The 72,089-nt window shown below is 39.5% G+C and overlaps 1 protein-coding gene and 1 long non-coding RNA gene across 2 annotated transcripts; both read right to left on the bottom strand.

The window, feature by feature from the left end:
* Positions 1–873: 873 nt before the first annotated feature.
* Positions 874–3,098, bottom strand: LOC148210253 (uncharacterized). The gene is made up of 3 exons (XR_015792376.1): positions 2,533–3,098; positions 2,386–2,451; positions 874–1,113 (listed from the first exon to the last, which is right to left on the bottom strand). It is a non-coding gene; the product is annotated as an uncharacterized LOC148210253 (long non-coding RNA).
* Positions 3,099–46,067: 42,969 nt separating this feature from the next.
* Positions 46,068–47,787, bottom strand: LOC111020755 (uncharacterized). The gene has a single exon (XM_022297507.2). It carries the CDS (start codon positions 46,578–46,580, stop codon positions 46,068–46,070), a length of 513 nt encoding a protein of 170 aa, XP_022153199.1. The 5' UTR covers positions 46,581–47,787.
* Between the last annotated feature and the right edge of the window lie 24,302 nt (positions 47,788–72,089).

Below are 72,089 nucleotides of genomic sequence, written 5' to 3'. Positions count from 1 at the left end.
TAGAAGACACGTACCTTTACACATGAACATAAGAAGCATCTAACTAGAACATAAACTCTCTTGATCACACTTAAACTTGCAATGAGACTCACGACCTTCATTATTTGGAGCATTTACCTTGTATTCTTAAGTTTTGGTAGACTCCTTGGTTGCGACCTATCTTCTTCTTTCCTCCAATTTCTCTTAAACAATTCGCACTTCCTTGGAGATAAGGGAAGTAATGTGGTTTTCTTGCCATTGTTATCAAGAAAGTACTTGTCATGAAAGCCATCATACTTTACATCGTATTGCCGTGGTCTTCTGAATAAAATGGCGCATGCATGCATAGGTACAACATCGCAAATAACCTTGTCTTTATGTCTACGTACTGGAAATGAGACTAATACTTGACTTTGAACCTTTATCTCACATTTATTAATTAACCATTGCAAATCATGGGGTCGGGGACGATGTGGGATAATGGTTAACTTAAACTTATCCACTATATAAGTGCTAATGACATCAGTGCAACTACCATTATTAATAAGAACACTACAAGATGTGGTATTTATTATGTATCTAGATTAGAAAAGATTATCTCCTTGTTCCTTCAAGGAATCTTCCTTAGGTTTCACATTGAAAGATCTCATGGCAACAAATGAGCACTTGCATTGTGGACTTAGTCCTTGTAACGACCCAGAATTTTCCGCACACCTCTAGGTCACATTAACTACCCAACTAATCAGATTTAACCCCGGCTACATCCTGCCAACTTTCTATGCACATAAACTTATAAAAAAAAAATCAAGTTTCAATCCTCATCAAATTAACGATAAACCAATCTCATGGAATAACATTCAACAACATTCGTGAACCTCCTCACGAGGCAAGTTTGTTATTCAATCTATATGAATCTGAGAAAGAGGAATAAAACTCAAATAGGCACCTAACCCGAAGCAAGACTAACAACAAGGAAAAATCTCTCAATTATTCAAATGCAAATAAGACGTTTATTGGCCACAACACAAGGCCCTAACCAATGAATTAAACTAAACAGGAAAACTAAGCAGCCTATGGTCTTTGCTCGTCAGGTCTCCTCCGTCCCATCACCATGGTCACCCACGAGTCCTTCACCTGAAACAATTATTGTAGAGGGGGGTGAGTATATAAAATATACTCTGTAAGTAGCCCTCATCAAGCACACACAAACATCATGCTCATAACCATAAAGGAAACATACATCGTCATGCTCTATCAGTACAGTATGCGAACAACCATAGACATGCTCTACTAATACATTATACATTCATCCATAAACATGCTCTACAAGACCCGATGCTAACCACAATCATATAAAAACCATTGCCGTCCACCTGGCTCCCTAACACCTCACATACAACTATGTTCACCTCAGTTATTCGAGCTCTTCGAAACCATTCTTTTGGTAGTGTCGGCCCCTGACCATTTTTACCCAGAGCCCCAACACTAGTGCATCGACCCTCGACCATTTATACCCGAGGCCTCGATGTCTTACAATCTATTGGCCCTTGACCATTTATACCCAAGGCCCCAATAGTTCTCCTTTCGAAAGACTCCTCGCATCGACCCCCGACCATTTATACTCGAGGCCTCGACACTCATCTTTATCCAATATTGGCGTATCGATCCCCGACCATTTATACCTGAGGCCTCGATACCCAATTAGTGACGTATCAGCGCCCGACCATTTATACCCGAGGCCCTGACACTCACCCATTCACTTCATAATTTGCAAAACTCCACATATCGTTTCTAACCTCCAACCAAGATTCCAGTACTAACCCCTTAATAACACCAACCACCACAACACCCATCAACAACACCACCACTAGTGATTTCAATGCATACCACAACTCCCCAACACATTTCAGCATGCTTCCACAACATAAACATTATTCTAATAGCAAAACAATAAACCAAACATGCTTTCACAACATACCAAATCTTAACAACAGCGCCACAGTGAGCTTAGTCATAATGGAGCATAGTCAACAAATTTCCAACGATTGGAGCCCAACACAATTCATCCAAACACTTAATATCCAACGTCCATATTCAATAAACATTGCTAGATATAATAAAAACTCATGAGACACGCCAAACACTTCATACGAATTCAGACAACGTACATTTCCAAAATAAATTAACTTTAACAAACATTCACTACAATCATACGTCATTCTACAATAGATCTCAGTAGTTCAACAATGAAAAATTCACACTATTAATACCGACGAACATTCATCACTAACCAGGCATACAAAACTACATAAACAAGAATAACACTGCACAACCACGTATCAGAACCAATATTAAGCATCATAGACAGTACATCGGTAACCAAATAACATACACCAATGCACGCACCTGCCCCCGTGCTACTTACACACAACCGCGCCCTTAAATGTTGCGCCGACTCCACACCTAAGCACACTAAAACAGAAAATACAACACATTAAACAACCTATTTGGCCTCCGAAATTTAACTCTAAAAGGATTCGAATGACACATTACCACCAAACCGACTTCGTATGGATGTGGGTCACCTAGATCTAGCTTGCCAAGGTGTGGGTAGCCTAAATCGAGCTTCGAACGGAAGTGGGTCGCCGCCAAACGTCCTAAACGCTGTTGTAACGTACAAATCCCGCCACTGGAGTCGCTGTCCGTCGGATTGAAGCAGCCGACCGCTGCCGGTTCGCCGCTGTACACCCGTCCACCGTGCGCTGCCGCAGATCTGGGTCACCGCCGTGTGCCGCCGCGGAGAGGAGCTGCGCTGGTCCGTTACCGACGCCGGGGAAACGCGCCGACGCTGCTGCAGGTGTCGGAAAGTTGAGGTCGCGTCGCCTGCTGCTGCTGTTCGGTCGCCGGCCGCCGCGCGTGGTCCTTCGTCCGCCGCTGCTACACGTCGACGCCCCGGTCGGAGTGGTTACCAGCACCGGTGCTGCGTCGAGCGTCGGGGGGCTGCCGGAAAACGAAGGGAGGGGCGGCGGGAACCGGAAAACGAAGAAGAATGGGGGGGGCGGCTAGGGAGAAAAAGAAGAAGAAAAGAGAGAAGAAGGAATGGGCTAGGGTTTTGTTTTTGTTTTCTTTCTTTTTCCCTTTGTTTTAAAAACAAAATAACCCAAAGGAGGCCCAATAAATCCAAGCCCAAAGATAAGAAATCTACCCCCCTCCTAAACAAGACCCACCACACGGGATCCGGTAAATATTAATTTAATTGGATTTTAGAGCCCGAAAATATAAATAAATTCAATTAACGTTCACTTTGAAAATTTAAAAGAAAAATCTCCCGATTCGAGACTAACTAACCTGAGGGACTCGGGGCGTTACAGTCCTTCTCTTTAGTTGGTTGTAGCTTCTATAGGAAACTCCCTTCTCCGTGGTTCCATAACTACACAACAAAGTTTAACAAGAAATATATTCCTCATTTCACTCCCTCACTTGAATTTCTCTCTGGACTCTCTCTTTGGGTAAGACATTTTAGTACCAAGTGATACCAAATGACATCAAAGATTTGCGCAAAGGTGCATGACGCACTTACCTTAAAACAACAAACTTGACTATCTATATCGAATCGACTATTAATATAGCCAAGCAAATGAGTTAGGTAATCCAGACACCAAATGATACAAGAATAACAATATACCTTGAGCTTAATGCTTTGGTGGCTATCAAGCAAAGAAATAAAACAAAAACAAGACTACCTTAAGCCTAATGCTTTCAGTAAAAAGAATGATGACAATATGTAATTGAATGTCAAGAAAACAAAGGACAATAGATAGGCAAGAAAGTAAGAGAAACAAAAAATTAACTCTAAAATATACAAATCCAGTTTTGTTCAAAACACACAAAAAAAATATTACCAACAAAAGAGTGATGGCTTGCAACAAAGGGTATTTTTCGGATAAGGATGTGTGGTGTACAAATCTAGGATTGGGATGAAACCAAAGGACACTAAAAGCACAACGAAGATACAAAACTTACATGAGCTGTTGTGAGGTTTAGGAAACGTTTGGAGGGGCTACTCTCGAAAAGAAACTTTGTGGCTGCAGAAGCGACTCTCTCTCCCCTAATAATAGGGGCTGGTGACTATTCTTCTTAAGGGGTCTCCAACATTGGTAACTAGGTCAACAAATAATTTTAAAATATTAATTTCTGAATAATAAAGATAATTATCAAAAAGAATTGATGGGGCAGATTTGATGGTCAAAAAGATATTCCCAAATCTGTCCAATTCCAAATAAGGAATTTTTTTTCTTCTGTTGGACACTTCTTCATCAAGTAGTGATAACAATTTACTTTGTAACCATTTTTTACTAAAGTACCATTAAATATTTCATACCATTATGCAGGAGCTTGTTTAAGACCATAGAGAAATTTGTTAAGCTTGCATACTTTATTCTCTTAACCAGCAACTATAAAGCCTTCAGGTTGTGTCATATATATCTTTTCCTCTAAATCCCGATTAAGGAATATTGTTTTTACATCTATTTGATGTATCAATAGGCAACTAATAGGAACAAGAGCAATTAGAGATCTAATAGTAGCTATTTTGATTACAGGGGAATATGTATCGAAATAATAAAAACTATATTTCTATGTGTAACCCACAACAACTAATCTAGCCTTTAATTTTTCTATTGAACGATCCGGTCTAATTTTTCTTTTAAATATCCATTTGCGCCTTATAATTTTATTTCCTATACATAGATCTAACAAGTCCCATATTTGATTCTTAACTAATAATTCTAGTTCACTTTTAATTGCTTTTTAGCTAGAAAGATTTTATAGTCTCTTCGTAGGTTTTAGGATCGTCATCTATCAAATACATGCAAGCAAAATGATCATCTCTTATTAGACTTTTCAACTAGAAAAGTAGTTAAGAAGTCATGTTGGAAACTTTTACTAATCATCTGCCTTTTATGTCTCCTAGGTTTAGAATCTATAACTCCAATCCTAGGTTCACAATCTATCATAGTATCAAATGTAGAAGGAAAAGACACACGGACACTTGTTTTGAAGTTCCACTAGATCCACCAATACTTTTAATCAACGGAAAAATACTTAAAAAAATTACAGTATTTCTATATTTACAAATTGAATTATAGCTTAAGCACGTGAATCTATATGCATAACTGTTATGAGCATAACAAATAAAAACATTGAAAAAGGTTTAAAATCCGACTGTATATTTTTTGAATGCTGGATATGACACCTTTGCTAAGCACCTCACACCCTCAAGTAGCTCATCTTGGGTGAATATTCTTTTCGGAGCTTGAATGATGTCTATCTAGTTTTTTGTGAGGAATCCTGTTAAAAACAAAACAAGCAGAAAGCGCAGCTTCCCCCGCATATTATTAGATAAATCAGAACTCAATAGAATAACATTCATCATTTTCTTTAGAGTTCTAGTTTTACATTCAGCTATTTCATTCTTTTGAGATGAATAATGAGCAGTAACTTCAAGAATAATATCATTTAATTTACAAGACTTTAAGAGAATATCACTATATTCACTACCTTTGTTTGATCTACCTTTTTATCTGGTTTTCTAGTACGTCTTTAAACTTCAAAAAAACATAGTACTTGCATTTGATTTTAGGAGATAAATTTTCATATATCTAGAAAATCATCAACAAAGAAAGTATAGTAATTTTTACCATCTCTCTAATAGTTCTTTTCAAATCAACTAAATCAGAATAAATTAATTCTAAGAGTTCAGTGCACGTAGTTGTGACAGGTTTAAAAGAGTTTTTTAGCAAAATTTGCTTCTACGCAGACATGACATTTTTCAATGTCATGCAGTTCAGAAGCATTAATTAAATTTAAAGCTTTTAAGTCTTTTAATCAATCCAACATTCACACGTCTTAATCCACCATATAATACATCAATGGTTTCAACGATATAAGCAGAACGAGAAATTATTTCATTCATTACAGTAAAAGTAGAAACATTGTTTAGCACAAATAGACTATCAGCCAAATAACCCTTACCAAAAAAGTCACCATTTATGTGATGATAACATTGTCAGCCTCAAACACAATCCTAAATCCAGCTTTGTTCAATAAACTTCTAGACACCAATTTCATACATAGTTAAGGAACATAGAAAACATCACTTAAAGATAAATTTCTGCCAGAGTTAACTTAAGATAATTTTTTTTTTACATATTGGAATCTTCTGTGCGCATGTGACCGATCAATTATCGCAAAGTCAAATGATTCTTCTTGTGTTTCAAATGGTTGTGAAAATCGCTCCAAGAAGGAGGAAATGTCTCGACCAACACATTCGCCTAGAGAATCTCACACATCTTCATATCCTCGGACTGAGCATTAGCCACAAAGTTCTCGTACTCATGAACCTAATCCCTGACTCGTTTATCATCCGACGTCAAAATTGTAACCACTTATCGACGTCATATTTTTTTTCATGCCTAAATCCAGGGATGTTCATGGGGCAGGGCTTCCTTATCCCTATCCCCACGCCCATTTTGTCCCCCATCCCCGTGAAACTCCCTACGAAATTTCATGGGGATTGGGACAGGGTTTCCCCATGGGGAATTCATGGTGTTCAGGGTCCCTATAGAGAATCAACCCCATTTTTGTCTTTTTATTATTTTAATTAATTTCACTATTAAATTAAATTATAATGAAGTGTTTACTCCCCGAGATGAAAACTCATTTACATGGTTTATTTTTCCTCATTTGAGGAAAAATTATCAAACCACCTAATAAAAAAAATATAATATTTCATTTTAGTATAAGTATACATATAACGTGTAAATATATCACAATAAATCAACAACATCTCAACAATAAATTGGAAATACAAAATCTCAAATGATTCGAAAATATATAAACTAAAACTAAATGTCATAATAGGGCAGTCTTCCAATTTCCTCCAATTCATAATACATGATTCCTGAAAAAAAAAAATAGAATACATGTCATTAAAAAAAATTAACTAAGTTAATTTGTCTAAAAAATAACTAAGTTAATTAAAATACACAAATTAATCTCTTACCTCATCATCTGGATTCTTATCCTCCAAAATAGTTGCCACCTCATTTTCACTAGAGGTATGTATTTAAAACAAGTACAAATATAACAAAATAATAAATATTAAACAAGATATTTAATATATTAAAAAGTCAATAGGCCAAAGTGAGCATAGCTCAACGGTAATTGGTATATATCTCCAACCAAGAGATTGTGAGTTCGATCCAAAAATGGCAATATGATACAAAATAAGATACTTTACCCCATTTAACTTCCACCAAGTCAAAACCTAGTCATCACATCGTGCAAAAGACTTTCCTCTAAATAAAGATATAGATATGATTTGGCATTGTTAGTATTTTCAACAATATTAACATGCTCATCGAAGTTGAGAAATCAGTATTTATTTTAAACAATGCAATTACTCACATCTCGCTGTGGGTTCAAATAAGTCATTGTAGAACTTGAAGATTTTCGAGCCATACTTCAAGTTGACTTATTAACTAAATCATTGCATGTATCTTGAAGATGTTGAATTTCATCAGGATATTGAGCTCCATATATTTGAGGAAAATAAAATTCAATTAATCTCATCTTAAATTAAGGATCCAAAATTGTAGCTACTACCAAGACACCATGAATCACACTCTAGTACTTTTCACTCTTAGCAATCATTTTCGATGTCATCACTCTTATCTCCTTAGTATCAGAGTCAAGCCATTTACAAAGTTCCAACCTATAATATAACAAATTTATGAGAAGAACACATTGGAAGTTGGATATTTTGTCCCATAAAATAACTCAATCATATTGTAAAGATTTCCAACCTATCACACATGTCGCTGGCAAAAACCTAATCATTTTCTGAATGGAGACATTTGTATTCGATTCCACTTTGTTTAAAATGAGGAAAAATCATTATGTATGTCAGAGGTGTAATGCCCTATATTTTTGGTAAATTTTTATATGTAGGATAATTGGTAATTTGAATATTCTTGAATTGACCATAAGAATCTTTTATTAATTAAATTAGTAATACGTAAAACTATTTGGTTTTAGATTTAGTTTTAAAATAATTAAAAAATGTATTAAAATATTTTCTAAATCAAAAAGAAAGAAAGAGATAAATATAATTTTTTTTAATTTGAATTTTAATCGTATTCAAATTAGGTCTTCACAATTTCTATAAATAAGGTCCTCAAACCAAACCTAAACAATATCCCACCATTCTCCCTAAATCTTTTCCTCCCTTTTTGATAGCTACTCTCTCTTCTAATATTTGTTTGGTTCAGCATAATGTAAGTGGCTTTGCTTACACAATGTGAGCTAGCTTGGAAAATAGTATGATATTTGATTCTACATCGTTAGTTTCTTTAAAATGTGTATGCAATGAATTGATGTATATTTTCATATTGCATATCTTGTCAAAAATCATGTTTATTTTTATGGGACCTCATGCATATATGTATGATCACGAAAATATTTTTATAAATTGTTTTTGAAAGTGGTAATTACCTCATTTTAAAGTAGATTGAGAAAAAGGCGCTTTGTCAGGTGAGACTTGGCTTTGTTGACAAGGTGTAACTACTATCAACCAAGGGTAAAGTCGCCAAACAAACTTACTTATGCACCAAAATGGAGTTGATATTATTTATAAAAATGAGTTAATTGTCGGCTGAAAATGAAAAGAAAAAAGAAAAAGAAAATGGAAAAGGAAAAAATTTGACTAATAAAGATTTAGGTCCCACAAGTTTATGTTACATGTTATGTATGTATTTGCATGTCTGACCCCATTAGTTGGTTTACTTACTGAGTATTTTTAATACTCACCCGTTCCCCTTCTTTTTTTTTTAGGAATATCAAAGCAGTAGAAGGCAAGCGACGAGGATGTTTGTGGGCTATGTCATGGGTTTTTGCTTGTGCATCAGTGTCACGTTTTTTTTTATTGTATTAAGAGTTATTTATTTAAATATTTTGAAAATTTTATGTGGGATCTCGAATAAAGATTTTTAATTTGATTTTATAAAGTTATTTTATGAAAGTCTAATTTACTATTTACTATTTATTATTTTTTATAGGGTTTTAAATGTTGAAATCATGCATGTAGTAATGTCCCTAGGGAGTTCAGGTCCCAAAAAATCGGGTCGCTACAATGTGACGCCTGATTAGAGAGGAGAGGAACATGGATAAATCGGTATCACATCTGAATAAGAGTGATCCAGAGATCATGGAAGCTTGATTAAGAAAGACTTAAAACAATTGATAGTTACTATTGATGAAGAAATTTAACCTCCTGGATTTTTGCCAAATTCACACCAAATTTCGATAATCACGGAATCGATAACCTGCAAAATCGAACAGTACTAAACTGGTCTGACTCCTGTCACAAGGGCTCACATCTAAATAAGTCGGGTCGGGTCGTTAGGGAGTTTAGGTCCCAAAAAGTCGGGTCACTACAATGTGACGTCTGATTAGAGAGGAGGGGAACATGGATAAATCGATATCACATATGAATAAGGGTTATCTTGAAAGTTTGATTAAGAAAGACTTAAAAGAATTGATAGTTACTATTGATGTAGAAATTTGACCTCCTGGATTTTCGCCAAATTCACACCAAACTTCGATAATCACAGGAACGATAACCTACAAAATCAAACAGTACTAAATTGACGTGACTCCTATCACACGGGCTCCGATGCTTAAGTTAGGAATGGAGAAGTCGTTTACAAAGTAGAACGGATGTTTTTATCGTACCTCTAGGGTTTAGCATGTTGTTCTATTTATAAAGGCTTATCCATTAGGATCTTCAATTGTCCTCTGTCACTGCCCTTCAGCGAGGTGTAGTAGCACTCACGCGATACTCGTCGTTCTCCTATAACCTTATCTATTCCTCTCGACGTCGAAAATTTCATAGACTGATGGTAGGTGGAAGGTCTCACTATTAACATGTGTATATAATTGGTATTCCGAATATCATATTGTAAGAGGAAGAATAGTCAACGACTAGGAAGTACACCATTTTGGTAATGCTTCTTGCTCCACCACCGAACGTTACTGGTAACTCTATACTTCCTTCTAGGACGACCCGCTCTTCACTGAATCCTACCAACGGAGCTGGGCTGCTCTTCAATTTTATACCCCTAATCCCATGGCTCTATAGGCTGCTAGGGATATTATGTCTGCCGAGCTGCTCCCATCTATCAAAATTTGATGCACCTTTATATTGGTTATCTTTAAAGTGATTACCAATGCATCGTATGTGGGTGGAAGAGGTGGGTTACCTCATCTTCTGAGAATTCGATCTCCGGGGCTTGTCCTGCAAGGAATGTGTGATAAATTTCATATTGACCAAGGCTTGTTCTAGCTTCCTGGGCACTCGCTTTTCTTTTCCTACCAAATTCTCTTTCTGTAAGGCCTCCTAGTATCGTTCTTATTTCTTTGGCAAGGGACTTTTCATTGTGCTCATTGTTCGAGGTCGCTTTAGGGTCCTCTACGTATTCATTGAGGTATCCTTTTGGAATGAGATTTTGCCCTTCTTCATTCAGGTCAAAACAATCTTATGTCGTGTGGCCATGATATCAGTGGAAGAGGCAATATCTTCCCTTACTTCTTTTATTGGGTGGCGCTCTCATCTTTTCACGTCATAAGCAACCTCTAGTCTTTTATCTCCATTAAAACTTGTTCAAGCGGAACCGTTGTCGGGGTATGTTTTCAAACTTTCTAGGTGGATCCCTTTGGCTGGTTCGATCTCCCTTATTGTCTGCTTTCTCCCATCTTGATCCCTACTATTTTTCTATAAATCTCTCTCTCTCTTTGTGCTCTACTCAACACGTTTTCTCTCAGAATCTCGTTTTGAATGAAAAACTCCCCAACACTCACATATATATAAGCATGGCTCAATGCCTCTGATAAGGTACTTGGGGTCTTATTTCCAAACGAGAATGCCCAGTGCTCATCCTTTACACCGAACATGAAAGCCAGAAGCGACACTCCACCATCAAACCCTCGACCTGTTGCTTTTCTTCATTAAACCAGGCCACGTAATATTTGAGGCTCTCAGTCGACCTTTACCTTATAGTATCGAGGTATGCCACTGGTCGGCTTCTGTTTCGCCCTCCCACAAACTGAGTGATGAATGCCCTAGCCAATTATTTGAACCTCGAGATTGTCCCTCTTTTATATTGTCGAAACCAGACCCGAGCAAAGCTCTTCAAAGTAAAAGAGAAAACCAGACACCTAATTACCTTTGTCATGCTATAAATATCCATCCATTCGCTGTATGCGTGGGTGGTCAACCAGGTCTGCTGAACAATCGTATGGTTTTATGACTGGGAGTTTAAATTTTGGGGGAACCTTCTCTCTCATTTTCTCTTCCGTAAATGGAGAGCCTGTCTGGTCTATCAACTCCTTAAGATCGAACTCTTTCTCTTTCTGACTTAGCGGCTTCTTTAACGATTCAGTTCGATCTAGTGGCTTTTCCTTGTCGAGATCAATAGGCCCAAGGTCTTTTCGGCCATCTTGACAGTCCTTGCCCCCATCGTGTACTACAGAACTCGGCTGCCTCGTGGTCAGCTTTTGACCTAATCAACCAAAGATTTTGGTCCACCGTTTGTCGTTTCTTCATAATTTCAGTTTGCTTTGAGCATTATTGGTCGATTCCTCAACCTCTTCAAATTTCGGGGATTTGCCCTTCCGCGAGTCCCTGATGAGCGGATGTAACCTTACTTCATGTTGCTCCAGCCGTTGGAGGAGTAGGGTTATGTTCTGATACATTCCCTCAACTTTCTCCTCTTTGGCGGCAAACTTGTCCTCTGTCTGTCCTGGAACCTCGATTGGTTCTCCTTTACGTTTCGGGATCTGTTTATCGGTGTCTCCAAGAACCTGAGCGGGAACTTGTCAACTCGTCTCGCCCTTGACCTCTACTAATATAGTGACATCCAAATTCAGCGCCCTCATCGGGTGGCACTCCTCGTTAGAGCATTGTGGACTTCCCCCCTGAATTCATGTTGCTTGACCGTACGGTTTTTTTTATCTTTCCCAATACAACGCAAATTGTTGATGCAGAGATTTGGCCTCTTGGCTTTTGGCCAAATTCACACCAAACTTCGATAATCACGGGACCGACAACCTGTAAATCCGAACAGCACTAAACCGGTATGACTCCTGCCACACAGGCTCTGATGTTTAAGTTAGGAACGGAGAAGTCGTTTGCAAAGTACAAGGGATGTTTTTAGTGTACCTCTAGGGTTTAGCATGTTCATATATTTATAGGGGCTTATTCATTAGGATCTTCTTAGAGATCTCTGATGTTGGACTTGTCTAGCCCACAGTTGATGGAGTTGTGGAGTCATAGGGGCCCTTGGACTGGGCCACTTCAATTGACAGGAGAGGAAGGGAGGAATTTCCCGGCCATTTGGTCGAACCCTCCGAGCAGGGATCGAGATCGTGCCTTGTCGGCTTATGTGGCTTGGGCTCTTCGGTCTTTGTTTGTCTGTTTTGTACAATTGGGCCTGTTCGATTATTACCTACGCCCACTCTTTCATCGCTAATCGAATCTCATCTCATTTAACTCATAACAGTAACTACCTATACTAATAAGGTGCACATTCATTTTCGGTGGCTGAATCATAAAAACTCGAAAGTTAAGCATACTTGGCTTTGAGTAATCTTGGGTCGGGTGACCTCCTAAGGAATTTTCTTAGGGAGCATGTGAGTGTGGATAAAGCATGCTAAAAGGACTCATGTTGGTCTGCAGGGATAATATTCCCTTTTCTAACGGAGCTGAATCCTGGTCCAAATCATGGGCCTGAGACGTTACAAAATTGTATCAAAGCCTAAAAAATTTAGAATTTCATTTAGTCATACAATCAAGAATAAGCTTTTTAGTGCATGGAATTTGTAATTGACAAACAGTTTCTTCAAATTTTCCATCCTCTTTGATGTTGAAGTCTAAAATGGAACACTGCTTTTAATTCTTTCTATATCGTCAATCCCTTCGCTATAAAATTTAAGATATGTGAGCTGCAAATGTGAAACAGACTAACATGTAACATTAATGTCCTTAACTCTAACTCCTCTAATATAATACAAACCATTTCATCATTTACCAAACAATTATCTATCGTTAAAGTAGATCATCTACGATCTATATTCCAGTCCAGTAAACACTCCATCAATTCATCAAGGAAGTATGATGTTGCACATATGCAAACCTATTATTGAATGATGACATGTTAAAAATTAACTCATATATTAAACAAGATGTAATCAAACAAATGTCAAGTAAATTTAAATCACCTAATAATTATCCTCTGTAAGACCCAAGAGTCATAAATGAAATGTACAGTAATTGCCATATACCCCTTATTGTGGTTACTAGTACTATTGACAACTCTACCTTGAGTGTTTTGCAACAATATCGTCGTCTTAGATCTCTCTTGTTCATAAATTTTTAAGATATCTAATCTTATTATGCTTCTTGAGACCATTTTAAACATATGTTGCACACTATTCATAAATTTTCTAAATCCTTTCTATTCAACCATGTTAATTGGATATTCATATAAAATTATCATACAAAAAAGGTCTCTCATAGAAGTTTCGTTGTAAAAATTGCCTGCAATATTAATCTGAATCTTTCCATCATTAGTTGCGGTGTACCTCAAACACGATTGTCTAATGTCTCTTTGTTTCCTTAAAGGACATAATTTGAAATGGTCATGTAAATACATTATCCCATTTGTTTTGTATCCTACTGACTTTTTCCATAGTAATTACATATTGCTTTCATACTATCATTTATTTTTTTATCTTTTGTAATGATTTCAGACTACAGATGTGCATTTACATTTAGAACATTGTTCATCATCGTCATCACTATCTATTAGAATAGGTGTAGTTGGATCATAACTACTGACAAGGGTTGGTGTATTGAGTATAGTATTAGAAGCTGGTTTTGAACCAATATCATTTTCTAATAAAATACGTTGGCACCTACTACAATAAAAGAAAAGTTTTGAATGAATCAATTAGGTAAGTTCTTCAATTTGGAAAATGATAAACAAAATTTAAATAGAGAAAATAAAAGAGAAACAACATTGTTTTTAATTAAGGTTATCTAACACAATAACAACATATTTATTTAATAAATAATTAAAATAATCAGCCAAACAATACCATAGTATACAGAGAAAACAAAATATTGAAATCCTGCATCGATTTTCCAAAAAAAAATCAGTAAACATGAAGGTGAAGGCGTGGAGAGTTTTGTGAAACGCCAGATGATGAGAGGAAATTTTGGTGAGGGCAAACGACAGTTGGGTGAGAATAAAGAAAGAGGAATAACAATATTGGGACTTGGGAGGGAAGAGGATAAAAGCGATGTATGGAACTTGGGACTTTGGAGGGAGAGGAGAAGTCAAAAGGCTGAGACGACAATGGTAAACCAAAGAAAGAAAAAATAAGTAAATATAATTACTAATTAGGTTATTTTTATTAATTACTTAAGAAATAATTAACTAATAGGTAAACCAAAGAAAAGAATCCCCGTTTAGGCTTCCCGTGGGGTAGGGAATGGGGACGGGGACAGTGATCATATTCTCCGTCCCATCCCCATTTAAGTGGTGGGGAAAATTTTCTCCCCGTCCATGCCCCGTTCGAGGCGGGTCCTCATTGGGGAAATGGATACCCCTACTTGCATTGTCCCCTCAATATTTAGACTCTATGGTGTCCCAAATAGTCTTTGCAGATTTTTGGGATACGAACAAATCAAAGAGGGAGTCATTCATGTGGTTGAGGAGCTGCCCATGAATCGTTTTGCTGTCTTTATCAAACTTTAGGATCAACAGGCGAAGTGGTAGTAGTGGCCGACAACTAAGCAATAGTGAGGAGGTTTGAGCAGCAGCCACGAAGGGCTAATCAACAGCACTAAACAGTTGAACAGTAGCAATGGGAATCGGGGTAGTGGTACTGTGACTAGAGCCGTAAAAATGTAGTCGACCTCCAATTACTCGAAGAAAATCAGTAGCTCCTGAGACTAGCAGTAGTAATTGGACCCATTGAGTGGTTTCAATTTGGACATATCTTGTAAAACCTTCCTGATCTGATGGCAGTCACGAAATTGCTTCAAAATTTAATAATACGAAATAGACAGAATCACAAACAAAGAACAATGAAATAGAAATGTTGTTATTTCGTCGGTAGGACCTCTGCCTTAAAAGTAATTTCAACACGAACTCATTGCTAAATCATGTTCTTGTCAGTTCTCCCCATGGTTAACACAATGCCATCTCAGATGTGCACTCACCGAAACGAACTAGAGTCAAAACGAAGCTCAAATTTTTTTATAAACAGTATGGAGAGGGAAGAACAAAATGCAGAAATTGTGTGTATTTCATCTGCCAAACATACTACTTTATACAGGCAAGGTGTTTATACAAGAAAATGATCGAAGCCAAACCGGGTCTATCGGACTCCGTACTCACCTAACTCAAAAACCAATGGAAGGACCTGCACAAGAGGGCAAAATCTCTGACACTTAAGTCAGTAAATAGTTCGAACTTAATAGTAAGTTCGAAGAGAAATTCGATACATGTAGTAGAAATGTGGTTGTCTATTTATAGGTACAGGGTCCGACAATCTCACAACCAACGGTTATCTTTGTCAGATCGTAGGTCGAACCTATTGAGTCACTCAGATCGAACTCGAGCAGATCGATCCCCTTGAAAGTAATAACGGTTAAAGAAAAATGACTAAGTCCCCCTCCTCGGAAGGTTCGAGGTGGAGCTGCCAAATGAATTATACTCCTTCCAAGCGTGTCAGCGTCCTCCACGTGGTACGACAATTTCATTCCCCAAACATTGGCTTCCTCCCTGTCAGGCTCGAGGTCGACAAAGCAGAGAAGATCTATAAAGGGGAAATTTGTAGACGTGGCGAACTCCAAATTCGAGGTGAAAAAATATAGTCGTTGGCGATTTTAGGTGATCGAGTTGACAGTTGTAGGAGACTTGAATGCTTCGATGTTTGGTCTTTCAGGAAGATCTCGATCATCATTTTTGACACGTGTATGTCGGAGATTGTTTTCAGATTACTATAAATAGAGCCAAATCTCATATCCGTAATTTACACTTTATGAATTTTCGAAGCCCGACCTGATTAGCTCAAACTTTGCTCTTGGTCAGTATCTTCTTCTGCACTTCATTTTGACTTTATTTTCGTCATGGCAAACTCTTCTAGTAGTAGTTCTACCGGTCGTTTAGGTCGAACCGTTAGTACCTCGTCCCCTAGGAAAGCTGGTTATGGTGAAGACTTAGTGAATAGGTTAGATGCTGAGCTCGAAGAGATAAAAAACTTCTGTTTTTCGTACTATGAAACTTTTGTTTTTCGGACTATGACGGTGAGGATAGTGACGCCTCGACCTCGGGCCAGGGTTTGAAGTTCCCTTCATCAATGCGTGAGAACTTCCTTGGGTTGCTCTGTAGGCACTACCAAATCCCTAATACTATAAGCCTGTGCTTACCTAAAGCTGGGGAAAGAGCTGACGATCCCCATATGGATGGGTCACTCTTTACTTAAAGGTGTTCGAGTACGGGTTTCGATGACCTATCCATCCCTTTGTTCAAGAGTTCCTAAGCCGAACTGGCTTTAGACCCTCTCAAGTGGCCCCAATGGATGAGGTGTCGTCTTTTTGCTAGCCATTGTCTTATGGCTTAGGGCTCGCGAAGTGAACGGACTCGAGCTGCTTCGGACTGACCAACTCCTTGCTTGCTTAGAGATGAAACAAATTTCTAGGAAACCTTGGCACTACTACTTGTGCGCAAGAAAGGGTGCATGAGGGATCAGCAAAGGTCTAACCTCTATAAAGGGATGGGTAAAGATTTGGTTTTACACCTCGAAGATTGGTTGGCGAAGGACAAGTCCGACCAGTCATTCTTCAACGTTCCCCTTAGATTTGGGAATTTAGGTAAGAGGTCGTACTGCCCCTTTGTTTTATCTATGTTTTTACTTTTGGTTGATTCTTTTGCTTTACTCTTACAGGTGCCATAAGACCTATGCCTGAACCGGGGTTCGTCCTCTAGAAAGTAAAGGACAAAAAGGGGAGGCAAATTTTGCCACCTCAAAGAGGTTCAACCGAGGTTCGTCCTCTGGAACAAAGTCTGCACCCTCTTCTTCTGGAAGTAAGACTTTCAAGAAGAAGAAGGCAGCTGGTAAGGAGTTTAAACCTGACTCTGCTACTGCCACTTCCAAGAAAGGCAAGGCCAAGGTTGTAGAGAAATGAAAATGTTTCCACTGCAATATGGACGTGCATCAACTTGGCTGAAAAGAACGAAGCCAACAAAGGTAAATATGATTTACTTGTTTTGGAAACATGTTTAGTGGAGAACGATGACTCCGCCTGGATACTGGATTTAGGAGCCACTAATCACGTTTGTTCTTCATTTCAGGAAATTAGTTCCTGGAGGCAGCTTGACACCGGAGAGATGATTCTCAAGGTTGGAACGGGAGAGGTCGTTTCAGTTGTGGCAGTAGGGGAGCTCAAGTTGTTTACAAACAAGAATATGTATATATTATTAGATAATGTGTACGTAGTTCCGAAAATTAAACGGAACTTAATTTCAGTTTCTTGTTTGTTAGAATATTTGTATTTCATTTCTTTTAATTTAAATGAAACGTTCATTTCAAGAAATGGTGTTAATATTTGTTATGCTTTGCTTGAAAACAACTGGTATGTGTTAAGACCAACCATAACTAAAGCTGTTTTAAATACGAGTTATTTAAAAATGCTAGAACTCAAAATAAAAGGCAAAAATTTTCTCACAAAGAAACTACCTATCTTTGGCACTTAAGATTAAGTCACCTTAATCTCAATAGGATTGGGAGGTTGGTTAAGAATGACATTCTAAGTGAGTTAGAAGACGATTCTTTACCACTATGTAAGTCTTGTCTTGAAGGCAAGATGACTAAAAGACCTTTTACTGGAAAAGGTTATAGAGCCAAAGAGCCTTTAGAACTTATTCATTCAGACCTTTGTGGTCCGATGAATGTTAAAGCTCGAGGAGGGTATGAATACTTCATCTTTTTTATAGATGATTTTCAAGGTATGGTTATTTATACCTAATGCAACATAAGTCTGAAGCCCTTGAAAAGTTCAAGGAGTATAAGACTGAAGTTGAAAATCAATTAGGTAAGACCATTAAAACACTTCGATCTGATCGGGATGGAGAGTATATGGACTTGAGATTCCAGGACTTATGATAGAACATGGAATCACGTCCTAACTATCAACCCCTGGTACACCTCAACAAAACGGTGTATCAGAAAAGAGAAATAGAACCTTGTTGGACATGGTTTAATCAATGATGAGCTATGCTTAGTTGCCTAACTTGTTTTGGGGTTACGTAGTGGAGAATGCGGTTTACATCTTGAATGTAGTTCCATCAAAGAGTATTTCTGAAACACCCTTTGAGCTATGGAATGGTCGTAAAGCTAGTTTATGTCACTTCCGCATTTGGAGATGCCCGACACACGTGCTCATGACTAACCCAAAGAAACTGGAACCTCGTTGAAAAGTATGCCTATTCATTCGTACGTTACCCTAAAGAGACGAGAGGTGGTCTATTCTTCCATCCTCAAGAAAACGGAGTGTTTGTAACGACAAATGCCACTTTCTTGGAAGAAGACCACATTCGAGATCATAAACCACAGAGTAAGGTAGTGATTAACGAGATTTTCGAAGAGGCTACAAACACGTCAACAAGAGTTGTTGATCAAACTGGCACTACAACAAGAGTTGTTGATGAAGCCAGTACATCACGTCAATCACATCCACCTTAAGTATTGAGGGTGCCTCGACGTAGTGGGAGGATTCTATCACAACCTAACCGCTACGTGGATTTAACTAAAACCCAAGTTGTCATACCTGTGATGGCGTCGAGGATCCATTGACCTACAAAAAGGCAATGGAAGATACTGACAAAGACAAATGGATTGAAGCAATGGACCTGGAAATGGAGTCGATATACTTCAATTCCGTTTGGGAACTTGTAGATCAACCTGATGGGGTAAAACCCATAGGGTGCAAATGGATCTATAAGCGAAAACAAGACGCCAAAGGAAACGTACAAACCTATAAGGCGAGACTGGTGGCAAAAGGCTACACACAAAGGGAAGGGGTGGACTATGAAGAAACCTTATCCTCTGTAGCTATGCTTAAGTCCAGTAGAATACTTTTGTCCATTGCCACATGTTATGACTATGAGACATGGCAAATGGACGTCAAGACTGATTTTCTGAATGACAATCTTGAAGAAAGTATTTATATGTCTTAACTTGAAGGGTTCATAGCACAAGGTCAAGAGCAAAAGGTTTGCAAGCTTAAACGGTCCATATATGGACTGAAACAAGCATCTTTGGAACATAAGGTTTGATACTGCAATCAAATGTTATGGTTTTGACCAAAACGTTGATGAGCCTTGTGTATACAAGAAGATCGTCAACAACACTGTAGCCTTCTTAGTGTTGTACGTGGATGATATCCTACTCATTGGGAATGATGTAGGATACCTCACTAACATAAAGAAATGGCTAGCGATTGAGTTCCAAATGAAGGATTTGGGAGAAGCTCAGTATGTTCTTGGCATCCAAATTCTAAGAGATCCCAAGAACAAAACGTTAGCCCTATCTCAAGCAACTTATATTGACAAGATGCTTGTTCGATATTCAATGCAGAGTTCTGAGAAAGGCTTATTGCCCTTCAGGCATGGAATTCATCTGTCTAAGGAACAATGTCCTAAGACACTTCAAGAAATTTAGGATATGAGACGTATACTCTATGATTCAGCAATGGGCAGTCTGATGTATACTATGTTGTGCACTAGCCCTGACATTTACTATGCAGTAGGGATGGTCAAAAGATATCAATCCAACCCAGGATTTGATCAGTGGACTGCTGTTAAGGGAATCTTCAAGTATCTAAGGAGAACTAGGGGTTACAAGCTCGTGTATGGCGCTAAGAATTTGATCCTTACAGGGTACACTGATTCTGACTTCCAAACAGACAAGGATTCAAGGAAATCCACGTCAAGGTCAGTATTCACTCTTAATGGAGGAGCAGTAGTTTGGAAAAGCATTAAACAAGGATGCATCGCTGACTCCACCATAGAGGCTGAGTATGTTGCAGCTTGTGAAGCAGCAAAGAGGCGGTTTGGCTTAGAATGTTCTTAACAAATTTGGAAGTCGTTCCAAACATCAACTTGCCCATCACACTTTATTGTGATAACAGTGGTGCTGTGGCAAATTCTAAAGATCCTCGAAGCTACAAGAGAAGCAAACACATCGAAAGGAAGAATCACCTTATACGGGAGATAGTGCAACGAGGAGATGTGATCACCACAAAGATCACTTCGGAGCACAACATTGCTGATCCTTTTACGAATGCACTCACGACTAAAGTGTTTGAGGGCCATCTAGAAAGTCTAGGTCTACGAGCTTTGTATGATTAGTCTAGGGCAAGTGGGAGAAATGTAATGGGTATAGTACCCTAGTTTATTGTATTTCCCTTTTGTCTTATGATAATGTTCACCCCACTCGAGTTTAGTTCAAGTGGGAGTTTGTTGGGTGTGTTGCCTTAAACTCGTAGTTTGTATTTATGTAAAAACAAATGTATATTCAATAAAGTTTTATTCAATAAATTTGTTGTTGACTTCATAGCATTGCATTGTCCAAAATCCAATAAACTAAACATCCAAGGTTATTATCATGTAACCGGAATAATAAATATATTGGGTATATACCTGATATACGAGATGTATATTTGATATACCCCTGATATATGAGCGGATAATGTCCCGTGAATAACCTAAAGGGTCTATAGTATATGGATAAGGCTAGGTACCTTATCTTGGCAACACTATGGATACTGCCCACTTTGTAAATGTTACAGACGACTCGATCCAAGTAGTTCGTGTGGAGACATGCGAGTAGAGGTATCCTACACAATGAGTTTGTATAAGACTAGACTGTGAAATAGACAATCTTTAGATGTAACGTCGTTGACTAACAGATTGCTATTTCATAGATTGACCAAACAACTCATTCTCAATCCTGAGTGAGTTATGAACTCCTGCTCGTGATGGCTTGTCCTTTGATCTGTATGGATGAGAGTGGCCCGAGTTGCCGACTCAATATTCCTACCATTTTGGGGACGAGACCGAATGAGGAGCTGGGAACATAATTTCACAAGATGGAATTCACACCTCCCCAACTTTGGGAGAGTTGATGAGTGTTCTCTTAAATGCTGACTTTGGGACTTGAACAAGGGGCCCCACCCTCTCATATGCCCGAGAGGGACTTTCTGTTATTGGTCGGACCATAACCAGGTTGTTGATTAGATGAGCAGTGGTATTTAAGGAGTAAGATGTAACTCAAGGGTAAAACGATAATTTTACCCAACTTGACTTACGAGCACTAGTGAAGGATTGACTTGTCATTAATGGTCGTATATCCATGGACATGAAAACATTATGCAGTGAGAAGAGTGCAACTGCAGGTCTTTAGTGGAGTGACCCGTAGTTAACGAATCTTGATTAACTCGGTCAATGAGTTTGACTGATTAATCTTGTATCGTTAGAGCTTCTGATTTGTACGTCCATTAGGTCCCCTTGCTAGCTCATAACGGGTAAAACGAAGATAATTTTTTTTGGAAGAATTTGAACTGTTCAAATTGCTTAAGGGAACACATGCATATTGATACATTATAATATATAATTAATTCTAAATTAAAACTATATATTATGAGAGAAATTATTTGAATGAGATTCAAATAAAATTAATATGAATAAGATTCATATTAAAACTATAGGTTAAAGATAATGTGCATAAGATGTACATTACGACCATAGGTTATACGAGAGAAATGCTATAGAATATGATTATATTTTTTTAATAGATAATTAAATGTTAATTATTTATTTAATTTATATATATGTGTATATATATTAATTAATTATTAATTATATTAATAATTAATTATTATTTATTAATTAATATGATTAATTAAATATATATATATTTAATTATTATATATATTAATTATTAATATTACATATATATATATATATTAATATTTAACTCCCCTGAAAAATTGCAGGGGAGTGCGCAGTTAAGCTCCCCACGTCACTGTCTTTATTAAGTTTTTGCAGTTCTGCAAAAACAGAACAATGAATAACAAAGAAAAGGAACTCCTAGTTTTCTCTCGATCTAAGGCTCTCTTTCAATTCTTCCTCTCGTTCCAAAGAAACAATCCCATAAACGTGTTCTCGAGACCCAAGAGGATAACTTGAAAGATTCGGTGGTGGTGTTCGGGTGGAAATTAACTTGAAGAAGAGTTCTTCAAAGGTAAAAACATTTTTCCCCTGTATTTTCATCTCTTACACACTTTTGATTTTGTTTCTGAAAATTGATGAACAAAGATTCGCTTCCGCTCCAGGATTTACATCCCATCATTTATATGATCATATTTGGGCAAAAGATCCAAGAATCAACCTACGTCAATGAAAAGGAAGATAAAGATGGGAAGTTCCTTAAAAGGAGGATGGATTTCAAGAAGGATCTAAGAAAAGTGCTACGATCGGAGAACGAGCCCACTGCATGCACGTTGAATACATGGCACCCGCCACCATCACAGGCTAACCTCACAAGGCGACGCCCTCCGCGTGGATGACTTCGCTCCTATTGCAAGTTCCATCGCATGCCAACACACGACAGCACCCGCGCGCACGCTCAGCCCGCGCATGCCCCAGCGTGCGAGCCACCCACCCAGCTGCACGCCCATCTCGCACCCCACCAGATTCCAGTGCGCACCGCTGCACGGCCACCTGCCCACATGCCCGCCATCGCCTGCCATGCCAGTGTCACACGTGCAGGCCATGCTAAGCTCATAAGAGGCCCGCACCTGCCCCAGCTCGTGCACTGCCTGCCGTCACCAACGCCCCCACCAACGCGCGTGCCACCCTGATGCCAACGCTCAACATCCAGCGCCTTTGTCCGCACGCTCGCGCGCCCACGCTTCCCCTTCACTCCTATGTGGGCACTGCCAACCGCCCACAATTACATGCCCACGCCGCCAAGTGCCAAACGGCACCCCTGTCTTGCCACACGCCCCGCACCCCCCAACGCCCAATGCCCCTCACATGCTCCTGCCTCCCGCGTGCCCCTTGCTCGCCAGCACCCAGTGCCTTCGCATGCCACCAACCTCACCTGCCAGCACCCACCAGCCTTACCATCCATGCACCCGCCCCAGCCCTAAGATTGTTGCTTGCCGCCCACTCTTAGAACATTTTAGGACATCTTTTCCTAAATTGTTCCAAGAACATTTTAGGAATATCTTTGATCTTATTTTATTTTATTCCTAGTTTTAGTAAGCATTTTCAATTTTTGGCAACGATTGTTTTTAAATTTATTTTATTTTCATTTTATGTTTTATTTAATTATTTAACATTCCTTGTAAAGGCCATTGGCCTTAGCATGTAAATAGGCTTCCCCCCTCTTGTAATCGATCATCTTAGTTTTGAAATCAATAAAATTGTTGAGTGTTCTCTCACCCTTACCGTGTGCAAACTCCCCCCCCCCCCAAATACCGAATACCTTTGTGTGATTGAACTTAGGTTTTTGTATTTTACCCTCGGAGCATACTTGTTTGATTGGTCACCAAACTCGTAGAATGTTTCCGGTTGATTGGTCACCAAACTCGTGGAATGTTTCCGGCTTTGAGCATAGTGAGTTATCTGTCTACTTAAGGTAACGACTGCAAAGGTAATCCCTCTAACTCTTAGCCTTTCAGGTTGAAACCATCTATATGATTAGATTCAAGTGGCTTATGGCTCGAGTAGTCCAATACGTTTGGGTTGTCGCGTATCACCTCTCGTCTTTCTTTTCTGCCGAGCTCAACCTCAGCTTGCCCACAAACTTCTTGAAGTAACCATCTTGAATCAGATTTTCAATATGACGCTTCAACTTGAAACAACTCGAGGTATCATGGCCGCGATCTTTGTGAAAACGGCAGTACCTGCCTCTATTTCTCTTATCCGGGTTCCTCGAAGTTTCCAAGGTGCTTGAGGAACTTTTCTATGACAATCTACTCAATGTTGGTTAATATTTCTGAGATTTTAATGGTGATTGGAGTGTAACGCTTTATCCTTTTTTTAGGTTCATTAGGGTTTTTATTGGTTGGAACTTCCAGCTATCTTGGTAGGGATTTGATATCTTTATTTCCGTCTCAGCAAATAATTTTTTTTCCACAGGGGATCGTGATGTCTTTCTATGGGATCGCAGGTCTCTTTATTAGCTCCTATTTGTGGTGCACAATTTTGTGGAATGTAGGTAGCGGTTATGATCGATTCGATAGAAAAGAAGGAATAGTGTGTATTTTTCGTTGGGGGTTTCTTGGAAAAAATCGTCGAATCTTCCTCCGATTCCTTATGAAAGACATTCAGTCCATTAGAATAGAAGTTAAAGAGGGTATTTATGCACGTCGTGTCCTTTATATGGAAATCAGAGGCCAAGGGGCCATTCCCTTGACTCGTACCGATTAGAATCTGACCCCACGAGAAATTGAGCAAAAGGCTGCCGAATTGGCCTATTTCTTGCGTGTACCAATTGAAGTTTTTTTGAAAAATGAAGTTCAGAATGAATGCTTTTTTAGTTCGTAGCAAGAGGGATAAAACTGAAATGAAAGAATCGTCTTTTTTATAGACCATAGTAATAGTATAACTTAACTGGAATTTCTTCAGAATGATCATTTGAGCCAAAGCAGACGTATACGGAACCGCCAGAAAACAGTCCTTGTCGGCCTCAACTAGAGCCTGAGTCCGAACTTTTGTAATCAGAACGTCCCTGAGATGATTGAGGAGTTGAACCCTTGTCCTTGGACTTGGAGTCAAATTTCTCTTTCTCATGATTGCTCGTTTTCTTTTGGCCGGACTTCTTCTCTGTCCGACTAGTCTTTCTTCGGAGTAGTTCCTAATCATCAATAACCTTATTGGCCTTCTGTAAGACCTCAACGAAGGTAGCTGGTGCTTTTTCTCCCAACTTAACTATCAACGTCTCATTGGCCAAGCCGGTGAGGAAGTAGCACATGGCAGAATTGTCCGAACAGTATATGACCTTCAATTGCTCGTCCTCGAACTGGGTCACATATTGTCTGAGTTTCTTGCCTTCCTTTTGTCGAATGGTGGTGAAGTGGGTGGCTGTCTACTTGTTATAGTACCAAGAAGAGAATTGCCTAATGAATTCCTTCCATAGATCACTGTAGGTCGAGATCGACCTAGCTGGCTGTTGGGAAAAATCCCCTACTGAGAAATTTAAAGAAAGCAATAAAATAAAGAAACACAAGAATTAACGTGGAAAAACTCCAAACCGGAGAAAAAACCACGGCCCACAAGGGAAAATCCACTATATGAAAAATTATTACAATCACACAGATTTCTCTCCCCGACCCCAATTACACAAAACACTCTTTCAAAGAAAATACCGCTCAGTTAACTAGAGCTAGTATATCAGACTTAAAGTATTTCAATAGGGATGATTAAAACCCAAGCCCATGAGCTCCTTTTATAGTAGTTGAAACACATTTCCTCCTTGTACTTTTCCGATGTGGGACAACTTCTAGCACATGGAGACCATCCTTGTATTCTTCCAATGTTGGACAACTTTAATTCCAATATTTTGCCAAAACCCAACAAATTCCACCTTGGCAAGATATTGAAAAAAGTTCACAGCTTCTACTGCACTCATTGTCTTCACCGACAATCATAATTCTCAATTGAGAGAACTATAGCCTACTCCACCATAAAAGTAGATCACTTGGAATGTCGCCTTCCAAGAGTTTTCTTCCTCGTCACATGTCGATACATCCTGCTGAGATTTATGGTGCAACTTCCACCCTACTTGGCTCACTTGGAAGTTCTTCAGCCATCGACATACTTCTACCACACACACCTTGCATAACCGCCAAGCCAATGCCCATGTGTAAACTTGTGGAACCGCTAACATCACATCCTTTATCATGGTAAAACGGACATACCATGAGGATGAATTCTCTCTCTCTTCAAAGGAAGAGATCATCGTCTCCTCTGATGAGAGAAACACTGTCAGCTTCCTGCCCAGAGCTCTTTGACGAACCGACTCTGTTGGGACAATCTTTCTTCATGTGCCCAGACGGTCCTCATCTCCAGCAATAAGCTTTCTTCTGTACGGAGTCTTTCTTCTTCTTCCAATTGCTAGTTACCAGTGCTGAATTTTCATGTGAAGTACGCCCTTCACTCTTCGGCCTTCTTTCCTCTGACAAGAGTTTACTAGTAACCTCAGCAAAATTCAAAGTATCCTTCCCATACATTAAGATCGACTTCATGTGTTCATAAGAAGGTGGAAGTGATAAGATGAGATTGAGTGCTTTATCTTCGTTATCTATCTTCACTTCGATCGCCTCCAGCTAAAAAATGATGCTATTGAGATTACTCAGATGATCTGAAATTTTTGTATCTTCCTCCATTCGCAGTGTGTGAAACTGCTCTTTCAGGTACAGCCGATTTGAGATGCCCTTTGAATGATACAACGCTTCGAGCTCCTCCCAAAGTTCTTTGGCTGTCGAAATTCCATGCACATTCGCAAAAATATTCTTAGCCAAACCTGTTCGTATCGCGCTTGCAGCTCTCAAATCCATTTCTTCCCAATCTTCATCACTCATGCTAGACTACTTAGAATCTCTGCTAGAACCACCACTGGACTCCATTGGACCACCATCACCGCTTAGCTCTTCCGAAACACCTTCACTCGGTCTTCCCTTCAACGCCTCGTGTAACCCAGATTGTATCAGCACATCCTTGACTTGCACTTCCCACAAGCCAAAGTTGATCCTTCCGTCAAATTCTTCCACGTCAATCTTCACTGGACTCATAAAGTGTAACGACCCAGAATTTCCCACACAATTCTCGGTCACGTTAACTACCCAACTAATTAAACTTAACCCTCAAATACGTCATGCCAACTCCGTATACAAACAAATATATAAAAACAAGTTCCAATTCTCATCAATTTAACGACAAATCAATCTCATAGTATATCATTCGACAACGTTTGTGGACCACCTTACGAGGCAAGTTTATTATTCAAACTAGGCAAAACTCAAAGCATGGAATAAAACTAAAATAGGCACCCATCCTGAAATAAAACTAACAACAAGGGGAAATATCCCAATTATTCAAATACAAACAAATAGTTTATTGACCCTAACATAATGTTTTGACTGATCACTTAAGCTAAGCAAGAGTGACTAGGAAGCCTATGATCCTCGCTCGTCATGTCTCCTTCGTCCCATCACCATGGTCGCTGCATAAGTACTTGTTCTCAAGGAACCAACTACTTATGCAGCGGCGGTCAGGTGTGTGTTGGTTATGGACAAATGTCTCGAGGAGCCTCAGTCTCAGCAGGTGATGGGCTCCAGCTCGGGGGTCAAGAGGAAATTTGCATCGTTCTCCTCCAGTCCTCGAGAGGACACCATCATCTTGTGCAAAGGCAGACTGTTTCTCCGGTGTGCCCCTCTTGTAAGAAGAGCCATGCTGGGCCGTGTTGGACGGGAAAAAGAATATGTTACAGGTGTCAGAAGGAAGGACATTTCGCAAGGGAGTGTCTGATGACCGGTTCGAATACCCAAGCTTTAGGCCAGAGGATCCCTGTAACGGCGGCAGCTCAAGGTGGGACGCATAGGGCGCGCGTCTTCGCTCTTACCAGGGGGGATGTTGAGCATGCCGAGGCGGTGGTCACAGGTACCTTCTCTTTGCGAGTCTTGAGCTGTGTGTATATGCTTGTGTTTTTATTGCATGCGTGTTACTTTTGCAGGGACTGTTTTAGTGTTTAGTATGCCTGCATACGCATTATTTGACTCTGGATCTAGTCATTCTTTCATTGCTTCTACCTTTGTTCGACATGCGGACCTAGAGCTAGAATCGTTAGGCTTTTTGTTGTCGGTATCCACACCGTCAGGATCTGTGTTGGTCACTAGTCAAGTGGTGAAAGGAGGCCAGCTCTCCTTTGATGGTCAGGCCTTGGAGGTGAAATTAATCCAACTGGATATGCAGGATTTCGATGTGATACTAGGCATGGATTGGTTAGCTGCCAACTGGGCTAATATTGATTGCTCGAAGAAGGAAGTTAGCTTTCGCTTGCCCTCCGGACAAAACTTTATCTTTAAAGGAGCTAAGGCTGGGGTCCCAAAGGTGGTGTCGGCATTGAAGGCCAGCCATCTCCTCCAGCGTGGTGCCTGGGCCTATTTGGCTAGCGTCGTGGATGTAAGGAAGGTTGTGCCAAGCATTGAGGCGGTTCGTGTGGTTAATGAGTTCACTGACGTGTTCTCTGAGGACTTCCCCGGCTTGCCTCCGTCTCGCAAAGTGGACTTCTGTATAGAGTTGCTACCAGGGACGGCTCCCATCTCGAAAGCACCTTATCGAATGGCTCCGGCAGAGTTGAAAGAGCTGAAGCTACAGTTGGAAGAATTACTTGACAAGGGTTTCATCCGACCAAGCGTGTCCCCTTGGGGTGCACCCGTGCTCTTTGTTAAGAAGAAAGACGGTTCTATGCGACTTTGTATAGATTACAGGGAACTAAACAAAGTTACGGTTAAGAATAAGTATCCCCTACCACGCATTGATGACCTTTTTGATCAGCTTCAGGGAGCGAAAGTGTTCTCGAAGATAGACTTGCGTTTGGGGTACCACCAGTTAAGGATAGAGGAGGCCGACATTCCAAAGACGGCGTTCAGAACCAGGTATGGGCACTATGAGTTTATCGTGATGTCATCTGGGCTCACAAATGCTCCGGCAGCCTTTATGGAGCTAATGAACCGGGTCCTTAAGGATTATTTAGATTCATTCGTCATTGTATTTATCGATGACATCCTGATATACTCCAAGACTGAGCAGTGTCACGAGGAGCATCTCATACAGGTTTTGACTACACTACGAGAAAACAAGTTGTATGCAAAGTTTTCAAAGTGTGAGTTCTGGCTGGACAAAGTGGCTTTCCTAGGTCACATAGTCACCAGGGAGGGTATTGCAGTAGACCCCGCCAAGGTAGAGGCAGTTAGCAAATGGCCAAGACCTAGTTCAGTTACGGAGATTCGTAGTTTCCTCGGCTTGGCTGGCTACTACAGGAAGTTCATCTAGAATTTCTCTCGGATAGCGGCACCGTTGACGCAGTTGACTCGTAAGAATGCTACCTTCACTTGGAGTAGCGAGTGTGAGGAGACTTTTCAAGAATTAAAGAAGCGTTTGGTGTCTGCACCAGTGTTAACTGTCCCCGATGGGACGGGAGGCTTGGTGGTTTACAGCGACGCCTTGCGAAAGGGCTTGGGATGTGTGCTGATGCAACATGGTAAAGTCATAGCTTATGCGTCTCGACAACTGAAGGTGCATGAGCTTAACTACCCCACTCATGACTTAGAACTAGCAGCAGTTATCTTCGCCTTAAAGTTGTGGAGGCACTACCTTTACGGAGAAAGAATTCAGGTCTTCAAGCGAGTTGGAACGCTTGGAGGTGGAGCTGACGGTGGATGATGTCTCCGCGTTGTTAGCTCGACTCTCAGTGGAACCTAGCCTGAGACAGAGGATCATTGTTGCCTAAAAGGGAGACCCTAGCTTGGCCAAAGGCTTTAGTATGGTGGGCCATGGAGATTTCACTCTCTCGGGTGAGGCAGCTTTGCTTTTTCGCGGAAGGTTGTGTGTGCCAAAAGATTATTCTTTGAGGAAGGACTTACTGGGAGAGGCACACAATACTCCCTACTCGGTCCATCCAGGAAGCACCAAAATGTACCAAGACCTTAAGAAACATTATTGGTGGCATAACATGAAGAGGAAAATAGCTCAGTTTGTTAGCAAGTGTTTGATGTGCCAATAGGTAAAGGCTTCAAGACAGAGACCTGCTGGATTGCTGCAACCTTTGAGCATACCAGTTTGGAAGTGGGACGATATGGCTATGGACTTCATTACAGGACTACCAAGGACGGTTAAGGGATTCACTGTGATATGGGTAGTTGTAGATCGTTTGACCAAGTCCGCTCACTTTATTCCCGGCAAGGCCACGTATACCGTAGAAAAATGGGCGGAACTGTACTTGCAGGAAATTGTCAGGCTACATGGTATACACATCCATAGTGTCCGATCGCGACCCGCGTTTCACCTCGACTTTTTGGCGGAGTTTACACAAGTCCCTGGGCACTAAGTTGGACTTTAGCACGGCGTTTTGACTGGATGTTTATGCTGAACGCACGCACTAAGCGTGGTAACAATTATATAGATGCAAGCGCACACCTGTCAGAGTAATATAAAATGGATGGAGTATCCAAGTATCGATCCTCAAGGACTTCTAAATAATTTCCAAACTCTGAAGTTTTAAAGAATAGTGAATGTTGAAATGAGTGATTCTTGTAAAATGGGAAGTGGTCACAAATAATGGTTTTGGATTTGGGATTTGGACTTATAATAATAAAACCTAGCCCGATTTACTTCAAGTTAGCCAACAAAGAATCAAGGACATGCTAAGGATAATATGCATTTTACTTTAGAAACTAACGACTACGCTTCTCACTTTACTTATGTCTAAGCAAGTTCAAAGTCCTAAGACATTCCCTAATATGTCTATTATGAGATATATCTTAGTTTTAGGATGGAAATAGTCGCAACCTCGAGTTAAGGTCCTATGTCTAGGCTACTTAAGCGGAACCCTTATGTCTAAGGCGCTCCTCTCCTCGGTTTAACCACTCAACAATGCAAATAAGCAACCTTTTCAATATTGACTTGTTAAGACTTACAGTGGCCTTCTCTAAATCCTAACTTTTTGGGAAAACATGTTGAGCAATGAATGGAAAGCAAAAACACTACCTCTTAGCAACCCTTTTTAGACATAAAAGGCTAACTATCCATAACCGGGCTAGAGACGGGAATTTAGAAAGACATATTGAAGAAAATACAGCAAGTAAAACGGTTGAATGTGGAATGCATGTGTGAAAAACAAAAGTTAACTAACGGAGAGTTTTTATCGGGATTGAGAGCTTCGCCCTTCTCTTTCAAGCAAGGGAGAGTGTCACGTGCTCTTTCCTCCAAAAACACAACTCTCTTAACTAAAAATAAAGTAAAGGCAAAGGGAAGATAAGCAAAGTGCTAGATTTTTATATATTTGAATAAGTAGTAAATAACTAAGTACAAATGGAAACAAAACAAAGCTCAATAAAAGAATGTAAAGTACTCGGGATTTAAAAACCAAAAGCAACTAATGAAAGCAACTCAAAAGTACTTAGAAAGCAACAAAGAAACACTAAAAATGATCAAGAGAAGGAAGCAAGGCTTGATGATTTTGGTGGAGAAGTTGCTGGAATTTATAGCAGTGCAGACTTGGTTAGGTAGGTCCTAAAACGATGGTGAATCACCCATTTCCAACTCTTTTGACTGACCAAATCGTGCTCAAACTGATAGTGGAACACTTCTTCTACACGTATGCATCGGTTGGAACCACCAAAACGCATTGGAAGACGCGTTTCATTAAGGGCAAAGTTGGAAGAAAAACAGTTTTTCTGCAGGCTTCCCAGGCGCCTGGCGCCTCCCATGTAGGTTTTTCCGTCTTTTTGCTTCTTTTGATTAATTTGCACTCCCAAATGGTCCTAAAATGTCATAAATACAATATAAGCCAACCACAAACCATAATATATGAATTTTGCATGAATTGGAACTCAAACGACCGAGAAAAATCCGAAACAAAGCTGAAACATTGTAAAAACAACATCTAAAACCTTCTTTTTACGCATGTAAACAAGCGTAATCACATTTCACCCCCAAACCGATGGTCAGACAAAGCGTGTGAACCAGGTTTATTGGACATGCTCAGAGCTTGCATGTTAGACTTTGGTGGTAGTTGGGACAAGTACCTCTACCTAATAGAGTTCGCTTATAATAACAGTTTTCAGGCCACGATTGGGATGGCCCCATACGAGGTACTGTATGGGCAGGAGTGCCGGTCTCCGGTTAATTGGGACGAAGTCAGAGAAAGAGTTCTCTTGGGATCAGATTTGGTACAGGCGACTAACAGTGCCATTCAAAAGATCAGGGGAAGGATGCAAGTTGCACAGAGCCCTCAAAAGAGTTATGCAGACGTCAGGCGTAGGGAGCTCGAGTTTGTGGTAGGTGAGCGGGTGTTCCTTCGTGTGGCACCCGTGAAAGGAATTTTACGATTTGGGAAGAAGGGAAAGCTCAGTGCAAGGTTCATTGGGGGCCTTTTGAAATTTTGGAGCGCATCGGCCCAGTCGCGTATAGGCTGGCTTTGCCACCATCGTTGGCAGCGGTTCACAATGTGTTTCACGTGTCTATGCTGAGGAAGTACATTCACGACCCTTCGCACATTTTGGACCCTGAACATTACAACTAGATGAGACCTTGTGCTACGAAGAGGTACCCGTCAAAATTTTGACAAAAGAAACCAAGTTGTTGAGGAACCGGACGATTCGCTTGGTTAAGGTTTTGTGGAGAAACCACCAAGTGGAAGAAGCTACTTGGGAGCGGGAGGACGATATCAAGGCGAGATACCCTAAACTGTTGGAACAGTCAACTTTCGGGGACGAAAGTTTTTGAAGGAGGGAAGTCTGTAACGCCTCGAGTCCCTCAGGTTGGTTGGTCTCGAATTAGGAGATTTTTTTAATTTAATTTCTAAATTAACTGTTAAATTAAATTTATACATTTTCATCGGGCTCTAAACTCCAATTAAATTTATATTCGTCGGACTTCGTGTAGTGGGCCTTGTTTTAAGGATGGAATGGACTCTTTTCTCCTCTTGGGCTTGGATATGTTGGGCTTTTGGGTTGGGTTGGTTTTAAAACAAAAAGGGAAAAAAGAACCCTAAGCTCCATCTTCTTTTCCTCATCTCCCTTGCCCAGCCGCCCCCCCTTTGCTTTCCGGCGACCCAGCCTTCCTCCGACGACGTCTTCAGATCCGGCGACACCCAGCAGGCCGCGGCCCTTATCCGGCGTTTCTTTTGCGTGAGACGTCGTGGCGGTTCTCCGTGAACGGTAGGTCCCACGAGTGGCGCACGGGTTCCACGAGCAGTGGCGGCGCGACCTTCCCCTTGGCGGCGTTCGAGCAGCGGCGGTCGCCGACTCCCGGCGACTCCCCGACGTTCCGACGGCCTGTAGCAGCGGCGGCGCGCCCCGGCGATCTGCAACCTCGCGGCGGCGCACGGCGAACGAGCGGTACAGCAGCGGAACGGCGGCGGAATTTGTACGTTACAGCGGTGTTTAGGACGTTTGGCGGTGACCCACATCCGTTCGAAGCTCGATTTAGGCTACCCACACCTTGGCAAGTTAGATCTATGTGACCCACATCTATACGAAGTCGGTTTTGGTCGTAATGCGACATTCGAACCCTTTTAGAGTTAATTTCGAAGGATAAATAGCGTACGTAACGTGCTGTATTTTCTGTTTTGGTGTGCTTAGGGTGAGGTCGACGGAAAACTTAAGGGCACGGTTGTGGGTAAGTAGACAAGGGGCGTGTGCGTGTGTTAATGTATGCTCGATGGTCTCTAACGTGCTGATTTTGTGACGTTTAATGCTAATTTGGTGATGTCATTGTGCTAAATAATTTTCGTTGTGGTAGTCGATATACTTGGAATGGTGTTGGGTATTTGTCGATGAAAAATGGTGAGTTTTCTGCTTTGCTAAATTGTGAGTATTGATGTGGTAATGTTTGTTGCCTGGATATGTATGTTTTGTTCGACGTGTTTAGCGAGCTGTCGTGCACCGCTGTGAGGAGGGGGCCGCGCCGCCGTTGTACCTGTTACGAAACGCAGCCGCTGGAGCGCCGGGAGTCGCCGGCCGTCGCTGCTCGAACGCCCCCAAGGGGAAGGTCGTGCCGCCGCTGCTCATGCAACCCGTGCGCCACTCGTCGGACCTACCGTTCGCGGAGAACCGCCGCGACGTCGCACGCAAAAGAAACGCCGAAGGAGGGCCGCGGCCTGCTGGGTGTCGCCGGATCTGAAGACGTCGTCGGAGGGAGGCTGGGTCGCCGGAAAACAAAGGCGGGGCAGCTGGGCAAGGGAGATGAGGAAAAGAAGATGGAGCTCAGGGTTATTTTTTCCCTTTTTGTTTTTCTTTCTTTTTGTTTTAAAACCAACCCAACCCAAAAGCCCAACATACCCAAGCCCAAGAGGAGAAAAGACTCCATTCCATCCTTAAAACAAGGCCCACTACACGGAGTCCGACGAATATAAATTTTATTGGAGTTTAGAGCCCGATGAAAATGTATAAATTTAATTTAACAGTTAATTTAGAAATTAAATAAAAAAAATCTCCTAATTCGAGATCAACCAACCTGAGGGACTCGAGGCGTTACATAAAGAATGACATATCTGCTTCACACTCCTAGCAAATCTGCAAATAGTGAACAATCCACACTATTCACAGAACCGTAGCTCGTTTCAAGAAATCTTTTCTGATGTGGAAGTTCAAACAATGCTGCAACCACAGAGCATACTCAGAAATTCTAAAAACTACAAACCTAAAGCTCTGATACCACTTGTTGGGAAAAATCTCCTACTTCTACCGCAGGAATAAGCAAAAAATAACTGAGAAATTTAAAGAAAGCAATAAAATAAAGAAACACAAGAATTAACGTGGAAAAACTCTAAACCGGAGAAAAAACCACGGCCCACAAGGGAAAATCCACTATGTGAAAAATTATTACAATCACACAGATTTCTCTCCCCGACCCCAATTACACAAAACACTCTTTCAAAGCAAATACCGCTCAGTTAACTAGAGCTAGTATATCAGGCTTAAAGTATTTCAATTGGGATGATTAAAACCCAAGCCCATGAGCTCCTTTTATAGTAGTTGAAACACATTTCCTCCTTGTACTTTTCCGATGTTGGACAACTTCTAGCACATGACGACATCCTTGTATTCTTCCAATGTGGGACAACTTTAATTCCAATATTTTGCCAAAACCCAACACTGGCAGCCGTCGGTACAAAAGTTGAGCACTTCCAGTTAGGGCAACTGGAATGCTCGGCACTTGATGGCATCGGACGCGGCTTGGAAATCTTGAGGTCTTCGAAGACCTCAACATAATCTTTTGGTTCCTTAGACCAGTCATAAGGCTTCAGTGGGCGTCTTGAATTTGGTAGGGATTGGTGTTTCTAGGATGTCCGATGTGAACGACGATTCACCCATCTCGACATCATCGAACACTGTTTCTTTCTTCTCGCACCTCTACTTGAGAGCTTCGACCTGGGCGTCAAACTTAATTTTCATCAAGTCAAACTTTTCCCTCGTGATTACTTCTTCAGGTATAATCAGACTGTAACAAGATTGAGCCTTTTCGTTTGAGTTTTTCAGTAAGCAAGAAGGAGAGACGTCCTTGTGTCGAAAGGCAGAGTTCTTTTTCTTGTCGACAAGAACTTTCCTCAGGTCGTCCTCCCAGCGATTGTAATCGGCCCCGTCATTCTCCATAAGGTGAGAGGAAAATCCCTAGTCTCGCATTCATAATGCTAGTTCTCCTGTCCCCTAGAACCCATGAGTGGGATCCCGTGCAATTGGCTCATATTAATTCATTGTAAGTCTCCTTCATAGTCACACTAGAGTACGAATGTCTTCGAGCTCGTTCTGTATGGTGGCAAGATCCTCTGGATCTACTACTTGAGAAGGGACGGATTTGCGTTGCGGGCAGACATGCGTGATGGGTCGACCCAACAATTCCTCGTCGCCATACAAGAAAATTATCGAAGTCAAACCTGGTTAAGGTCGGACTCGTTACTCACCTGACTCATAACATAATGGAAGGACCTTAACAAAAGGGCAAAATCTAATATATAGACCCTCTAGTTATAGATATGAGGTCCAATAGTTCTCACAACCACTTTTTACATGCCTAATAAAAAAACTTCCAATATAAACACCTTTCCAACATCTAAGTCCATCCATGTGGGACAACTCCAAGATAAATTGCTTTGTAAAACATTTTTTTTTTCATTTGGGATTCCCAACATAAAAAAATTAAAATATAAGTCGATGTGAAATGCGGAAAAGAACGAAAATCATGCTAATGCAGTCCTCATGGTGCACTTGGTAAATGGCTTGTCACTTGCCTTATATGTTGTTGCATTTACCTATAAAAAAATTCTTACGAGAAGGGAGAGTATTAAAAATATTCAGTAAGTAACCGAGCCACTGGGTCAAACATGCATACACACTCAATATGTATAATATAATAATATAATCATTTGGGACGTAAATCATTATCAGTAAAAAACCTTTTCCTTTTACATTTTTGCCAGTGGAGAATTAGCATAACAATAACAACTTCATTATGATGCATAAGTGGGTTTCCTAGGAGACTCTACTCGAACAACTGGTGGTTGTTGGCACTTAATCAGTGGAGTCAAGTCTCACCCACCTAGCTCCTTGGTCTCAATCTATGCACATATACAAATAATACAGGAATGTAATTGCCACAAACTTTTCTAAATTCATTTTGACATTCACAAACATGCATGAGGTCCCATAACTAATTTTGTAATGCAACACGACAATTATACATAACATTCATATCATAACAACGATTCATCTCACAGTCATCCAACGGAACATAAATAATTTTCAACCTAGTCCTACGACATTTCGAAAGCAGTCACTTTTCTCAATAGATCCAGAATTAATTATCGACTAAATGTACCAAATTTCTTGATACAACCTAAAAAAAATCCAAAAATTCAAACATAGTAAATAAAAAAATTATGAATCTAAAAATTTAGATTAGAAAATAAATGATTTTGAGAAAATACAAAACCATAAATTCACTTTTACTTACTGTGAACGTTGCAATTGATATTTGGTCCCAAACGCGAGAGGGAAAACCAAAAAGAGGAAAAAATAGACGGTGGCTGAGAGAACAAGTCGAGAAGGAGAGGAAAATTTTGTTTTTCCTCTCAAAATCGTGCAGGATTTCAAAACAAAGTTTCAATTGAGTGAAAATTGAGATTCTCTCTCTCTCTCTTTTTTTTTTTTAATGATTTTATATGTATATTCTTATTTTTAACGTGCGAGATTACTTTGTTTTTATTAGTTTTTTTTTTCCTTTTATATATATATTTTTTCTATTTCCTCCAATATTTTTCCTTTGTTTTTAAACACTTTTTAATTTAGCACCTTTATTTAAAATAGAACTTACCTACTCCATCAACAACTCCTCATGGGACATACGAACCCTTTTGTTTTTCCTACTCTCAAAAGAAAAACTAAATTAAGAATAATCCTATCATTTAAGAAGTTAAAAAGAAAAGAAAAAAATATATCTAATCATGCAATGATAAACTACTAAGATATCTTATAACAAATATGGGGTGTTAAAATCTCTCTACCTTAAAGAATTTTCATACTCGAAAGTGAAAGTCGTTAGTGTTGAAAAAGTTCTGGATAAGTAGACATCATCTCATCTTCCACATGTTGCTTCCTCAAGCTCGTGATTTTGTCAAAAAAAAAAAAACTTTAATAAGAGTTATTTCTCGATTATGAAGAGTCTTTAATTCTCTTGCAAGAATTCGTTTTGGTTTCTCCTCATAACTCATAAACTTAATAAGAGTTGTTTCCCGATTCCGAATAGTCTTTAATTCTCTTGCAAGAATTTGTTTTAATTTCTCTTCATAACTCGGAGTTCTGACTTAAACACAATGACTTGTAGTTAATTATGTGAGATTGATCCACCATGTACTTTTGTAGCACATGGACATATGAAAGACATTGTGGACTATTGAGAGAAAAGGCATTAAAGCCAATCGATAAGCTACAGAGCCAATTTGTTCCAAAACTTCTAATTGTCTAATAAAGTATGGACTAGGCTTCCCTTCCCTTCTGAATCTCACAACTCCTTCATATGAGCTACCTTGTGAAATACATAATCACCCACCATAAACTCAAGATCTATTCGTCTTGTATCAGCATAACTTTTATGTCTGATTTGTGCTATTTGCATTCTTGCTCTAATCCTTTGAATGCTTCGTTTGTGATTGGAAAAACTCAGGTTCGAACAACCTACGCTCGCCTACTTCATCCCAATAAATAGAAGACTTACAATTCTTTACATAAAGAGCTGGTGCAATGCCTATAATTGATTGATTATTGTTATAAGCAAACTTTATTAGATGTGAATGCGTATCTCAGCTTTATGCAAAATCTAACACACAAACTTGCAATATATCTTCTAAGCTTTGGTTCAATCTCTCAGTTTGACCATCTGTCTATGGATGAAAGGTTGTACTGAGTTCCAACCAAGTACCTAAAGTTTCTGTAAACCTTGCCAAAAGATTGATGTGACACGAGGAAATCTATCTGAGACAATCGAAACTAGCACTCCATAAAGTATGACCATCTCTTCTAGGTACAACTGTACTCATCTTTCTATGAAATAAGTAGACTTTCTAGAAAGGAAATGCGCCGACTTGGTGAACCTGGCAATGATGACTGATGTAACGACCCAGAATTTTCCGCACACCTCTAGGTCACATTAACTACCCAACTAATCAAATTTAATCCCGACTACAGCCTGCCAACTTCCTATGCACACAAACTTATAAAATCAAGTTTCAATCCCCATCATTCTAACGATAAATCAATCTCATGGAATAACATTCAACAACATTCGTGAACCACTTCACGAGGCAAGTTTATTATTCAATCTATATGAAACTAAACAAATGGAAATAAACTCGAACAGGCACATATCCCGAAGCAAAACTAACCACAAGGAAAAAATCTCACAATTATTCAAATACAAATAAATCGTTTATTGGCCACAACATTAGGCCTTAACCAATGACTTAAACTAAATAGGAATAACTAAGCAGCCTATGGTCCTCGCTCGTCATGTCTCCTCCGTCCCATCACCGTGGTCACCCACGAGTCCTTCACCTGAAACAATCATTGTAGAGGGGGGGTGAGTATATAAAATATACTCCGTAAGTAGCCCTCACCAAGCACACACAAACGTCATGCTCATAACCATAAAGGAAACATACATCGTCATGCTCTATCATTACAGTATGCGAACAACCATAGACATGCTCTACTATTACATTATACATTCAACCATAAACATGCTCTATAAGACCCGATGCTAACCACAATCATATAAAAACAACTACCGTCCACTTGGCTCCCTAACACCTCAAATACATCTATGTTCACCTCAGCTATTCAAGCTCTTCGAAAACCATTCTATTGGTAGTGTCGGCCCCTGACCATTTATACCCAGAGCCCCGACACTAGTGCATCGACCCTCGACCATTTATACCCGAGGCCTCGATGTCTTACAATCTATTGGCCCTTGACCATTTATACCCAAGGCCCCAATAGTTCTCCTTTCGAAAGACTCCTCGCATCGACCTCCGACCATTTATACCCGAGGCCCCGACGCTCATCTTTATCCAATATTGGCATATCGACCCCCGACCATTTATACCCGAGGCCTCGATACCCAATTAGTGACGTATCAGCCCCCGACCATTTATACCCGAGGCCCTGACACTCACCCATTCACTTCATAACTTTCATAATTCCACGTAACATTTCTAGCCTCCAACCGAGATTTCAGTACTACTTCCCTAATAGCACCAACCACCACAACGCCCATCAACAACACCACCACTAGTATGATTTCAATGCATCTCTCAGCTCACCAACACAATTCAGCATGCTTCCACAACATAAACATCATTCTAATAGCAAAACAATAAACCAAACATGGTTTCACAACATACCAAATCTTAACAACAGCGCCACAATGAGTTTAGTCATAACAGAGCATAGTCAATAAATTGCAAACGATTGGAGCCCAACACAATTCATCCAAACACTTAATATCCAATGTCCATATTCAATAAGCACTGCTAGATATAATAAAAAACTCATGAGACACGCCAAACACTTCATACAAATTCAGACAACAAACATTTCCAAAATAAATTCACTTTAACGAACATTCCCTACAATCATACATCATTTTACAACAGATCTCAGCAGTTCCACAATACAAAATTCCCACTATTATCACCGACGGACATTCAACACTAACCAGGGATACAAAACAACATAAACAAGAGTTACACTACACAACCACGTATCAGAACCAATATTAAGCAACATAAAGAGCACATCGGCAACCAAATAACAAACATCAACGCACGCACCCGCCCCCGTGCTACTTACACACAACCGCGCCCTTAAATGTTGCGTCGACTCCACACCTAAGCACACCGAACAGAAAATACAGCACATTAGACAACCTATTTGGCTTCCGAAATTCAACTCTAAAAGGGTTCGAATGACACATTACCACCAAACCGACTTCGTATGGATGTGGGTCACCTATATCTAGCTTGCCAAGGTGTGGGTAGCCTAAATCGAGCTTCGAACCGATGTGGGTCGCCGCCAAACGTCCTAAACACTCCTGTAACGTACAAATCCCGCCGCTGGAGTCGCTGTCCGTCAGATCGTAGCAGCCGACCGCCTCCGGTTTGCCGCTATACACCCGTTCGCCGTGCGCCGCCGCAGATCTAGGTCGCCGCCGTGTGCCGCCGCGGAGAGGAGCTGCGCTGGTTCGTTGCTGACGCCGGGGGAAACGCGCCGCCGCTGCTGCAGGTTGCCGGAACGTCGAGGTCGCGCCACCTGCTGCTGCTGCTTCAGATTCGGTCGCCGGCCGCCGCACGTGGTTCTTCGTCCGCCGCTGCTACGAGTCGTCGTCCCGGTCGGAGCGGTGCTGCGTCGAGCGTCGGAGGGGCTGTCGGAAAATGAAGGGAGGGGCGGCGGGAATTGGGAACGAAAAAGAACGGGGGGGGGGGGGGGGCGGCTAGGGAGAAGAAGAAGAAAAAAAGAAGAAATTTGGGCTAGGGTTTTGTTTTTGTTTTCTTTCTTTTTTCCTTTATTTTAAAACCAAAATAACCCAAAGGAGGCCCAATAAGTCCAAGCCCAAAGATAAGAAATCTACCCCCCTCCTAAACAAGACCCACCACACGGGATCCGGTAAATATTAATTTAATTGGATTTTAGAGCCCGATAAATATATATAAATTCGATTAACATTCACTTTGAAAATTAAATGAAAAATCTCTTGATTCGAGACTAACTAACCTGAGGGACTCGGGGCGTTACAACTGATAACTCTCCAAAAGAGAGGTATTTTAGTAAATAATTACGTTAATTTGTACATTAATGTGAGTGGTTTTTTTTTTATAAATCGCATGCTTAAGTGAGGAATTGAGTGAAAAAGCTTATTATCATGTTTTAAATCCTCATGTTACTGAAGTTAGACAAGTTCTTGCTTATTTCCCCTATTTTTGTTTAATTTTGCAGAATTTGGAAGTATTTGAAGTGGAGCTGTAGAAACAAGAGGAATTGCTAAGGTTTTCAGTTGCTAGAGCGCCTGATGCTGGAGCATTACTTGCTGCAGACATTCCTGGGTAGCGTAGTAACAAATTTTACATGAGATTTTTACTGGAATCCTTACGACGTGCATTTTATCGAGATTTGCCCTAATTTTTGGTGGAGCTATAAAAACAACAAGATTTGGATTGTCTCATCATCATTCCCCAAGGGGGAATAGATCCCAAGGGAGGAAATACTCAAAATACAGTGTTGAAGTCGAGGAAGAGCAGATCCAATTTCAAGGAGGAGCTGACGGAATGAAGCTGGAGCCACTTGTCTTTTCATTGAGCTTAAGGTTTCAGAACATTTTGGTGCAGCTTTTTCATGAAATGAGTTATTTCTTTTCTATACAAATTATATTCATCCCCTTCCCCATGAACTAAACCCCATGTTTTGGGGAGATCCCTTGTTGTAATTTGTAAACAGAGGCTTTCTAGCATGTCTTTGCTGCTACTAAATAGAGTGATAATATTTTCATCTTACTGATCTTTGTCGGCCACATCTATCAGTTTGCTTACATCTCATATAACTCGAAAGGGTATATAGGCAGCGTGTTTGGCTCTATTTGTGGTTAGTTACTATTTTCTAGTAAGTCTGTGGATACTTAGGAATATGGTCCGCCTAACCATGCTTATAAACTTGTCTTTATGCTTGGGTATTTAGCAACGGAACTTGTAGATATTCATGTTTAGGTGTCTCGGAATGAAACCACGTCGATTTGATCACCAACATGCGATTTTATGCCAGAGTGTAATGCCCCAGGATTTTCAATATTCCGAACGAGGACCGTTACTAAAACCACCTAAAAGCACCACTCGTATTAGAGAATAAAACCACAACCAATTCTCACCACGCTTCTGATGCGCTACTCTATTTAATAACACTTACAAGTGTTTAAAACAAACTAACCAACAGCACTCAAGATTTAACCAAAACTCAAATCCTTTATAGATAATCCTCGCCACCATCATTTCAAGGAGTAACCCTGTTACCTACAAAATCTGGTGAGAAAAATAAGGGGTGAGTACAACCACGGTACCCAATAAGCAATACATACCTGAAAGGTCACGCACAAACAACATGCTTATCACATAAAGTTCAAACGACATGCATAATAAATCATCATGTTTTACATAATAGAAATATAAACATAACTAAACATGCAACCTACATGCCAAATCCATCATCGCGCCTCAATTCACTAGCTTGTTTTCCTGTTTCTCAAAGACTTACTCCTTCAAGTTGTATCAACCCCTGACCTTTGTACCCAGGATATCAACACTTCTCTACGACACTTGACGTTCAACCCTTGACCTTTGTACCCAAGGCCTCGAACTGTTGTGTCGACCGCTAACCACGCATAGCCAAGACATCGACACTTCTCTAAACTTATTAGTTCTCTTTCCAATACCTCCAAGGCTTATTCCTTCTAGTCGTATCAACCCCTGACCTTTGTACCCAGGGCCTCAACACTTCTCTATGGCACTTGGCGTTCGATCCTTGACCTTTCTACCCAAGGTCTGGAACTGTTGCACCGACCCCTAACCACGCATAGCTAAGGCATCGATGACTTTGCAATATATGGGCCCTTGTCATTTCCTCTCAAGGCCCCAATACTTGCCTTTCTCTAAGAATCATCGCATCGACCTTCGACCTTTGTACCCGAAGCCTCAACACTCGTCTTTGTCCAAAGTTGGCATATCGATCCCCTGTTGGGTGTGTTGCCCTAAACTCGTAGTTTGTATTTTGTGTAAAAACAAATGTATATTCAATAAAGTTTTATTCAATAAAATTGTTGTTGAATTCATAGCATTGCATTGTCCAAAATCCAATAAACTAAACATCCGAGGTTATTTTAGTGTAACCGGGAGAGTATATGTACTGGGTATATATTTGATATACCCCTGATATACGAGGTATATATTTGATATACCCTGATATACAAGTGGATAATGTCCCGTGAATAACCTAAAGGGTCTATAGTATATGAATAAGGTTGGGTACCTTATCCTGTGTAACGACCCAGAAGTTTCCGCACACCTCTAGGTCACATTAACTACCCAACTAATCAAATTTAACCCCGACTACATCCTGCCAACTTCCTATGCACACAAACTTATAAAATCAAGTTTCAATCCTCATCAATTTAACGATAAATCAATCTCATGGAATAACATTCAACAACATTCGTGAACCACTTCACGAGGCAAGTTTATTATTCAATCTATATGAATCTAAACAAATGGAATAAAACTCAAATAGGCACCTATCCCGAAGCAAAACTAACAACAAGGGAAAAATCTATCAATTATTCAAATGCAAATAAACCGTTTATTTGCCACAACATAAGGCCTTAACCAATGACTTAAACTAAACAGGAATAACTAAGCAGCCTATGGTCCTCGCTCGTCATGTCTCCTCTGTCCCATCACCATGGTCACCCACGAGTCCTTCAACTGAAACAATCATTATAGAGAGGGAGGGGTGAGTATATAAAATATACTCCGTAAGTAGCCCTCACCAAGCACACACAAACGTCATGCTCATAACCATAAAGGAAACATACATCGTCATGCTCTATCATTACAGTATGCGAACAACCATAGACATGCTCTACTATTACATTATACATTCAACCATAAACATTCTCTATAAGACCCGATGCTAACCACAATCATATAAAAACAACTACCGTCCAATTGGCTCCCTAACACCTCAAGTACATCTATGTTCACCTCAGCTATTCAAGCTTTCCAAGACCATTCTGTTGGTAGTGTCCGCCCCTGACCATTTTTACCCAGAGCCCCGACACTAGTGCATTGACCCTCGACCATTTATACCCAAGGCCTTGATGTATTTTCAACTATTGGCCCTTGACCATTTTTACCCAAGGCCCCAATAGTTCTCCTTTCGAAAGACTCCTCGCATCGACCCCCGACCATTTATACCCGAGGCCTCGACGCTCATCTTTATCCAATATTGGCGTATCGACCCCCGACCATTTATACCTGAGGCCTCGATACCCAATTAGTGACGTATCAGCCCTCGACCATTTATACCCGAGGCCCTGACACTCACCCATTCACTTCGTAACTTTCATAACTCCACATATCATTTCTAGCCTCCAACCAGGATTTCAGTACTACTTCCCTAATAACACCAACCACCACAAAGCCCAACAACAACACAACCACTAGTAAGATTTCAATGCATCACGGGTCTCAATAACACAAAATTTGACAACAATCAACGTGCTCAAAGCATAGCGCACACAAAACTTCAACAAACAACCCTATGACATTCTTCACAACATAACAAATCCTAATCACTTCCAACCATACCATATCAGTAAGTTCCTAAAGTTGCAGACAACAAACATGAATACCAGTCATATACATATCCAATATATAAAATAATCACGAGTTACAATAACAGCATCGCCCTCACAAGCCTGTCCAACAATTAAAATAATAAGAGAAGCATGTTTATGATGTAAAATCAGCAAAAACAATTTCTATTAACACACATCAACGCACACACCCGCCCCCGTGCTACTTACCCACAACCGTGCTCTTAAGTTTTGCGTCGACCATACCCTAAGCACACCAAAACAGAAAATACAGCAAGTTACGTACGTTATTTATCCTTCGAAATTAACTCTAAAAGGGTTCGAATGACGCATTACCACCAAAACCGACTTCGTATATATGTGGGTCACCTAGATCTAACTCGCCAAGATGTGGGTAGACTAAATCGAGCTTCGAACGGATGTGGGTCACCGCCAAACGTCCTAAACACCGCTGTACGTACCAATCCTGCCGCCGTTTCGCTGCTGTACTGCCGTCCGTCGTGCGCCGCTGCGAGGAGGGGCCGCGCCGCCGCTGGAGCACCGGGAGTCGTCGGCCGCCACTGTTCGAACGCTGCCACGGGAAAGGTTGCGGCACTGCTGCTCAACCCATGCGCAGAACCGCGACGACGTCGCACAATGCCGGAGGAAGGAGTCTCGCGCCGCCGCTCGGGATTGCCGGATATGCTGCAGAACCTGCGCGTTCGCGCAGTCGATCGTCGCCTGAAAGCCTCGCCGCTCGTGGATCTGCAGTCCGTCGCCGCCGTGTGTCGCTGTTCGTGGAGCTGCTACGCCGCTGCCGCCGTCGGGGTTGCCGGAAAACGGGAATGGGATAAGGAGATGAAGAAGAACAAACGGGGGGGGGGGGGGGGGGCGGCTGGGTTGAAGGAGGAGAAGAAAGATAGGTTTTTTTTTTTATTCTTTTCTTTTGTCTTGTTTTAAAACCAATTTTTCTTTTGTTTTGTTTTAAAACCAATTTTTTTTTCCTCAATGAAGGCCCAACCATCTAAGCCCAAAGAAGGAGTCCATTCCCTCAAAACATACCCAACATACAAAGTTCGGTAAATATTAATTTAATTGGATTTTTAGAGCCCGATAAATATAGATAAATTTAATTAACAACTAATTTAATATTAAAAGAAAAATCTCCTGATTCGAGACTAACTAACCTGAGGGACTCGGGGCGTTACAGACTTCCCTCCTTCAAAAACTTTCGTCCCCGAAAGTTGACTGTTCGAACAGTTCAGGGTACCTCACCTTGATATCGTCCTCCCGCTCCCAAGTAGCTTCTTCCAGTTGGTGGTTTCTCCATAAAACCTTAACCAAGCGAATCGTCCGGTTCCTCAATAACTTGGTTTCTCTTGCCAAAACTTTGACGGGTACCTCTTCGTAGCACAAGGACTCATCCAGTTGCAATGGTTCGGGGTCCAAGACGTGTGAAGGGTCATGAATATACTTCCTCAGCATATACACGTGAAACACATTGTGAACCGCTGCCAACGATGGTGGTAAGGCCAACCTATACGCGACTGGGCCGATACGTTCCAAAATTTCAAAAGGCCCAATGAACCTTACACTGAGCTTGCCCTTCTTCCCAAATCGTAAATTCCCCTTTACGGGTGCCACACGAAGAAACACCCGTTCACCTACCACAAACTCGAGCTCCCTACGCCTGACGTCCGCATAACTCTTTTGACGGCTCTGTGCGACTTGCATCCTTCCCCTGATCTTTTGAATGGCACTGTTAGTCGCCTACACCAAATCTGGTCCCAAGAGAACTCTTTCTCCGACTTCATCCCAATTAATCGTGGACCGACACTTCTTCCCATACAGTGCCTCGTATGGGGCCATCCCAATCGTGGCCTGAAAACTGTTATTATAAGCGAACTCTATTAGGTAGAGGTACTTGTCCCAACTACCCCCAAAGTCTAACATGCAAGCCCTGAGCATGTCGTCCAAAACCTGGTTCACACGCTCCGTCTGACCATTGGTTTGGGGGTGAAACGCCGTGCTAAAGTCCAACTTAGTGCCCAGGGACTTGTGTAGACTCCGCCAAAAAGTCGAGGTGAAACGCGGGTCTCGATCGGACACTATGGATACCGGTATACCATGTAGCCTGACAATTTCCTGTAAATACAGTTCCGCCAATTTCTCTACTGTATACGTGGCCTTGCCGGGAATAAAGTGAGCAGACTTGGTTAAACGATCTACAACTACCCAAATCACGGTGAATCCCTTAACCGTCCTTGGTATTCCTGTAATGAAGTCCATAGCCACATCGTCCCACTTCCAAACTGGTATGCTCAAAGGTTGCAGCTATCCAGCGGGTCTCTGTCTTGAAGCCTTTACCTGTTGGCAAGTCAAACACTTGCTAACAAACTGAGCTATTTCCCTCTTCATGTTATGCCACCAGTAATGTTTCTTGAGGTCTTGGTACATTTTGGTACTTCCTAGATGGACTGAGTAGGGAGTATTGTGTGCCTCTCCCAATAAGTCCTTCCTCAAAGAATAATCTTTTGGCACACACAACCTTCCGCGAAAAAGCAAAGCTGCCACCCGAGAGAGTGAAATCCCCATGGCCCACCATACTAAAGCCTTTGGCCAAGCTAGGGTCTTCCTTTTGGGCGACAATGATCCTCTGCCTCAGACTGGGTTCCACCGAGAGTCGAGCCAACAGCGCGGAGACATCATACACCGTCAACTCTACCTCCAAGCGTTCCAACTCGCTGTGCATTGGACTGCAGATCGCAACAAGAGATGCCACATTTGCCGCCCTTCTACTAAGAGCATCAGCCACCACGTTTGCTTTACCCGGATGGTAACTAATCTCACAATCATAGTCCTTCACCAACTCTAGCCACCGCCTCTGTCTCAAGTTAAGCTCCTTCTGAGTGAAAAGGTACTTCAAACTCTGATGATCCGTTGTAACGCCCCAAGAATTCATATAACATCCTAGGCAGCGCTAAAATAATTCTTCTGGCTAACCTTAACACTAAACACGAGATAAGCAACCTCCTGGAAAATAATTTAGATGAAATAAAGCTTCGACTTCCATACATTCTAACAGAAATATAACTATCATCAACTGTCAGAACTCCGCCCTCCGTGGGCAATTTAAAAGAAAAACAACAACATCTCAAAATCACCTCAGTGGCAAAAATTATTAAATAAGTAAAAACAACCGTGCACCTAAACTCCAATGACAACAACGACGCGTTTACCAACAACATCCATGACAATTAAAGTAGTTCTAAAGAATACAAAATTTCCTCCGCGGTGCACACCCAGCAATAACATAAATCTCTAGGCTATTCGTACCCAACTACCCTTCCCCCTATCCTCACCAACTAAGCTAGTGATCCTTCCTCGGTCAAGCCCTCTCCACATCATCACCGCGGTCGACCCCGTTCAAACCTGAAACATATAAAGGTACAAAAAAAAAAAGAAAAAGGGGGTGAGTACATAAGGTACTCCGTAAGTAGCACTTCCTAACTAGCACAAAATAAATTATGCTCACAGTCCCAACATAAAGAACAAAACAATAGCGAGGCAATCAAATAAGCAGTGAGAGATAGCGAACAATTAACTTGACATTTAGAACAAAACAAGAGCAAGGCAAACAAATAAGCAGAGAGAGATACCGAACAAATAGCTTGACATTTATTCCCAAGTCACCGTACCTCCTCCTTCTCCAGTACTTGATGTCCGACCTTGCCATTTATTCCCAAGGCCAAACACCACTACTTCGCAAGCTCCACTCTTCTTTAATCCCTCAAGCCTAACTCCTCGAGTCGTATTGACCCTTGACATTTATCCCCAAGGCCTCAATACTCCTCTCCAGAAACTTGACGTTCGACCTTGCCATTTATTCCCAAGGCCTGAACTGTGCACCGATCCTTCTCGTTTATCCCCAAGGTACCGATGACTTCCCAGCGTATTGGTCCTTGACATTTATCCCCAAGACCCCAATACACGTTTACAGAAAATTTGACATCTGGCCTTGTCATTTATCCCCAAGGCCACTACTCAAGGCTTTGAACCTCCAAGCGATTTATATGCATTTTCCAGGTCAGAACACTCAGGGTTAACGGTCCATCAACCCGTCCCTTTACCCTTCACCCCCCACCACTTCACTAACCCTTCCGTGACCACCTACAAATATACCCCCCCCCCCCACATTCTAAATCACTGCACCGTTACAAACATGCTTTTCCACGTAATAAACTAAATTCATCCAACAGCTCACAACCAGACAATATGAATTAAATTATCGATATAACCAAGCTAGCATTTCATCTACATCACATTAGCACAACGTCACGAGCCAATTACTTCTAAATACAACAGTTCAGAATCTACTAATCACCTACAACAACAAGAATAGGAAACAGGTTTCCTTAAAAGTGTTCAGTAATAGAAATACGGCAACAAGATCGCTAGAATTCACAATTCAAACCAACAATCCTTACATGCTTATTTAAATTATGTTAGCAAGAAACACCAAAAAAAACAGCACCAAGAACATTCCGTTAACGGTAAAAACGCACGCACTCGCCCCCTGGTGCTACTTACACACAACCGCGCTCTTAATTTTGGCGTCGATCTCACACCTAGGCACTAAAACAGAAAAACAGCAAGTTACATATAATATTCAGCCTTCAAACTTAATTCTAAGAGGGTTCAAACGACTCATTACCCCAAAATCGACTTCGTATAGGTGTGGGTAACCTAGATCCAGCTCGCCAAGGTGTGGGTAGCCTAGATCGGGCTTCGAGCGGATGTGGGTAAGCCCGAATGCCACTGTAACGCTGCTGTCCACGAGTTGCAGCAGGGGCAACGCACCAAATCAGCAACTACCGAAGAACGTCGCTGCTGTGGGCCACCGGAGTGAGGTGGTGATGCTGCTGCTGTTTCTCGAGACACCACGCCGCCACGAATCGTGGATCTGGGCTGGCCGTAACTGCTGTGGAACACCCGAGGATGGAGACGCGCCGCTGCTGCTATGGAACTGCCGGAACCGCCGTGAAATCGCGTCGAAGCCACCGCTAGAGTTCAAAGGAACGTCGCTGTTCGTGGGTCTCCGCCGGAAGGCGCCGCGTCGCCGTTTGCTGCTGCGCCGACGTTCGTGGGTCCCCGCCAGAAATCGCCGCACCGCCGTGAAGCTGCTGCAGGTATGGTCGAGGGAGGCGCGGCTGCTCGGTGTCTCGCCGGAGAACAAGAAGGAGGAAGGTGGAGATGGCTGAACCGAAAAAGAAGAAGAAATTGAGGGAGGGGGGCTGTCGGCTTCAACAAGAGAGGAAAAGGGAAAAGGAGAACAAGTGGCTAGGGTTCCCTTTTCTTGTTTCAAACTTTTAACTCCTTTGGGCTTAGGTTCTTTTCCCTATGTTTAAGGCCCACTTACCCAACCCTTCCTTGTTAAAACAAACCAATAATAGAGTTTCGTAATTGGCCCAATGATCCAAAACATGTGTCGCATAATGGAATTCCGTGCTAAATGTAACTTGATAAATAACTACACGCTACTAACTCACCACTAAAACTGTAACAATACACACCAGTCGAGATGTCACACTTAAATTAAATAAGATCACTGATGAATCAATTAAAAAAAATAACAATGAAATAAATCAATAAAACAATAAATAAAAATCCATTTTGTTATAAAATTTTCCGGAACTCGGGGCAAGCTAACCTGAGTAACGCGGGGCGTTACATCCGTGAAGACCTGAATTCTCTCCCCGTAAAGGTAGTGCCTCCACCACTTTAAATCGAAGACCACTGCTGCTAGTTCTAAATCATGAGTGGGATAGTTGAGCTCATGCGCCTTTAGTTGCCGAGAAGCATAAGCTATAACTTTCCCATGTTGCATCAGCACACATCCCAAGCCCTTTCGCGAGGCGTCGCTGTAAACCACCAAACCTCCCGTCCCGTCAGGGACAGTTAACACCGGGGCAGACACCAAACGCTTCTTCAGTTCTTGGAAAGTCTCCTCACACTCACTGCTCCAAGTGAAGGTAGCATTCTTACGAGTCAACTGCGTCAACGGTGCCGCTATCCGAGAGAAATTCTGGATGAACTTTCTGTAATAACCAGCCAAGCCGAGGAAAGTATGAATCTCTGTAACGGAACTAGGTCTTGGCCAATTTCTAACAGCCTCTACCTTGGCGGGGTCTACTGCAATACCCTCCCTGGTGACTATGTGTCCTAGGAAGGCCACTTTGTCCAGCCAGAACTCACACTTCGAAAACTTTGCATACAACTTATTTCCCCGTAATGTAGTCAAAACCTGTCTGAGATGTTCCTCGTGACACTGCTCGGTCTTGGAGTATATCAGGATGTCATCGATGAACACAATGACAAAAGAATCTAAATACTCCTTAAAGACCCGATTCATTAGATCCATAAAGGCTGCCGGAGCATTTGTGAGTCCAAAAGACATCACAACGAACTCATAGTGCCCATACCTTGTTCTGAACGCTGTCTTCAAGATGTCGGCCTCCTTTAGCCTTAACTGGTGGTACCCCGAATGCAAGTCTATCTTCGAGAACACCTTCGCCCCCTGAAGCTGATCAAAAAGGTCATCAATGCGTGGTAGGGGATACTTATTCTTAACCGTAACTTTGTTTAGTTCCCTGTAATCTATACAAAGTCGCATAGAACCGTCTTTCTTCTTAACAAAAAGCACGGGCGCACCCCAAGGGGATACGCTTGGCCGGATGAAACCCTTGTCGAGTAACTCTTCCAACTGTAGCTTCAACTCTTTCAACTCTGCCGGAGCCATTCGATAGGGTGCTTTCGAGATGGGAGCCGTCCCTGGCAGCAACTCTATACAAATGTCCACCTCGCGGGACGGAGGCAAACCGGGGAGGTCCTCAGGGAACACGTCAGTGAACTCATTAACCACACGAACCGCCTCAATGCTCGGCACAACCTTCCTTGCATCCACAACGCTAGCCAAATAGGCCCAGGCACCACGCTGGAGAAGATGGCTAGCCTTCAATGCCGACACCACCCTCGGGACCCCGGCCTTGACTCCTTTAAAGGTAAAGTTTTGTCCGGAGGGCAAGCGAAAGCTAACTTCCTTCTTCGAGCAATCGATATTAGCCCGGTTAGCAGCTAACCAATCCATGCCTAGTATCACATCGAAATCCTGCATATCCAGTTGGATTAACTTCACCTCCACGGTCTGACCATTGAAAGAGAGCTGGCCTCCTTTCACCACTTGACTAGTGACCAACACAGATCCTGACGGTGTGGATACCGACAACAAAAAGCCTAACGATTCTAGCTCTAGGTCCGCATGTCGAGCAAAGGTAGAAGCAATGAAAGAATGACTAGACCCTGAGTCAAATAAAACGTAAGCAGGCATACTGAGTACTAAAACAGTCCCTGCAAAAGTAACACTCATGCAATAAAAACACAAGCATATACACACAGCTCAAGACTCGCAAAGAGAAGGTACCTGTAACCACCGCCTCGGCATGCTCAACATCCCCCTTGGTAAGAGCGAAGATGCGGGCCCTATGGGTTCCACCTTGAGTTGCCACCGTCGCAGGGATCCTCTGGCCTAAAGCTTGGGTATTCGAGCCGGTCATCGGACACTCCCTTGCGAAATGTTCTTCCTTCTGACACCTGTAACATATTCTCTTTCCCGCCCAACACGGCCCAGCATGGCTCTTCTTACAAGAGGGGCACACCGGAGAAACAGTCTGCCTTTGCACAAGCTGCTGGTGTCCTCTCGAGGGTTGACTGGAGGAGAACGATGCAAATTTCCTCTTGACCCCCGAGCTGGAGCCCATTACCTGCTGAGATTAGAGGCTCCTCGAGACATTTGTCCATAACCAACGCACACCTGACTGCTGCTGCATAAGTAGTTGGCTCCTTGAGAACAAGTAGCCCCTTGATCTCCCTACGCAAACCGTCAATGAACTTTTCAATCTTTAATTGTTCAGTAGGAATATATTGCATTCCAAAACGAGACAGCTCAGTGAACTTCCTCTCGTATTGGGCCACAGTTAGGCTTCCTTGAGTGAAATGGAGAAACTCTGCCCGTTTTTCATTCCTAACAGTCACGGGGAAATAGTACTCATAGAGTAAGTCCTTAAACCTTGCCCATGTGACGGGTGCGTTGGCGTGACCCTCCGCTGCCGCCACCGACTCCCACCAATTTACTGCTTCTCCCCGAAGCATAAACACTGCTCCCCGGACCTTGAATTCGTCGGAGTTTCCCAAATACACATAAAGGGCTTCCAACTCCCTGACCCATTCCTCGGCCGCAGTAGGCCTCTCACTCACCCCGTTGAAAACGGGTGGTCCGAAGCGTTTGAAATCCCTGATAAACTGGACCTCCTCTTGTTGAGTCTGTGCCCGGCGAGGCTGCTGCGCCTGAACTCCACCAGCTCCATTCGCATTATCCAGCAATACCTGCAATGCCTCAGCAAATAACGCCACCTGGGGATTCACTTGGGGAACTCCCTGAGGTGCTGCCTGCGGGACTGGGGGTGCTATCCCTCCAGGAACTGTCGGGGGAACATTTGGATCTGCTGCTTCCTCACCCCTAGGGTTCGGATCCTCGTAGTTGTGAGCTCTCGTGTTCCGTTGAAAAGCCATTGTCTAAAGGAACAGAGAACAGAGCACCAAGGTCATTAACACACTAACCGGGGCACAACACAAGTGCAAAACTCCAGCCAAGTTCACATAATGAACCAAAGAAACACACCGACCTATATAATATCAGTCAATAATAATATCTCAATCATACGCAATGTAAGACATTCATGATCGAACATCCAGAACTCGAAAACGTACCTGGTGATGATGAGGAGACTGGCAAGGACCATACACTGACGACCTAGATTCTAGGACAGTCTACAGGAACAACTCCGCTCTGATACCAATTGTAACGACCCAGAATTTTCCGCACACCTCTAGGTCACATTAACTACCCAACTAATCAAATTTAACCCCGACTACATCCTGCCAACTTCCTATGCACACAAACTTATAAAATCAAGTTTCAATCCTCATCAATTTAACGATATATCAATCTCATGGAATAACATTCAACAACATTCGTGAACCACTTCACGAGGCAAGTTTATTATTCAATCTATATCAATCTAAACAAATGGAATAAAACTCAAATAGGCACCTATCCCGAAGCAAAACTAACAACAAGGGAAAAATCTCTCAATTATTCAAATACAAATAAACCGTTTATTTGCCACAACATAAGGCCTTAACCAATGACTTAAACTAAACAGGAATAACTAAGCAGCTTATGGTCCTCGCTCGTCATGTCTCCTCTGTCCCATCACCATGGTCACCCACGAGTCCTTCAACTGAAACAATCATTGTAGAAGGGGGGGGTGAGTATATAAAATATACTCCGTAAGTAGCCCTCACCAAGCACACACAAACATCATGCTCATAACCATAAAGGAAACATACATCGTCATGCTCTATCATTACAGTATGCGAACAACCATAGACATGCTCTACTATTACATTATACATTCAACCATAAACATTCTCTATAAGACCCGATGCTAACCACAATCATATAAAAACAACAACCGTCCAATTGGCTCCCTAACACCTCAAGTACATCTATGTTCACCTTAGCTATTCAAGCTTTCCAAGACCATTCTGTTGGTAGTGTCCGCCCCTGACCATTTTTACCTAGAGCCCCGACACTAGTGCATTGACCCTCGACCATTTATACCCAAGGCCTCGATGTATTTTCAACTATTGGCCCTTGACCTTTTTTACCCAAGGCCCCAATAGTTCTCCTTTCGAAAGACTCCTCGCATCGACCCCCGACCATTTATACCTGAGGCCTCGACGCTCATCTTTATCCAATATTGGCGTATCGACCCCCGACCATTTATACCCAAGGTCTCGATACCCAATTAGTGACGTATCAGCCCTCGACCATTTATACCCGAGGCCCTGACACTCACCCATTCACTTCGTAACTTTCATAACTCCACATATCATTTCTAGCCTCCAACCAGGATTTCAGTACTACTTCCCTAATAAAACCAACCACCACAAAGCCCAACAACAACACAACCACTAGTAAGATTTCAATGCATGACGGGTCTCAATAACACAAAATTTGACGACAACCAACCTGCTCACAGCATAGCACACAAAGCTTCAACAAACAACCCTATGACATTCTTCACAACATAAGAAATCATAATCACTTCCAACCATACCATATCAGTAAGTTCCTAAAGTTGCAGACAATAAGCATGAATACCAGTCATATACATATCCAATATATAAAATAATCACGAGTTACAATAACAGCATCGCCCTCACAAGCCTGTCCAACAATTAAAATAATAAGAGAAACATGTTTATAATGTAAAATCAGCAAAAACAATTTCTATTAACACACATCAACGCACACACCCGCCCCCGTGCTACTTACCCACAACAGTGCTCTTAAGTTTTGCGTCGACCACACCCTAAGCACACCAAAACAGAAACTACAGCACGTTACGTACGTTATTTATCCTTCGAAATTAACTCTAAAAGGGTTCGAATGACGCATTACCACCAAAACCGACTTCGTATATATGTGGGTCACCTAGATCTAACTCGCCAAGATGTGGGTAGACAAAATCGAGCTTCGAATGGATGTGGGTCACCGCCAAACGTCCTAAACACTGCTGTACGTACCAATCCCGCCGTCGTTTCGCTGCTGCGAGGAGGGGCCGCGCCGCCGCTGGAGCGCCGGGATTCGCCGGCCGCCGTTGTTCGAACGCTGCCACGGGAAGGTTGCGCCGCTGCTGCTCAACCCGTGCGCAAAACCGTCGCGACGTCGCACAACGCCGGAGGAGGGAGTCTTGCGCCGCCGCTCGGGATCGCCGGATCTGCTGCAGAACCCGCGCGTTCGCGCCGTCGATCGCCGCCTGAAGGCCTCGCCGCTCGTGGATCTGCAGTCTGTCGCCGCCAAGTGTAGCTGTTCGTGGAGCTTCTACGCCGCCGTCGGGGTTGCCGGAAAACGGGAATGGGTTGGGGAGATGAAGAAGAACAAACAGGGGGGGCGGCTGGGTTGAAGGAGGAGAAGAAAGATAGGGTTTTTTTTATTCTTTTGTTTTGTTTTGTTTTAAAACCAATTTTTCTTTTGTTTTGTTTTAAAACCAATTTTTTTTTCCTCAATGAAGGCCCAACCATCCAAGCCCAAAGAAGAATGAATCCATTCCCTCAAAACAGACCCAACATACAAAGTTAGGTAAATTTTAATTTAATTGGATTTTTAGAGCCCGATAAATATAGATAAATTTAATTAACAACTAATTTAATATTAAAAGAAAAATCTCCTGATTCGAGACTAACTAACCTGAGGGACTCGGGGCGTTACATCCTGCCAACACTATGGATACGACCCACTCTGTAAAGGTTACAGATGACTCGATCCAAGTCGTTCGTGTGGAGACATGCGAGTAGGGGTATCCTATACAATGAGTTTGTATAAGACCGGACCACGAAATAGCCACTCTTTAGATGTAACACCGTTAACTAATAGATTATTGTTTCTTAGGATGACCAGGCAACTCATTCTCAATCCTGAGTGAGTTATGGACTCTTGCCCGTGAGGGCTCGTCCTTTGATCTGTATGGGTGAGAGTGGCCCAAGTTTCTGACTCAACATTCCTACCATTGTGGGGATGAAACCGAGTGGGGAGCTGGGAACATAACTTCACAAGATGGAATTCACTCCTCTCTGACTTTAGGGGAGTAGATGAGTATTCCCTTAAATGCTTACTCTGGGACTTGAACAAAGGGCCCCACCCTCCCATTGGCCCGAGAGGGACTTCCGATTATTGGTCGGACCATAACCGGGTTGTTCATTAGAGGAGCAGTGGTATTTAAGAAGTAAGATGTAACTCAGGGGTAAAACGGTAATTTGACCCAACTTGAGTTAGGAGCACTTGTGAATGATTGACTCGTCATTAATGGTCGTATATCCATGGACACGAAAACATTCTGCAGTGAGAAGAGTGCAACTGTGGGTCTTTAGTGGAATGACCCGTACTTAACGAATCTTGATTAACTCGATCAATGAGTTTGACCGATTAATCTTGCATCATTGGAGCTTTTGATCTATAGGTCCATTAGGTCCCCTTGCTAGCTCATAACGGGTAAAACGAGGATCAAGTTTTTGGAAGAATTTGAATTGTTCAAATTACTTAAGGGATTATATGTATATTGATATATTATAATATATAGTTAATTATAAATTAAAACTATATATTATGAGAGAAATTATTTGAATGAGATTCAAATAAAATTAATATGAATAAGATTCATATTAAAACTATAGGTTAAAAATAATGTGCATAAGATGTACATTAAAACTATATGTTATACGAGAAAAATGCTATAGAATATGATTCTATTTATGTGATAAATAATTAAGTGTTAATTATTTGATATATATATATATATATGTTAATTAATTATTAATTAGATTAATAATTAATTAATTAATTATATATATATTAATTATTATATAAATATTAATTATATATATTAATTATATATTATTAATATTAATATTAATATTAAACTCCCCTCAAAATTGCACGGGAGTGGGAAGTTGGTATGACATGGGAGTTACCCCACGTCATTCTTCTTTTTCATTGTGAAATGGGTTGTAGAACTGCAATGGTTACAGAACAAGAAAAAGAAAGAACTCCTACCCAATCTCTCTCAAGCTCCCTCTCAATACTCTCTCTCATTCCAAACAAGGTGCTCCCACGAGCACGGTCTCGAGACCCAAGAGGATAGTGAGGAAGACTTGGTGGTGGTGTTTGAGGGGAATTTGTTGAACAAAAGTTCTTCAAAGGTATGGTTTTCCCCTGTTTTTCCTTCTTGCACATTTTGATTTTTTTTCCCAAATATCACCAACAATGGTCCACTTCACGGAAGGAATCAGGAGAGCATAATTTACGTATCAACAGTTTCTATAGATATTCAAAAAGATAATATATGATTATTAATAGTTAATTTTAAATAATAATTCAGTGTTATTTAGTTTACAAACATATATTAATTATAATTCTTAGTATACTCATAAATAGAAACTTCAAATTTCAAAACATTTTAGGCTGTGTAATGAATTCTTATATATTTGAAAACATCAAAATATAGTATCAATTTTTTTCTTGGAAATAAAATTTAAATTTTCCAAACAATTTTAAAAAATCTATAGATATATGAAAATGTTAAATAGAAAATAATATTCAAGATATTTTATATTATCTTTTCATATCTAAGTAAAATAATATGTTTTTATTTATTACAGTGAGAGGGATATTTTGAAAGTAATCTAAATCAAGTGAGGTAACATGTGTTATGTCTATATATATATATATATATATTATTATTATATTTTATTTATTTATTTATATTTATATTTTAGGAGAAATCAAATAGAAAAATGAAAGAAAAGTAGTATATGGAATCTTTTAGCACAATCTAGATAGTTGGCATTTTCAGACGTCGGGAATATTAAATATTTAAATTATAGATGTCTGACAGTTTAGATAGTCATGTTTGTTTTGCATGAATATTTATAAAATTGTTTGCAAATACTGAGATAACTATATATGTATAAAAGTATTAAAATGATGTATTGTTCTAATAACGTCCTTACCAGTCATCATATAATTTATATATGCTAAAATATATTTAAAAAATATAATTTGAATTCATGTAACAATTTTGTTTTTTATTAATTTAATATTATTTTTATGTCAATTTAGTTTATGTTGGATAACTAATAAAGGAAAAATTGTACACTAGGATTCTATTGAAAATAAATTAAGATATTAGACTATTGAGTAAAATTTATTTTATATCTAAATGTAGTATAATATAAATATGATTGCATATATTCATTTATCAATGAATCAATGCATTAATTTATTTTTAAAATACAATTCAAAATGAGAAATAAAAATAATTAACGAAAGAAAATATATGCATAGAATAAAAATGAAGGATAAAATTGTCACAGGAAGATGCAGTCAACATAGAATGTCTTAAAAACTCACATTGTCAGAGAGGATCCGTAATTGCTTGCGAGGCATCTAACAATATTTAGGTATCAAACAAATTAACATAGTAATTTAGATTCTCACCCAATAAGAATATTAGATTCGGACGAAACAAACGTCCCCTAAACATCGTTTGTTTATGACATGTCAATAATAAAATTAATTTAAAATACGAAATTATTTTTCTATTAAAGTGGCTAACGAAAAATTAAATGCAAGTGATTATTTATGAGGACAATTGTCGAAAGATAACTATTATTGCAACCGATACTAAAAATATATATAAATAAATAAATGAAAGAAGAAAAAAAAAAACCTATTGGAACCCTTAAGTTTAGACTAGAAAAGTATTTATCCCAATGATTTATTAACTAATATTTAATCAATTAACAAATAAGTTTTTTTATGAAATAAAATTATATTTCAAGTTTTAATTTTTAATATTTAATTTTTTAAAGTTTTGATACGTAATCAAATTCTTAATCTTGAAATATTTTTTATACTATAAAATACTATTATAATAATAATTATCTAGACAACTAACGAAAAAATTACCAACTTAAGTATAGTTCAATTGGTTTAGGTACCTATTTCCAATTGAGATATCGTGAGTTTGAATCTCACTCTCACATGTTGTACGAAATAAATTTAGGAAAAAATTGATCCTATAATCTTTTAAACCTTTTAATTTCTCAAAATTTAGGTGTAGTTGAAACTTTTCAAAAATCAAAGTTCCAAAATTAACAAATCAATAAAAATTAAGGAACTAAAGGAGTAATTTTTCTAACAAAACCAATTGTATTAGTTTCAAATCCTTGTTCCAAACTAAAGTAAGAATTTTAAACCATTTCTATCGTAAATTATGTTTTTATTAACATATAATCACAAGTGAACATATCACTCAAATATTTTAACACGTGAATCAACTAGCCTATTGACAAGCTTAACCAACCCTTCAATTAAATATATTTCTTCATATCCAAGTTACATCAGCCCACATGTTCAAATATGTCCATAAAACAATAATTTAATGACACGTTTTAACAAATATTAAATGGATTCTCTTATGGAAAGACTTAATTAAAATTTTTTAAAACGTTAAGGGTAAAGTTGAAAATTTTAAAAGATTGATGATTAAATTGAAATTTTCAACCCGAAAAATTGGGTTGAGTCTAATCTTTTAGAACCAGAGTATTTTAATATTTCGAATACTTGGGTTTTATACTATGGTTATAAAACCGAATTTTAAAATATCAGTTTCTTCGAGTTATAAAAATTTAGGTGCAGGAATGACCAAATTTAATAACACGTTTTAAAAAATGACCAAACCTATGAGATATTGCAATAATAGCTAAATGACTTTTTTCGAAAAAATACTGAGAAAATATTTTGACAAATATACCCTTGTAACCAATTATATATATACGTAATTTTAGGGATTTAAGATTTTTATAAATAGCAAAAAACAATGGACCTTAATATCAGGGAAATCAAATGTATCTAATAAAGAATAAATGAAATTAAAATAATTATCTTAAATCTAATTTAAAATTGGTAATTAGAATTTAAGAGTAGATTTCAAAAAAAAAAATTGATAAGACTGTGTTGAGGTAGATTTTGAAATTTACCCATCTAAGATAGAAGATTTCCAAATAAGAGAGTAAATATAATTAGGGAATCAACTTACCTTTATTGTATTATTAACAAATTAGAGTTTTGGCCTCAATCATCCCTTTCTTTCACGCGCCCTTCACGCTGCCACTCCCATCCATATCTGCCGCCCTCTCTGCTTCTCGCTCGGCCACCGCGTCGCCCAACCCGCTGCCACACCGTCCATCCCAACCTAGATCTGGTCGTTCCGCCGCCGCATCTTTCCTTCCGACATAGATTCAGTCGTCCCCGCCATTGCACCATATGTACTGGCCAAGATCTGGGCGTCCTGTCGCCACGCTGCACCGTTTGAACCAAATTCAGCCGTCCTGCAATAGACTAGAACTGGTCACTGTTGCCCACCACTCCAACTGTTCGAGGAAGGTAAAAATCTTTGTTCTGATTTTGCGTAGAAAACTTAGTTTAAAAAGATATTTTTTGTCTTCCTAAATTTAAGGTATATTTTAAAAAATATATAAATGTGGGACCTACCACATGAGCGTGTTGTTAATAACCAAATTTGAGGAGTATATTTGTTTAACTCCAACAAACGTATGGTAAAACTTAGAGGAGGAATATCTTGATGATCGAGTGAATGATTAAAGACTGTTGGAATAATAGGGCATCGAAGAGAAACGTCCATAATCACCTTAGACAGTGAAGAAGAGGTATAGATGCAACAGTTAATATATGACTTGCTTGTTTTCTAAAAAATCCTCACATAGTTGATTTACCTTTATATAACAAATTGAATCATCAAGGACCCAGAGAGAGACTCCAATGGATACTGGCGAATTTGATGATGTTCAGGAAAAGAAAAGTAAGAAATTGAAAGAGACCAGTAAAAATAGGGGTGGGGAAGACTTAGTTGGAGGTAAGACAAAACATACTAAAGTTGGACCCTAAACGGAATTTGGGTTCATGTAAGGAATTTACCAAGAACGTAAGAACTCAAGGGATATTTTTGTGCTAATCCTACTTTTATGTTTCAGGAAAAAGGAAAGGGTCTCAAGATAGTTGAGGAAGAGCGCGTTGTTATTGAGGTAATTATTGGGATATACACACACCTTAATACAAAACCCAAAATATGAAATAAACAATACAAATAAATTACCTCACTAAGGTAGATTTACAAATTCCACACTAAAGCAATAGCTAAAAAAGCTACACTCTAATGTATCTCTCACAAAAAAATATAGACAACTTTTTGTGTGGAGAGAATGAAAATTTGAGAGCACAATAACTTGAAGGGAGAAAGATGTTTGCTTTGATAATTGATATAGAGAATAGTGAAATTTGGTGGCTTTAAATAGAGTTTTGAAGATGAAATTTGGCCGTTGGATTTAGGGCAACAAATGATGAATGGTGTAGATTAAGATGTGAGGTAAGGAAATGAAATAAAAACATAATCATTGTGAGTAAAAGAAATTGGTGGAGAATGAGAAATTATTGAGATTGGGAATGATTGAGGAAATTGAGACAGGAGATTGAGAGAAATCGGTGGAAATGGATTTGTAGAGATTGAAAGTGCCATATGTCATCTTCTCATTTGTTCGATTGTTGGATGTCACGTCAGCATAAGAATGTCCTCTTGATGCCACATGTCAACTTCTTAGTGGTCCACTTGTCCATGTCACCCACCATGTAGGATTTGTCCACTTGTCCATGTCACCAGCCACGTAGGATTTTTTCTCCTGACTTGTTTTGACCATAACTTCTTCGTTTAAAATCTGATTTGAGTGATTTGAAAGGTATTGGTTTTGTCTTTTCGAGCTCTACGCTATGGAAACTTTGAAACACTAAAACTATTAGTAAATAAAGTTTGTTATCATCAAAACATTTGATATGATTGAAGCTCATAAAGCTAACATTTGGTTGTTTCTTGAATTGATATATACATCTATTGACTTTCATGTTTTTTTAATTGTTGAATTATTGGTACATATATATATAGACGTTATAATTATTAGGATATACATGTATTAGCTTTATATTCATGATATTTTAGTTGTCAGCACACGTAGATGTATTCACTTTCGTATTTGGTTGTTTCTTGAATTGATACATACATCTATTGACTTTCATATTTTGTTAATTTTTGAATTATTAGTACATACGTATATCGACGTTTTAATTTTGATAATTGAGTTGCATTGTGATTTATACGTATATTGTATTCTAATGTTGGTTTTCATCAACTAGTATATACATTCATTGACCATATAATTTTGATAATTCTTCTAATATCTGAGAGACGTTGAAATTGTTGTATCCATTTTTTCATTCCACGTACCACCATATAGAATTGTGATTAGTACATTCATCAATGTTGCAAAGAACTAAGAAGGAACTGAAAAGAAGAAGATATAATAGAATGACGGAAGATAAGATGGGGACCATGGAACACTGGTAATACGTTTAAATTAACTAAAATTCCTAATAAAAGAATTAAAATAATTAAGTTAAAATCCCTTGAAGGTAGGAAACAAAATTTGAATTGAAAAGAAAGTTTGTTGGGTGGTTAAATACTTGGAAATTCCAAAAAGCATAGGGAGGGCATTGTGGGGAGAAAACTAAAAAATGTAAAATTCTAAATATATTATTTAGCCATTTTTGCAAAATTATAAACAAAATTGACATTTTCTTAAGTGGGTTTCAAGATTTAGCCACTTACTCAAAATTCTCATAAATTTACAACCTAAACAATTGGGTTGAGTCTAAAAAGTAGCTTAATCCAACCAAACCCAACCCATAAACACCCCTATTATTTAGAATCATAGTATTAAATTTCCATCAATATATATTCAACATTTTCATGTGTCCATGGGTTCGACATTGACATAAAAGGTGAATCAATATTTCCATTATAAAAGAATGTAAATGAAATATCACTAAGACATAATACTAACGACAAGAAAAAAAATGGTTAAATACTAATGGAATCAAAACGTGAACAATCAACAGAACCACAAATATGATGTACTAAACGTGGTAGAATATCGAAATGTCGTTTTAACGATGAATTTTGTATGATTACACCCGATGATGATGAAGAGCCGAAAAGTTTTCAGGAAGCTTTTAGATGTCTCAATAGAGAGAAGTGGATGAAAGGAATGGAAGAAGAAATTGAGTCAATGAAAGTTAATGATGTTTGGGAATTTGTTGATCTCCCAAAAGGACGCAAAGCAATTGGTAACAAGTGCATTCTTAAGATTAAGCGTCGAGACAATGACCCTATTGAAAGATATAAAGCCCGACTTGTATCAAAATGATTCACACAATAGGAAGGAATAGACTATGACAAGACTTTCTCACCTGTTGAGAGGTTTACCTTTATAAGACTCATTGTAGCCATAGTCGTCGGTTTAGATTTGGAATTACATCAAATGGAAGTAAAAACGACATTTCTAAATGGTGAATTGGAAGAAGAAATTTACCCATGGGTTATGGTGAAATGTACCCATAAAGTACTTAAATTAATGACATCAATTTATGGCCTTAAACAATCTTCGAAATAGTGGTACATCATGTTTCACTAAATAATTATCTCATATGATCGATGAGGACTACTGTGTGTATGTCAAAACAAACAAAGATAAAGTTGTGATTCTTTCACTATATGTGGATGACATATTGTTAGCTGCAACAGATAAGGAGTATGTGTTAGCCATTAAGGAATGGTTGTCATGAAACGTTCAAATGAAAGATATGGTGAGACAGCTTATTGATAAGCCTTGATTAAAGGCTAAAAAAAGGTAGGTTTGCATGCTTAAGCAACTTATATTTGGGATGAAAATGTATGTTCATGCATATAATTTAAGAAAAATGTGCGTAATTTGTGATTAGGGACTTTGGAATTCAATTATAGGTAAATGAAGGCTAATTTGTGTAAATATATTTATTTTGTAAAGAAAAATGAAGATTTATGATCACAATGCGTCAGACACATTGCAAGGCCAGAATTTCTAACTTACTAGAGGAATGAGCCAGCCAAGTTACTTTGAAAGTTCCAGCTTCACAATGCTTCAGCCACATTTGATTCCTAGATTGTCAAAACGGGAATAACCACTTTTGACCAAGTAATTGGTCCAAGATTTGGTTTTACTCCTAATATCTCTACAACAAGTGGTTGCCAACTTCCCTTGAATTTCTCAAATCCTTGTTACTTCCATGGCCTATAAAAGGAGCCTCCAAGCATCACTTCTACGCATCTCATATTCCATGCTTTTGTTTTCCTTTCTACTTTAGTTTTATAGTTTCTATTTAAGTTTTGTTTTCAATTATTTTTCTACAATTACTCTTGTTTATTTTATTGCAATTCCATTTGTTCCATTTTGTACTTTTTTTTCCAATTCTAATTAAAATGCTTTCTTTTGTTATCTTCTCTTGTGTTTTAATTTCTTTCAATTCCATGAGTAGGTAAATTGTTTCTTCAACCCTCCTACGAATGCTTTAGTTCTTATCATTATAAATTACATCTATCAGTGAGCACGGCGTATTACGCTCTCTTTGCTTATCTTGATTGATACAATTTATCTAGTTGATTTTTCTTGTTGTCCACTTGTTTAAATCACAACAGTTGAGTTTAATTCTGAAAAGGTTAGAGTCAAACGGATCTCATCAAGGTAAAACGGGAAAGTTACTTAGAAATAAGAACTAAAACAAGATCCTAGACTTAGGCTCTCTTACCTGTTAAACGTAAGTTGGCACTTGATTCATTTAGGATTCTAGAGTTGCATAGACATATGTAAACACTAGCCTAAGTTTCTAAACAAACCAAAAGCGGTATGGAATAGGAGTTGAACCAGTTTGCATAAATTGAGTGTAATTACGGGCACATTTGGTAGGTGTAATTTATCATTTTAGAACTAAACAATAGTAGGGGGGTTGGCCTTTTAAATTCTATTATTTTCGTGTGTTTTTCGTGTTCCCAACAATTCCACCAATTTTTATTCCCAAACTCGATTGCTCATTCAAGCAGTTTACAAGACCAATTTTAAAAGAAAACTAGTCCCTGTGGAGACGAACTTGGAATATTTCCAGATTATTACTTGTGACAGTGTGCACTTGCACTTATCCTCTAGCTATTAAGCAGAGGCGCAACAAGTTTTTGGCGCCGTTGCCGGGGACTTTGTTTTTTTATTTTTATTTTTATTCTTTGTAAATTGTTTTTGTATGCGATCACTACACCGTTTATGTTCTGAAAATATCCCCCTATCTAACCTCAAAAGTGAGCATTAGTGCATGAGCACAAATCCGCACTTGCTACCATACGATCCCAAGATCGAGAAAAAATTTGCAAGAGGTTAAAGCGTGAACAGATATTTAAAAAAAAAAACTGAAAAAGAGAAGGAAATGAAAAGTAGGAGAGGTTACTTATAATTTAGCCAATAGCTAGCAGGAGTGATTGAAATGGATCCTCAATTTTTTTCTACCAATGGGAAGTAGCTCGTTCATAGCTCCGGTTAATCAATGTTTTTGTTCATATTGTGGTGATAAGTGTCATTCATTTGAATATTGTCCATCTAATCCTACATCTCTTTATTATCCAGGTCCACCAAGGATTCAACAAGGGTTTACTCCTTATTCAAATTCCTACCACCAAGATGGGAGAGATCATTCGAATTTCTTGTCGGGAGAGCAACAACTTGAAAATAGCTATCCATATGAACATGCATTCCCACAAGAATTTCCAATACAACCTCAGCAGGAGTACGATTAACCATGGGATCTAAAGCAAATACAATCGTGGTCTTGTCTTGAACAGACGATGATAGATCTTATGGCGACCTGCAACAACATGATAGATTTTATGGTGCGAAATGATGTAGCAGTACGCAACCTGCAGATCCGAATAGATCAATTGGCTGCTGAGCTGAGGAATAGTCCACCAACAGCTTGTCCTAATGACACGGAGATCCCAAAGCAAGAAGGGGAACAACAAAATGAAGCAATGAGCGTATGGAGCAAGCTCGAACATGACGAAGTAGAGCTTCTAGTGGACAATGATGACCCACCATCCCCTAATGTGATGAACGAGGTAGGAAATTATAAGGAAGTTGAACAAGAGCAACCAGTAGAGGTAATTAAGCATAAGATTGCAAAGGACCTAAACCCATCACCTCTCAATCTTGGACCACTTTTTCCTTTCCCTCGACATTCTTTAGATACAAATCAAGATATAAATAAGGGAGAGCTGACCACACATTTCAAGGATAAAATGGAGGAAGAAATAGGAGAAGATGAGGTAGGTTCATATGAAGAATTTTATGCAGAAGCAACAACCAAAATTCCAATTTTAAAAAACAAATGCATACAAGTAAGTTACCTCCCTCTCGAGCTGGACCTTCAAGCATATTGTGCTTTGAAGAAGAGAAACTGCGACATGGCAGTAGAAGAAGAGAGGTCGAATGAGCTTGATTGAAGGGACACTCTTTTGTGAATTATTTTATTTTTAGTTTTGAAGTTTATTTTAATTCAAAAAAATAACTCATTGATTTTTGTTTGTTTTTCTTGTGCAGAGCAAGAACCTTGACATGGTTAATTAACTTAAAGGAGGAAGTACTTTTTTTCTTTTCTAAAATAAAATATTTTCTAAAAAAATTTGTAAAATAATTGTGTCATTTTGAAAACAAAAATTATTAGCAACTTCTTAATAATAAAAAAATTGGGTTTTGTCTCTTACGAAGTTAATTGGGCTTGCAATTTCTAAAGACTTTGTAAATAAAGAAAATTTGGGTTTTGTTTTTGTTTTCTTAATTGGGCTTGTATTTCCTAAAACAATTTTTGTTAAACAAAACCACTGTTAAGGCCAAGTTATTTTAACCCAATATATTTCTTTTTATTATTCATGCATTATCTTGTTAAAAAAAAAAGAGGAAAAAGAAGCATAACAGTTTTCGAAAAAAAAAAGAAGAGAGTTTTTTTTTTTTGGCTTTTCATTTTTGAAAACAAATAAATTGGGCCAAGGTTTTTTTTACCTAGGGTTTGTTTTGTTTAAATAAATAATTTAATAATAATAATAAAATTAAAAAACAAAACAAAAGTCACATTCTTTTTCTTTTTTCTTCTTCTTTGAACGCAGACCCCTCCACTCTTCATTCTTTCTTCCATCTTTTCACCATGGGAACCTCACCATCTCACCCAGAGCTCCGATTCTTCATCGTCATCTTATCCCGTGGGTTGCCGGTATTCTCAATCGTCCAATGAAGAAATCCATGGTGGTCTGCGTAATCCCGAGGGGCTGCACTCATCAGCACCGCCGCACACCACCGTCGACGGCCTCTCATTACATGTCCATGGGTGGGTTTGATTTCGCCCAATCCCGAACCATTTGAAGATGACAGAGAATCAGGGAGTTTCTGATCCCCTTACTCTTTTTCTCTTGTTTTTTTAGTTTTGATTATTGTTTTTTTTTTGTTGCTAGGTAATTTATTAGTTATGCATGATTATATGTTGTAGTTTTGATTTTGTTTATCTGGAAGCATGCTACAAACAGTTGTGGATTGTGTTTTTGTGTTGGCCTGGAGTTTTATTCTCATGCATATCAAGACTACTGCTGCCCCACTTTATTTTTTTTGTGACTCTTCAAGTGAATGTGCAATTTTCTTCTCAATTTTTAGCATCAAAAGTCTTGGATTTACCATCTTTGAGTGGGTTCTTGTTTTTTTTCTCATGTCAATGATGATATTTAGGAATATGCATGAGCTTTGTTTTCTACTATTTAGATCAAGCTGTGACTCATTTGCCACGTTGTTTTAAGATAAACTCATTTCTGCTTGTTTAGTTTTAACCTTTAAACTTTTTAGATCTTTTAAGAGGATCCTTGTCCTTTAGTGGTAAAAAATTTTTACGCACCTTCAAATTTTTCACACTTAAAACCAGTGAGGACACTGTCTCCTTCAAGTTTGGGGGAGTCGCTTCCCTCAAGTTTGGGGGTGTAGTTTAAGCAAGCATAATAGAACGTTAAGATGCAGTGAGCCAAAACAATAAGAAAGGTAAGAAAAAGTGTGGAAAAACGAAGAAAAAAATGTGGCAAAAGAAAAAAAGAAAAAGTGATAGAAAATTTTGCAAAGAAAAGCAAAATGAAAATAAGAGTGGAAATACAAAAGCGTGAAAGGAGAAAATATGTGGCAAGAGAACTTAATGAGAGAATAAAAGTAAGGAAGCTTGCCTTAACTCAGTTCCCACTCTGTTTGCGAAAAGAGTCTCACTGGGATACTTGTAATTTTATGGTAGCAACTTTGATCTAGCTTGACTTTGTGCAACTCACTAATCGACAAGCTCGGATTGGTTGCCAGCCTAAAGAATCCCTTGAGTGACTATCCTGTTTGCGAGTCATTTTTGTGCTAAAAAATTTTCATTAAAGGGAGTGCATAGTCTCTACTGGATTTTAAAAAGTTTTTTTGAGTTAGACAATAGAAGAATTTGAAAAGCTTTTATCTTTTAAAAAAAGGTGACCTTATGATGATTCAGCTTGAGAAAAGTAGTAGGAATTAAAACTTTGACGTTCCTCTTGAGACACCATATGAGCAAATTACTCGGCTCTGCTTGATGTTTGGTTTATTTTTCAATTTTGCCTGCTTATTATTGATTTCATAATTGTTGTTTTTCCTTGAAGACAAGCAAAATATTAAGTTTGGGGGTGTGATAAGCCTTGATTAAAGGCTAAAAAAGGGTAGGTTTGCATGCTTAAGTAACTTATATTTGGGATGAAAATGTATGTTCATGCATATAATTTAGGAAAAATGTGCGTAATTTGTGATTAGGGACTTTGGACTTCAATTATAGGTAAATGAAGGCTAATTTGTGTAAATATGCTTATTTTGTTAGGAAAAATGAAGATTTATGATCACAATGCGTCAGACACATTGCAAGGCCAGAATTTCTAACTTACTAGAGGAATGAGCCAGCCAAGTTACTTTGAAAGTTCCAGCTTCACAATGCTTCAGCCACATTCGATGCCTAGATTGTCAAAACGGGAATAACCACTTTTGACCAAGTAATTGGTCAAAGATTTGTTTTTACTCCTAATATCTCTACAACAAGTGGTTGCCAACTTCCCTTGAATTTCTCAAATCCTTGTTACTTCCATGGCCTATAAAAGGAGCCTCCAAGCATCACTTCTACGCATCTCATATTCCATGCTTTTGTTTTCCTTTCTACTTTAGTTTTATAGTTTTTATTTAAGTTTTGTTTTCAATTATTTTTCTACAATTACTCTTGTTTATTTTATTGCAATTCCATTTGTTCCATTTTGTACTTTTTTTTCCAATTCTAATTAAAATGCTTTCTTTTGTTATCTTCTCTTGTGTTTTAATTTCTTTCAATTCCATGAGTAGGTAAATTGTTTCTTCAACCCTCCTACTAATGCTTTAGTTCTTATCACTATAAATTACATCTATCAGTGAGCACGGCGTATTACGCTCTCTTTGCTTATCTTGATTGATACAATTTATCTAGTTGATTTTTCTTGTTGTCCACTTGTTTAAATCACAACAGTTGAGTTTAATTCTGAAAAGGTTAGAGTCAAACGGATCTCATCAAGGTAAAACGGGAAAGTTACTTAGAAATAAGAACTAAAACAAGATCCTAGACATAGGCTCTCTTACCCGTTAAACGTAAGTTGGCACTTGATTCATTTAGGATTCTAGAGTTGCATAGACATATGTAAACACTAGCCTAAGTTTCTAAACAAACCAAAAGCGGTATGGAATAGGAGTTGAACCAATTTGCATAAATTAAGTGTAATTACGGGCACATTTGGTAGGTGTAATTTATCATTTTAGAACTAAACAGTAGTAGAGGGTCGACCTTTTAAATTCTATTATTTTCATGTGTTTTTCGTGTTTCCAACAATTCCACCAATTTTTATTCTCAAACTCGATTGCTCATTCAAGCAGTTTACAAGATCAATTTTAAAAGAAAACTAGTCCATGTGGAGACGAACTTGGAATATTTCCAGATTATTACTTGTGGCAGTGTGCACTTGTACTTATCCTCTAGTTATTAAGCAGAGGCGCAACACTTATGTACTTGGAGTTAAGGCTCCAAAAGAATGTTAGCCTTGTCACAATTTCAATACATATAGAAAATCCTTGAAATATTTAGTATGCAAGACTGCAAACCCATTGATATTCCTATCGTAAAAGGCAAAAATTTGAGTCAAAGAATGTATCCTACGACTCTTGAGGAAATAGAGTTCTTGAGAAAGTTTCTTACCATAGTGCTATTGGAAACCTCATGCATGTCATGATGTGTACAATACCAGATATCTGCTTTGTCGTTGGAATGGTAAGCAGATATCAGTCAAACCCTAGTCAACCCCATTGGAAGGCTGTTAAGAGAATACTTTGGTATCTCAAAGGCACTGTAAATTATTCACTGTACTACCAAGGAAACAATTCATAATTAGAAGGCTACTTGGGTGCTGATTGGGGATGACATATGAATGAAAGAAAATCCACCCCTGGATATATCTTCTTACTCAATAAATGAGCAATATCTTGGAGTAGCAAGAAACAGACTTGTATAGCCTTGTCTACAATGGAAGTTGAATTTGTGGCACTTTCAGCGGTAGTACAAGAAATAGTATAGCTTTAGAGATTCTTAAGTTATTTAGGGTTTAAAGAAAGTACATCTGACTCAGTATTGGTAAACTATGATAGTCAGGCTGTTATAGCTTTCATGATGGATCTCAAATATCACTCTAAGACAAAACATATAGATATCAGATACAATTTTGTTAGAGATATGATTGCACAAAAGAAAGTGAATGTGCAATATATATCAACAAGCCATGGCTGCAGACCCCTTTACTAAACCTAGTCCTAGAGTGTATTTAATAGCCACATTAAATCTTTAGGATTGTGAAGGCTTTAACTTTGTGTTTATGAAGAAATTGTATTGTGTATTTGAATAATGGAATAAAGTGTTGTACTTTATTATGCACACAAAAAAAAAATGTTTAGTACATTTTATGAGAAGTATGTCGGATAGTAGATTGGTTCTCTCACACGAGCAATTGCTTCTTTGACTTTGTGTCGGTTAGAGATGAGATAATTTTAAGCGATTCTATTGTTGTAGCAGTAAAATAAAATATGAGAGCATGTGCTAGCTTAAAATGAGATATCGCTTTGATATGTGATCAAGATTATACATATTATGATCGAAGGTGATAAATCCTATTATTCATCATTAAATTGTCTTTGAATGTCGTCCTGTTATCATTAGTTGATAAAATATTAAAGTAGAGTTGTGTACTTAAGTTAAATATTGAGTATATTTGAACTATCATCTGTACATTATTTAATTGAGACATATACTCTAACGAGAAAGAGTAAAATACTGTAACACATGTTTCATACCACGTGTACACAATTTGACCACAAAGGGTAGCAGAAGTACGTTAATTGATCTCTACTTCTTTTTTGTGTGAGACCTATGAGATTAAGAAATCTTCATAAGTACTCTTATTACCTTTTTGGCTAAAATTTTTG

The sequence above is a fragment of the Momordica charantia genome, assembly GCF_013281855.1.
Source record: "Momordica charantia cultivar OHB3-1 chromosome 7 unlocalized genomic scaffold, Mcharantia_2.0 BLBB01000007.1, whole genome shotgun sequence".
NCBI lineage: Eukaryota > Viridiplantae > Streptophyta > Magnoliopsida > Cucurbitales > Cucurbitaceae > Momordica > Momordica charantia.
The sequence above is the reverse complement of the archived record's forward strand: the minus strand, read 5'-3'. Positions and strand labels throughout refer to the sequence as shown.

Coding starts and splice junctions, on each gene's coding strand:
- LOC111020755 (XM_022297507.2), bottom strand. CDS start 46,580: ATGCAAGTCGCACAGAGCCGTCAAAAGAGTTATGCGGACGTCAGGCGT.